This window comes from Mirounga leonina, unplaced genomic scaffold (genome assembly GCF_011800145.1).
Source record: "Mirounga leonina isolate KUSES-001 unplaced genomic scaffold, KU_Mleo_1.0 Mir_418, whole genome shotgun sequence".
In the NCBI taxonomy this organism is placed as follows: Eukaryota; Metazoa; Chordata; class Mammalia; order Carnivora; family Phocidae; genus Mirounga; species Mirounga leonina.
Window position 1 is genome coordinate 27,336,603 of NW_023270739.1, and position 72,089 is coordinate 27,408,691.

Below are 72,089 nucleotides of genomic sequence, written 5' to 3' on the forward strand. Positions count from 1 at the left end.
TAACTTAGCATATGAAATCTGAAGTGGCAGTGGTAGTGGCAGGCAAGGGCCAATGACTGGACATGGGTCGAGGCCCTGCAAAGCCAGCTCTTGTCATTGCCAAATCTGGAGAATTCAGCTGGAGCAAGAGCACGCCTGGCCTCCAAAGTTGACCCAGCTAAAGCAAATATGACTAATCTGGGATTTGTGTGCAGAAGAAATCGGGAGAAAAGGATAATGAAGGGTCATGCCGGGTAGGGAGAAGATCTGGGGATTTACTGTGGCAGACTAATAGGTATTAAGAACTCAGCTAGAACAGGGGCCACCAGAGGACAAAGGAAGAGACAGTGAGAAGCTGTACCTTATGACTGACATGGGCATGAGGGAGTGGAACAAAGTCAACTCTAACGTTTTGAAACTCAGTGACTAGAAGTTTGATAGAATGAGTAACAGCAGTGGAACCACATGAGGCAACAATGCTGATTGGGCTCAGGGTCTCTCATGAGGTTGCCGTCAAGATGTCGGCTATGGCTACAGACTCTGAAAGCTTGACTGAGACTTCCAAGCTCACTCGTGGTTATTGGCAAGAGGCTTTAGCTCCTCACTGGCTCTTGCTTGGAATTATCATTGCCAGGAGACCCCTCTTGGAGGGTGGCTATCACTGCCTACATGGAAGTGCAAGGTAAGAAATCTTACTCACCTATTTAGGGTGGTGAGGTAGGCTGTGGTAGTATATCACATTGTTTTTCTTAAAAATATCTGTTGCAAATGCTCTTAAAAACCATAGCTTTTGGTGAAGAAACAGGGCATTAGAGCCTGAAGGATAGAAAGAGGTCTGCCAACAACAGATGAGTTTTCCTAAACAAAATGCTATGGTACCTAACACCCTGACAACAGCTACAACTTAAAATTATTGCAGTCTGGCTTTTAGGCTCTTTGACACACTTGCCAGACATGATCCAATCGAACTTCTGAGTGAGAAGAGCCATGCTGAAATATTTTATTTATATTTACTACATTATACATTATATATTCTATTTCTATTATCTCCTACTTTAGTATTATTTCTTATATTATTTATCATCTGTATCTTATATCTTATCACCTTTTTTTCTACTCTCTAATCCAATATTTTCAAAGAGTGGCCAAAAAAGACATCTGGTTAGCATGATGACCAAAATGAATGGAATTGACAAAGCTACTATTTGGGGGATGGCTGAACATACACATTAGTATATTAAATGTTCTGAAAAGTCCTGCAGTAAACAAAGTGACCTCAGTTTATTTGGCTACGAGTTGTTTATTTTTTTTAACATAATACCTTGATAATCGGCTGAATTAGTGTTCCTTGGAAAACTCTTCAGAAAAAAAAAAGATGACCCAGTCCTTCTCTCTTCCTCAACTTTTTTTTCTTTAATTGGAGTATGGCTGATACTCAGTGTTACATTATTTTCAGGTGTACAATAGTGACTCCTCCTTAACTCTTGTTCTCATTATGTTGCTGAAAACCACCACAGTAGCCTTCCCACCGGTCATCTGCTTTATCCGCCTGCCCAATCCAGTTTTAAATAAGCAACATGGCTGTTCTCCTAAAACAAAATCTCCTCATCACTCTCGCCTCTTTAAAACCATCTGATAATACTCAGGATCAGATGCAAACTCTTTAACCTGGCATGAAAGATCCATCTGTTGCTTCTCCGGGCTTGAATCCTGACATCTCCCTACACAAACTCTGCAGCAGCTGCATGGAGTTCCCAGAGCCTCTCAGACATAACACATTTTTTCACCCTGCCATACTTTTTTCCCTGAAAAGTCTTTTCCTCTTCTCTTTACTTGGAAAGATTATTAGCCTTTAGGATTCTTGTATCATTATCTGAAATCTTTTTTTTGCACTCCCTCCCCAGACAGATGCAATTTTTCAACTTTTGCTGAGACTACTAAGAGGTACACTTTTTTTTTCCCCCACGCATTGCTAAGTTGGTAAAGGGCATGTCTGTAGCTACCTACGGGGAGGCAGTACATGAAGAGGGTGTATGTGCGCAAGAAGACAACAGTGAGAAAGGAAGAGGTTAGACCTGCTTGTGAGGTCATTTGAATACCTGCTCCCACCCTCATTTGGAGTTTTCAATTGTGTGAGCCAATTAATATTTTTTGCCCTTAGTTTGAATGTGCTTCCTGTTCACTTGGCATTTAAAATATCTTGATAATAAAGCAATTGTTTACATATATGATTTCCAAGTAATTTTTAGTAACACTTTTTTCAACCATAGCTCCTGGCATATTATGCCACGTACACCTGTCTTATTTTTCATTGTATGAATCACTGAGCCTCATAAATCAAGTATGTGATTTCCCAAGGTTAAAAGACTACTGATACTAAGTCTACCATTAAGTTTTTTTTTTTTTTTTTCCCTGGAGATAGACAAATTGATAATAAACTTTCTTTAGAAAAATAAGTGAGAATAGCTAGGACAACACTGGGGAGGAAAGGGAGAGGGTGGCCTCTCCAATGGGTACTAAGACTTACTATAAAGCCTCTATAACTAAAACAGTGTTATACTGGCACATGGAAAAACAGACTGAATGATGGAATAGAATAGAAAATCCAGAAACAGGGGCACCTGGGTGGCTCAGTCAGTTAAGTGTCTGCCTGCGGCTCAAGTCCTGATCTCAGGGTCCTGGGATCGAGCCCCGCGTCAGGCCCCCTGCTTAGTGGGGAGTCTGCTTGTCCCTCACCTCCGCTCTCTCTTGCTCTGCTTTCGCTCAAATAAATAAATAAAATCTTTTAAAAAAATCTAGAAATAAAACCAAATTAATTCCTAAATTTAGTTTATGATAAAGAGGATGTACTAGTTTCCTAGTACATTGCTGCTGTAACAAATTACCACAAATTCAGCGACTTAAAACAACACAAATTTATAGGACAGAGGTCTAAAATGGCTCTCAGTGGGTTAAAGTCAAGGTGTCTGCAGGGATGCATTCCTTCTATAGGTTTTAGGGGAAAATCCACTTCCTTCTTTCTCTAGCTTTAACAGACCTCTTGCATTCCATGGCTGCTGGCTTCTTCCTTCATCTTCAAAGCCAGCCGTGTACCATCTTCAAATCTTACTCTGACTCTGACTTCCTCCTCAGCCTCTCTCTTCCACTTTAAAGGACCCTGTGGTTACATTGAGCCAATCTGGATAAGAGTAATCTCCTTATTTTAAGGTCAGCTGATTAGCAAACTTAATTCCATCTGCTAGTCAATTATCCCTTGTCATGTAAACACATTCAGAGGTTCCAGGGATTCAGACATGGATGTCTTTGTGGGGAGAGGGCATTATTCTACCTACCACAGATGGCATCTCAAATAATGGAAGAGGATGAATTTGTAAAATAAATGATATCAAGATAAATAGTTTATGGAAAAAGATAAATCTGGATTAATTCCTCAAACCATATACTAGGATAAATTCCACATCTATGAGATTTAAATATAAAATTATGAAACCATATATGTACTGGAGGAAATATGTATGAATCCTTTATAAATAGAAGTGGATAAAACTTTCCTAAATATGACTCTAAATCGAAAAGCAATAGGGTAGATAAAATAGTGTGTTTGTACACATGTATGACATATGCATATAAGCATGCCTAATAAATTCTATATATACACTCATATATATATAGAATTTTTGCAAGATGCAAGAAAATAAACAAACTAAGGAAAATGCTTTCAGTTTATCTCACAAGCATTCCTAATACTTAAATAACTAGAGAATTAAAAAACCCAACACTTCTATAGAAAAAAATGAGCTAGAAAAATGGATAGTTAAAAAATTCAAATGGTTTTTAAAATATGGAATGATGATCATACTTGATCATAGTAAGAGAAATGCAGACTAAAACTCACCAAGATAAAATTTCTCACCTATATGATGGGCAAAAATCCAAAAGTCTGGCAACATGCTCTATTGGCATGGCTGTGGGAAAATAGGTATTCTCATATACTGCCACTGTGAATGCAAAACGGTACAATGTTTATTGCAAGGAGTTTGGAAATATCTAGAAATTACATATGCATTTGCCCTTTGACCCAGCAATTCCACTTCTAGGAATCAATCCCAAAGTTACACTAGCACAAATTAAAAAGGCATCTGCTCAAGACTATTTATTTATTTATTTTTATTTTTTATTTTTTTAAAGATTTTATTTATTTATTTGAGACAGAGAGCATGAGAGGGAGGAGGGTCAGAGGGAGAAGCAGACTCCCTGCCGAGCAGGGAGCCCGATGTGGGACTCGATCCCAGGACTCCAGGATCATGACCTGAGCCGAAGGCAGTCGCTTAACCAACTGAGCCACCCAGGCGCCCAAGACTATTTATTGAAAGACTGTTTATCCTATGAAAATCCTGGAACCACCTCAAATATACATCAAAAGAGAAGTGGTTGAGTAGACTATCATAACCATCCAATGAGGGCACTATGCAGCTACTAAAAAGAATGGAAAAAATCTCCATGCACTACTATGGACATGTCTAGAATATACTGTGAAGTGAAAAAGCAAGGTGGAGAAAATATGTATCGTACACTATATTTATCTAAGTATAGTATGCCTGGGTGGCTCAGTCAGTTGAGCTTCTGACTCTTGATTTCAGCTCAGGTCATAACCTCAGTCAGAGTCATGATCTCAGGATCATGGGATTGAGTCCTGCATTGAAACCTGCATCAAGCTCTGTGCTCAGCGTGGAGTCCGCTTGTCCCTCTCCCTCCCCGCGCTTGCATGCTCTCTCTAAAGTAAATCAGTAGAATCTTAAAAAAAAAAAAAGCTAGACTTTAAATATACCTTATTCATATATTTTACTTTGGAACTACATATTTTGCATAATTAAAAATTTTGACTTAATTAAAAAATCTCTATCACTAAAAAGACACACACACATGCATACACACTTACATTTGTATATTCAGTTTGTCACATAGCCACACAGGGAAGAAGTATTTCATTTTACATGACTTTAAAACCCAGAAATTTGAGTGTATGTACTTAATGGTGTATGTCCTAAGGACAAAAGAAATGGTAATCAAGAAATCAATCAAAAATTAAGAAAAATCTTAAGTTATTACCAGTAATAATTATTAGTCACAGTGTTGGCATTTTATTCCAAGAGTGTTATATGTTAATCTGGATATAAACAAATCAGTAGTTATGTGATGATTTAATTCAACTAACCTTGTGTCCTTGAGAGTGCCTCAGACTGCCACCCTCAGAATAGGAGATAGGAAGTAAGAGTATAAGATAGGAGAGATGAAATAAAAACCCTATAATCTCAAATTTAAATAGGAAGATACTGTAGGTATCTTAGTTTGTTCAGGCTGCTATAATAGAATACCATAGACTGAGTGGCCTAAACAACAGAAATCTATCTCTCACAGTTCTGGAGTCTGGCAAGTCCAAGATCAAGATGCTGGCAGATCTGGTGTCTGATGAGAGACCTCTTCTTCATTTGCAGATGGCTATGTTCTTATTGTATCCTCAGATGGTGAAGACAGGCTAGAGAGCTCTCTGGGGTCTCTTTTATAAGGAAACTAATCCCATTCTTATGACCTAATCACCTCTCAAAGACCCCCCCCCGCCTAACACCATCACCTTGGGGGTTAGGATCTCCACATATGAATTTTGGGGGACACAAACATTCAGTTCATAACAGTAGGGATCTTGATGTAATTTATCTCAAAAAGAAATCCTAGCTTTGTGTGATATTGTAATTTATAATAAGAAATATATATTTGGTCTTTGTTTACTAGTCCTGGCACAGAGCTCATATCACCCTTGGAATTTCCTATGTGATGAGAGTGAGAAAGGTGGCGTTTGTTGTTACAAAGGTGACTTTTGGACACCTTTGGGGCTGGTTGCCAGGCGAACTAACCTTGTGACTAGAGGGTTGGAACTTTCACTTCCACTCCCCAACCCCAACCCCAACTTTCATGGAGGGGAGAGGGGCTGGAGGTTGAAACAACTGCCAGTGGCCAATGATTAATCAATCACACCTATATAATAAAGCCTCTATAAAAACTCAAAAGGACGGGATTTAAAGAGCTTCTGGGTTTGTGAACTTGTGCAGATTTGGAAGAATGGTGCACCTAGAGGGGTTGTGGAAGCTCCGAGCCCCTTCCTGTACCTTGCTCTGTATCTTTTCCATTTGGCTGTTCCTGGGTTATATGTTTATAATAAACCAGTGACCTACTAATTGAAATGCTTCTCTGAGTTCTCTGAGCTATTCTAGGAAATTAATCAAACCCAAGAAAGGGGTCGATGGAACCTCTAATCTGTAGCAGGTGAGTCAGGAGCACAGGTGACAACCTGGGCTTGTGATTGGCCTCTGAAGTATTTGTGTTGAGGTGCAATCTTGTAGTGTAGAATCTGATGCCATCTCTAGGTAGATAGTGTCAGAATTGAGTCAAATCTAAGACATCAGAATTGAGTCAAATTGAAAAATTGCTTGTTAGATGTGTGGGGGAACCCACCCTTCACCCCCATGGTGGTATTGGGTGCAGAACTTTTACTTAGTCTAATGGAAAGGCCTAAAAACCATGACTAACCAAAGAGAAATGAGCTCCCTTGCACTCAGGCTTCTATCTTGAAATACTGTTTCTCACTAAAACAAACCAAAGTGCTTGGAACTAAAAAATGTGCCACATGAGTCTGAAACATTTTACCATTCTAATTAGCAAGGAAGTTATCAGACACGATGAAGGTCATGTTAAAAGGATTCAGGAATCATCCTAAAGAGGAACCATTGGCAAAAGATCGAGCAATTCTAATAATACTAGAAAAGAACCTGTTATATAGTTGTTTTAGCAGGGTTTTATATATACAACTATGTAAACTCTGTTATTTTCAAAGTTTCTTTATATTTATGGATTTTTGTCTTTTTCTTTTAGTTACTGTGCAAGTAACCATACATTACAATAAATCAGTGTTATCAGAAAAAAGATGAAATGATGTGATCATCAATAAGGATGCAAGCTGCAATACTTTAATACCAAATCTGTTTAAATCAACAGGTTCATAATAATGCTTATAAATAATACTTACAAAAAATAAGTCAGTAACCATCAGCAAAATATATTGGTCCCAGAATGCTAGGACACCTACTCATTATTTTTAGATCTGGTAAAAAATAGGAGAGGAGGGAGGGATCGAGCATTTACTATGCCTTTCCTATTTTGTACCTTTGGGAAACCAAGTGGTAGATGAGGGGACATTTACCTTTTTAGAAGTATTCTAGGAAATAAATGAAGGAATGATAGAATTGCAGCATTATCTTTTCACTGCCCTTTGCACCCCACTGATCCCCATCAGCGATCCAGACATTGAGCATCATTGGCAGCTTATAAAATTAAAAGAAAGACTATGTCCCTCCCAATGGAACAATTCAACATTGACTATAGAGAAGTTTTGTAAAAAAAAATCAAATCTAAATCTGACAGAGAACACGGGAACCTACTAACTATACCACAGGGATGCAGTTAGCAAAATCCAGACTGAGGGAAACGCTAAAGATCAAATGACTCAATTTTTCCAACATATATCAATAGAATAAAGTGGAGGAGCCTATCAACTAAAATAGACTTAAGAGATTTATCAACCAAATGTAACATGCCTAGGTGGTAAATAAAGGGAAAGAATCAAGCATTTATATTTTGTTTTCTAGTCAAACTGGGATAGCCCTCTCCCAGCCCCCAGACACAGCTCCTGCCATCTGATCATTCTTTGTCAATCTGTATTTTGGACATGGAATGGACTCCATGGAGATTTATTCTCCCACTGATGTTGATCTCATTATGATCATACTAATGTATTATTATAATGATGGTAAGATAACACAACTAATTTCTTGAGTCCCCCTCATGCCTGAGGAACTGCATATTATTTCATTTATGCTCTCAGTAACATTAATGTGGGTACGTTATTATTCCCATTTTACATATGAGGAAACAGAGGTTTAGAGAAGTTGAATAAAGTTTTCATGATCCAACAGCCAATATTAAGCTGGAGGATTGTGCCTGAGGACAAAATTCCTTGTCCAAGGCTGTTATCTTCCTCAACCACTTAATTTACCAAAAATGTAAAGGAAGAGATGACCTTTTTGGTTACATGTTCTCTGACACTCTAAAAATAGTTAAGCAAGGGGGTCCATAGCCTTTAAAATAAATAACATTAATAGGAAATACAATGAAATTTGGACCCTTTTTATAGCTGAGGGATCGTGCCTTTGCATCTAGACTGGAGTTCTGCTTTAAATGGATTGCCATTTCAGGATTGCTTCAGGGACCAATAGTGGTACAGATAAATGTTTTAGTCCAAGAATATTAACCTGAATATAAAAAATGTGCTATCTAGGGACATAATGTACTTTTGCATTAGAAAGTAAGAAAGGAAAAAAAAAATTAAAACTAGAGCAGAGAAGTAGAAAGGTGAAGAGGAAAATAGGTTATGGAAATGAGAAGTCGGCTGGGAAATAAGCTTAATGAATAATTAGTGAGAGGGGCTGGGGGGTACATTTAAGGTTGGGCTCACTTTGCAAACTGCATACTGCATGAAACTTGGAAGGACACCAAGCACTGTGCAAAGTTTGGTGTTTGTTTGTTTTTTTTATATTGATGACAACAATTCAAACATTGCTAATGTGTTATAGAAGCCTGGGAGGCCACTACATGGATGAAGTGATGATGTTTATCTTCTATCTACTTAGCGTATGACTTTTGTGTTTTGGCATTCAATCAGGGCTCCTCGAAGACCACCTGGGTGATGATGGTGATTATCTCACACTCTATTCAGGATGCAGGAGAATTTGGCAGTATTGTAACAAGTTTCTATCATGGACTATGACTTTTATTAGAAAACAAGAATAAATTGGAAACTTTGATCTCCAAAAGTCATTCTTGAATCTATGAACAAGCTAGCCCCAAAAGGATGGTTAGCAAATGGATTTTTAGGTTGTATTTCAAAATATCTAGATAAAGTTTGGTCACTGTTGTTTATTTTGTTTCATAAATTGAATATTAATGAATGTGAATAAAATCACATCTTAGGATATACTGGGACTATTGATTCAAAGCTCAAACAATCTCAATTTAAATCTTCCTTTGTCACATGGCTCACATGAATCTATCTCCCTGGGTCTACCCCTTGGTCATACATTCCAGTATTTTCTCATACCTTCTGTTAACAGTCTGACTTTGCTTTAAAATTCAAAGCACAGAGATGAGAGAATTGTGTTTCCTTTACCTCTATCTACTTCTTTTCCAATAATTCTTCATTCGTTGAAGTCTGGTATGCTCATCACCACAAAGAAACTTGGTTTATTCTTGAGTTCTCCCTAAAAAAACACAACAAAAACACAAACATAACATTCTGGAATATTTTGGTTAGTTGTGGATGACAAACTGGTTTATAAAACTACCAATCCCAAGGAATAACAAAGTGCACCGAATATGTCAGTTGCTCAACTAATGAAGTTTAGGATTTGATCAAATCCTATTCTCAGAACACGTGGAGTTCAACCCAAGCAGTCATTATATTCATTTTGGCTCTGAATTAGGCCTTGATTAACCTGAATGGCTTATTCTGCAGAATAACAGGGCCCCGCCCTGAAATCGTGTAGCCTCTTATAGTATAGGATTTCCTCTCTACAAGGCCAAAAAGTCATTGCACTTGCTATTGTGATGACTTATTATATTAAGAACTCTCCACCCTGTAAACAAGATAATTTAAAACACATTGACGTAAATTAAAAACAAAAGTCATGTCATATAAATAGGAGAAACAATAATTTATCAGTTTCTTAAAGAGCTCTCTGTGAACATGAACTTGAATTTTATATATAGCCTTTAGTTGTTGTTCTCAAGTTTATTTAGACGTTTAATGTATAAACCTCTTTGACTCTCATAAACTGTTTTCCTGATTACTATATTTTCTTCCTTCCTACCTGTGTTATAAACAATATAAATATTTAACAATTCATTTATGTTTTAATTATCCAATCTGAGCGATCCAATATGCTAGCTATATGTGACTAATGAATACTTGAAATATGGCTAGTGTGAATTGAAATATAGTGTAAATGTAAAATACACACTGAATTCAACAAAAAAGATCATAATATATCATTAATATTTTTGTGTTGACTATTACATATTTAAATAATATTTGGAATATGTTAAGTTAAACAAAAGATATCATTAATTTTAATTGTTTCTGTTTACTTTTTAAAATATTACTACTAGAAGATTTTGAATTAAATATGTGGCTCACTATATATTTCTATTGGAAAGGACTTTTATAAAGAATATAGATCATTATTAATGTATGTCATATCTGGAATAGAAAGTTAATGAATAAAAGAAAACTTGTGTAATCATCTTAGGAAACTTTACAGCATTGGCAGATATAAAAACACTAAGGATCCAACTATTCTTTCCTTCAGGAAACTGATGCGTTTACTGATAATCTTAGTGGCATTTCTGATGCTGTCCATATTCCAACCACGGAAACCCGAGTGACTATTTTAAGGTTCCAGACAAATTCTTTTTCCACCATGGGGTACTTAGAATCCTTTCTCTACCTGGGGCATTCTGGCTCGTTTCTCATTTGTTCTCCAACACATTGTGCCTTGCATTAAGTTTGCCTTTCATTATTGTTATTGGTGTCTGAATAAATGTGTAAGAGTTTGAAAGTAGAAGCTAAGACTCATTCATCTTCATATCTACCATATTGCCTGGTAGACAGCAGGTATCCAATAAATGATTGAGAAAGAAAGAGAAGAAAGGAGAGAAGGAAGGAAGGAGAATCACATGATCACTTCTGGCCTGACTGGCAGCATTTTAATTGTTGTGTGGGGGATGGGTGAGAGGAGGATGGATGAGGGAGAGGCTATGGGAACATCTCCAAATCCCTATTCCTTTCACATATGTCCATGTTCTTTATCCAAGCCAGTGCGTGTTCCCACCAATCTCCCCACAGCCCAACCAACCCCTTGTTGGAGTGCGCAAATGTTTTAAAAATTTTTATTATCACTAAACCCTTCTCCTGGCAAAGGGTTTTCTACATACTTCTTCCAGATGAAACTTTCCTAGATGCACACTGGAAAATAAGGGAAGCACACATATCAATCACTTTGAAGATACAAACGGATTTTGTTGTTGCTGTTGTTATTATTTAGTGTGCTTGTTGGGTTTTGACCTCTGTGCCACCATACATTCTTTCCTACTGCACTTGGGACATTTATGAAAATTGATTCACACTGAGCCCTGATGAAAGCTTCAAGAGATTTCAAAGGATTGGTATAATATGGGCCACCTTTTCTTATTAAAATACAATCAAATTAGCAATCAATTAGAAAAATGAGTAGAACTCTCTCATATTTTTGAACATTAGGAAACTCACTTTAAATTAGACATGGAACAAAAAAATGAAAATGGGAATTAGAACTGAATGGTTATGAACATACTATATATATATATATACATACTATATATATATATATGAACTTGTAGACTAAGCAATACTTAAAGAGAATGTTATACTTTGAATTTCTTTAATAAGGAAAGAAGTATGAAAAATGATGAAGTATCTGTTTCAGTTAGTTTTTCTATGGTAACAAGCAATCATGAATCTTAGTGTTCTACAGTGATAGAAATTTATTTATTTCTCACAATACATGTAGCTGGGTGTGAACTACTGCTTGGCCCCAGTGTTGATCTGGCCTGTGGCTCTGCTCCATGCATCTTCTCATTGCAAGATCCAGGCTGAAAGACCCTCTGTGGAGACCAGTCTGTTCTTGTTTTTTTATGGCTAAGATGAAGAACCAGAGAACTGGTGGAAACTCATTCGCACCTCAAAGCTTTTACTCAGAACTGGCACATTGTCAAAGCAAGTCCATGCCCAAGCCAAAAGTCAATGGATTGAGATGTATTACAAGGAAGTATACTACCACCTGCTATCTTGATAAAAAATATTCAGTTTCCTTCCTTCTGCAATCAAACTCTATTCATCGCCACCTCTGAAGAAGAGATCCTGAGTATCTCATTCAATCTCAGCAAAAGTTCAAAACCTAGGTCTCATGACAATCTTTCTATTAGGTGAACCTCTGGGGATCTATCAAATGAAATGCACTTACCTCAAATAGCTACAACAAACACTCCCAATGGAAAGAAATTTTACTTGATTAGGCCTTATTTTGCTCAGTCCATTGTTTTCCTAGGTACTGAAATCATTTCTCCAAGAGTCTTCTATTATATTCCTAGACCACATCTCATAAGGGCATTGGATAATATGCATCTTTAGGAGTTTAGCCTCTTCCTAAGCCTGTTTTCCCCTTGTAAAAAAGTGGGGACCCCTAAATTGTCTTATGCCTTAGCAGTTAGTCTCTTTTAATCAAGCCTGTTGGAACTTCTGGCAAAATATCTCTTAAAAATATGTGCTTTTAAAAAGTTAAGTTGATTTCAATTAGCAGCATGGGCAAATAGCTATACCACTGGTCTTTTGAGATGTGGCTTTCTTTCTAGATTTACAGATAACTTAAGCTAAGAGACTTCAAGGAGACTGTGGGTATCTTTTTTTTTTTTTGGTAAGCCATTTTATTCGAACTAACGTGATATTCTAGGGGTCACCTTAAACCATTCAGAGTTTTTAACAAAGGTTATGAATGGCAATGCCCCTTTTTGGGCATTTATCTTCATCTGAGCCTTAATGATGTCTTTGTTGCTCAAAGCATTTCTGTTTATTTTACTAATTAGAAACAGGTCTGTTTTTCAACTTTATAATTCCTATAATTTCTGGTCGCTCTCATTTCTTTTTTTCCCCTGCTTGCAAAGCAGCCTAGTGCTTTTCTGAGTTCACCTGACAACTCTGGGGGAAAAAATAACCAAGTCACACTAGTAACATTCTATTTTGAAACCTTTTTCCCCAAAGCCACTCATTAATTAGTAGATTGTCTGCTAAGTTATTGCAGGTGACAGTTTGCTAAATGTTTTGCCACTTCATACCGTGGCTCACTACTTTTCCGTCCTCCAATAATCAATCATTCCTTTATAACTTGCCCTTTAGTCCCAAGATGAATACACAGATTTTTGTTATTGTTGTTATAGAAATATGTCACCTTAAGATACCAGTATCTGTTTTAGTCAACTTTGCTATATAGTAACAAATAAGCTCAAAATCTTAGTGCTTATACAAAACAAAAATTCATTTTTTGCTCATGTTACACAGAATGTTGAGTCACCCACAGTTCAGCTACCTGCTTTAAACAGGATAGGCTCTGCTCTGCTGTCTTCCCATTCTGTGACTGAAAGCTTGGCTTCTATGCCAGCAATTCTCAAATGCCTCTCAAAGCTTCTACCTAGAATTGGGAGTAAAAGAACCGGGACCCTGTCCCTTCTGCTCTTGTTCCATTTCTCAAAGCAAGTTACAGAGTTTAGACTACAATCAGTGGGCAAAGGAATACAATCCTTTTATAGGGAAAATGACATGAATTGTTGCAAATAATAAAATTTACTACACAATCCCATCTTAAGTGATTTAAAACACAGAATAAGCCACCCTCATAAAAATGGAAAAAGTTAAAAAAAAAAGAGCAAACAAACATCAAAAAATTACTAACTAAACCAAATCCTTAAAAAAAAATAATAAAACCGAGAAACCTCTGGAAAGCTTGGTAAAATAAAATGAGAGGCCAGAAATGGAAAAGGAGGCTATAACCAGAGATGTAGCAAAGATTATAAAAAAATAAGAGAGCCATAGGAACAATTTGATTGGAAATGTTAGATAATACAGATAAACTTGAAGAAATATGTGACTAATCACAACTATTTGTACAGAATGTAAACACAGTAAAGAAATTGAATTAGTAATTAAAACCTACCCTAAGTTAAAACACCTAATCCAGACAGTCTTATAGGCAAGTTTTATCATTCAAGGAACAAAAGCTTCGATTCTACACAAAATATTGTAGAGAATACAAAATGAAAAAAGAGAAAGTAACTTCCCCAAATAATTCTAGAAGGCTAAGTTAACCTTGGGGAGCAAAACCTGGGAAGAACAGAAAGAGAAAGAAAATATACAGAACCATCCTATACATGAACATGAATTCAAAAATTCTGTGCATAATACTAGCAAAAACCTAGTAATATATTAAAAGGTAAATATATTTTTGAACAATTTGGGTTTATTCTAGCAATGCAAACTTTAACATTAGCAAGTTAGTAAAAAAATTAAAAAAATATTAGCAAGTCAATTATAGTAGTTTTTAATATTAAAAGTTTAAATTAAAAATATTAGATTATTATCTCAATAGAGTCATAAAATGCCTTTGATGAAATTGAACATTGGTTGATAAAAACACCTAGTAAGAATAAAAAAGAACTCTAACAAATAAATAGGATCTAGACAAAATACTCAGAAAATAGTAGAATATTAAAAATGTTCCTTTTTTATAATGAAAGAAAAACCTGCCTTCGAGCACCACTTCTGTTCAATTTCGTGTCTAAGGCAATAAGGCAGGAAAAGAAGTGAGAGCTATAAAAATTGCAAAGAAAGAAAAAATGTATTATTTGCAACATAAAGTTTAGCAATGTTTCTGGATACAAAATCAAATAAAAAATTTACTTTTCTAGGCACAGGCAACAAGAAAGAAGAAAATGTAATAATAATATGCCACATAATATCCTCAAGAAATATTAAATATCTAGGCATAGGTATAACTTAAGATGTGTCAGACCATGATAAAAAAAATACAATTTTGGGCGCCTGGGTGGCTCAGCCGGTTAAGCGTCTGCCTTCGGCTCAGGTCATGGTCCCAGGGTCCTGGGATCCAGCCCCGCATCGGGCTCCCTGCTCAGCGGGAAGCCTGCTTCTCCCTCTGCCCCTCCCCCTGCTCATGCTCTCGCTGTCTCTCTTCTCACTCTCTGTCTCTCAAATAAATAAATAAAATCTTTAAAAAAAATATACAATTTTATTGAAAGATATTAAAGAAATTTGCATAGAGAGATTTATCACTTTTATGACTTCAAAACCTCAATATTAGATAAATTTCAAAATATCAGTGGATATTTTTGTGAACCTTAGTAAATTAATTTTAAATTTTATATTGGAAAGAAAAGCCTGAGAATAGCCAGAATTCTCCTGAAGAAAAGGACGACTGAAGATCCATTATCAGTTTTCAAGACTGATAAAGCCTTAATAATTAAGATGGGGTACATTGGTGCAGAGATAGACAAATGAACCATTAGAATAGAAAAAAAAAAAGTTTCCAGAAACATACCCTGACAGTACGGAACATTGATTTATAGTAGGGATTGTATTGAGATCTCTGGAGAAAGAATATGTTTTGTATTAAGTAGGGCTGGACAATTGTTTTTTCATATAGAAAAAAAAGAAATTGGATATCTTACCCCACAGCTTACAAAAAATCATCTCCTTCCAAATAGGAATTAAATGGATAAGGTAAGTTCACTTAATTCTAGGTGAGTTAAGGATTTAAATGTAAAAGTCAAAATGATAAAACTTTGACAAGACCATATAAGATATTTTGTCTTAAGAAATATATATTAAATAAGATATTCAAATTATCCCTACTAAAATAATTACAAAGTTGACTATATTATAATTAGAAGTTATGCTTATTGAAACATACCATAAACAGAGAAAAAACATGTTTGAAAATGTATTTGCAAAACACAAAACGCAAAATGGATGTATACCAAAAATATAAAGATTTCCTACACACCACCCACCCCATAAAAACAATCCAAAAGAAATGAAAAATGGATAAAAGCCTTGAAAAGACTTGACTTTACAGAAGAGGAATTCTAAATGATCAGTAACTTAAGAAATAATATTCAGCCCCATTAGCAATGTGGAAAATGCAAATTAAATCCATAATGAGATAGCATTTCATGTCTCCCAACTAGGAAAAAAATATTTGACTATCTCAAGTGAAGCTATGGAACAACCAGGACATTTATACACTGATAGTGGGGGTATTAATAGGTATAACAACTTTGGGAACAAAGTTACATTTTCTAGTAGGATGAAAATGTATGTATCCTAAAATACAGCAATTTCACTCTTTGGTATATACTCTAGAAAAATGTTTGCACATATTCACTAGGAGTTACTATTTATAAATAGCAAAAAAAAACAAAAAACAAAAAACAAAAACAACAAGCAAACAACAACAAAAACTCAAACCTAGAAACTAAACAAATGCCCATTATTAGTAGATGTGATAAACACATTCTGATGCCTTCACATAACAAAGTACTATGTATTTGAGAAGAAAATCATAAATTATTCACAACAATTTGGATATTCATTCATTTCATAACATTTATGTTATGAAAAACAAATTTAAAAGATGCCAGCATATGTGGTAAAACTATAAATAAAAGTAAGACAGTGATAAGACAAAATTCAACATCCTGCTCCCCCTGACTAGGGAAAAAAATGGGTAAGATGAAAAGCAAATGAGAGACAACAATGGCAAAAATAAGGTATAGTTCTTTTTATTAAATTGGGTGGTGGGTATGGGGCACCTGGGTGGCTCAGTCCTTAAGTGTCTGCCTTCGGCTCAGGTCATGGTCCCAGGGTCCTGGGATCGAGCCCCGCATTGGGCTCCCTGCTTGGTGGGAAGCCTGCTTCTCCCTCTCCCACTCCCCCTGCTTGTGTTCCCTCTCTCGCTGTGTGTCTCTCTGTCAAATAAATAAATAAAATCTTTTAAAAAAAAAAAAGAAGTTTAAAAAAAAAACTGGGCGGCAGGTAAATGGGAGTTCTTTCCATTTCTTATGTATATATAAAATATTTTGTAACCACTCAGTATCCCATTCATGAAAAAACAATAAAGAATGCAGGATACAGAAGAATTAGCCACACATCAGGGGACACCAGCATGTTGACCCCATGAAACTTTTCTTTCAGGCCAATGAAGACCCAGAGGACAGCAATCGGACAAGAGCTCTGGCCTGACACTGTGAATGAACATAATAAGCTTCTCCTTCAGTACACCATCTGGGGGAAGGAGTCCAGGAAGACCCCTCCTTTTGAGAAGGCAGACACAGCCCTCATGTAGAACTTGAGCTTTGGATTGACAAAATATTTTCACAAAGAAAACTGTTTTGAGTTGAAAGAGGTTGAATTATCTTCAGTTGACAAATTTCCTCCCATTCCAGTATTTTTAATAAGAATAGGGGCTCCAGGGGTGCCTGGGTGGCTCAGTCGGTTAAGCATCTGCCTTTGGCTCAGGTCATGATCCCAGGGTTCTGGGATCGAGCCCCGCATTGGGCTCCCTGCTCAGCCAGGAGCCTGCTTCTCCCTCTCCCTCTGCCTGCCACTCCCCCTGCTTGTGCTCTCTGTCTCTCTCTCTGTGTCAAATAAATAAATAAAATGTTAAAAAAAAAAAAAAAAAGAATAGGGGCTCCAGAGGTAACCTAAAATAAAACTCTATTTTTTAAAGGTTTTGTTTTTATTTGACAGAGAGAGAGAGCATGCACAAGCCGCGGGTAGGGGCAGAGGGAGAGGGAGAAACAGACTCCCCGCTGAGCAAGGAGCCTGATGCAAGACTTGATCCCAGGACCCTGGGTTTGTGACCTGAGCCGAAGGCAGATGCTTAACTGACTTAGCCCAGGCACCCCTAAAACTCTATTTTTGAGACAGTTAAGTCATTGGGTATACCCCATTTTACTCTCATTCAAAGTACTGCAGGAAGCTGGTGCAGCCGCTCTGGAAAACAGTATGGAGGTTCCTCAGGAAGTTAAAAATAGAGCTACCCTATGACCCAGCAATTGCACTACTGGGTATTTACCCCAAAGACACAGATGTAGTGAAAAGAAGGGGCACCTGCACCCCAATGTTCATTGCAACAATGTCCACAATAGCCAAACTGTGGAAGGAGCTGAGATATCCATTAACACATGAATGGATAAAGAAGATGTGGTACGTATATACAATGGAATATTACTCAGACATCAGAAAGGATGAATACTTACCATTTTCACTGACATGGATGGAACTGGAGGATATTATGCTAAGTGAAATAAGTCAATCAGAGAAAGAATTATCATATGGTTTTACTCATATGTGGACTATAAGGAATAGTGCAGAGGACAATAGGGGAAGGGAGAGAAAACTGAATGGGAAGAAATCAGAGAGGGAGACAAACCATGAGAAACTCTTGACTCCAGGAAACAAACTGAGGGTTACAGAAGGGGAGATGGGTGGGGGAATGGGGTAACCGGGTGATGGGCATTAAGGAGGGCACATGATGTGAGGAGCACTGGGTGTTTTACACAATTAATGAATCATTGAACACTACATCAAAAACTAATGATGTACTATACATTGGCTAATTGAATTTAAATTAAAAAAAGAAAGTACTGCAGGAGTAAATTCGAGGCTATATTGCAGCAGGTGAGCAGACTGTCCCCAATCCAGACTTGGGAAAGAGGTGGTCAGAGAAGGCTTCCTGGGACAGTTGACAAAGTTAGACCAGGGAGAATAGTCACAGAAGTTTCCTAGTCAGAAGGAGAAGCACATATAAGACCCAGCCTCTTATTTTCCACTGACCCCAGGAAGAATTGAAAGATGTATATGGTGCCCTACTTCTCTATGAATTAGAGTGGTAATCTTTTACTAAAGACTTATGATGGCCCGGGGGAGCTCTGTGCATCTTTCTTCAGTTTCACACAGCCCTGTGAGCTTCCCAAACTCACAGCTCTTACCACCATCGATTATAACATCCTCCTTATTTATCTTCCCTTCTAGGTTGAGAGCTCCTGGAATACTGCTTTCACTTTGTCTATAACGCCCAGCTAGTGCTTGGCACTAAGTGTTAAAAAAATGTTTAATAAATGTTGAAAGAATAAAAAACAGAAGGATCAAGGGGAAAAGGTGTATCAGTGAGCTGGTACAGTGGTCCTTTTTTCCAAAAGGAAAAAAAAAAAAAAACCAACTAAGAATGTGCAAGAAACCAGTTCAGAAGCAAATTGGAAATAAGATATGTTTTAATTTGAACAAAGTTCTTTTAGTCCCCATTGACCTCTTGCTATTTAATCCATCAAAGAGTGGTGCTATCCTTTAGTAAATTGCTTCCAAATGTTGTTGGTTTATTGGTTCTGGGAATCAAGACAGGCTTATCCAAAACGTGATCAATATTAGATTGAAGTTTGATTATGAGATCTGATTCTAGAGAGGTGATCCCAAAAGGTGATGGATTTTCTATATAGGATAGCATATTTAATTGTATTGAGTTGTACTGCTAAATTGGTGATTCTTATAACTGAATTAAAATTATTGCTACTACATTAAGCACTTCCTATTGTTCCAGGTGGTACAACTCTAACAAATGAAAATGCCAAGGACAATAAAATTTTGCATTACATTCTAGGCTTGTAAAGAGTGATATAATATAACTCCAGGGGTTTGGGCAGGTACTATTAAGGGAGCTTATTATTGGGCTCTAGCTTTGAATGGACCACGGGTTTCCCTTTTAAGTAGGAGCCTGTATTATAGGACAAAAGAGCTTTATCTCTTGTGACGGGAAGGCTAAGAATAACTGTTCTTTATGAGTCATGCAAACACATTCCAAAAAGGGCTTTCTTCTATTCAACATCTGTAAAATCTCTTCCTGTCCTTTCCCACCACCTCAGCCCAGGTAGAGCCGACAAGCAACGGGTAATAGGCAGCGGTTATTTTTACTCTATTGAATTCCAATAAAAGAACAAAAAATAATTCACAAGAACAAATAGTATTTCGGTTCTCTGTCTTCAGAGACAAAATGTGGCCAAGAGTGACCTTTGGGGACCGAAACTGTAGAAGAATTTTTTTTCCCTAGCTCGTAGCTGCTGCCAATTTCTCACCAATGGAGAGAATTCTAGCTCCCTGGTTGAATACTCCTTTTAGCATCTTTTGTAGGGATGATCACTTGATGTTTGGAGGAAATCTTTTGCCCCAGGGGTAATCAGTCTTACCTGGGAAGCTCCCTAATGCCATTTTTTTTCCTTCATAAATGAATCTAATTTGTAATATTTTAGAAAGCAATACAGTATGAAGATACTATTTTCATATGTATTTAAAAACCAAAAAGGAACTTTCTTTTTTAACAAAATCTTAGATTTATCTATAAAAACTGATCAGAGAGACTACTCTTCAAAGCAAGGGCAGAGGGTACTGATTTTTTTGATGGAGTTTTTGGCTGAAGAGTTCTCTAGCCCTCCAGTTGGAGGAGGGAGGAGGCTGGCTCTGATGGAATCTTAGGCACTCATCTTAGACATAAAACTACAGAGTACTGAGGAAGGGATGTCTGATTTCATACTTTGCACAAGCCACTGTCCTTGCTCATGTGTGACTTCCTGCACTATATGCAGAGTGGACACAATGCTGTGTAGCTATACCATTCAGAAGAATGGCTTGCCTCTCTCTCTCTCCTTGCTAAAATTGTGAAAGTAATAGGCAAACCATAAGAGATTCTTAACTCTAGGAAACAAAGAGGGGAAGGAGGGGAAGGGGTAACTGGGTGATGATGGACATTAAGGAGGGCACGTGATGTGATGAGCACTGGGTGTTCTATGCAACTGATGAATCACTAAATTCTACCTCCGAAACTAAAAATACAGTGCATGTTAATTAAATTGAATTTAAATAAAAAACTTAATAAAATAGAAAGAAAGAAAAAGAAAGAGAGAAAGAAAAAAGAAAGATTTTGAAAGTAAGAAGGAGAGAGATGGTATGTATTTATGTGGATTATAAATAAAAACCAGTATACTAAAAGAGACCCACTTCGAGCCTTTTTCACTTATCCTAGAAAAAAATTTTTTTCTCCCAACAAAGTTTTCTCCATGAAATAGCAATTGTGCAGCATCCTAAGAGTCCTCTCATAGACAGTCAATAATATTTGTTGAATGAATGAACATCCTTTGAAAAAGAGAAACAAACATCGACACGTTCTCCAGCTGGATGTCTATGTTCCCTGGAGGCCTGACCTCCAAGTGAAACAAATCAAAACCCGTCTGGCTGGGATATCCCAGTTTCTTATACCAGTGCAGCGAATCAGCTCACTTCGGGCATTTACTGCAGCAAATAAGTAACAACAGCTGCTTAATGAATCCTCAAATTACAGATTTTTTTTGCCCTTGTATCCCAGCACGGTGGAGCTAATGAAGGGCGAAATTTACAGAAATAATTAAAATGATGCCAGCTTTTACAAGAAAGAGGAGGGGCCCTGACTAGCAAAGACTCAAAAGACCAGCAGCTGCAGATGTCAATTTGAAAAGACAACAACCTCTCTCACCCTGGAGGGGCGGGCTCATTGTTTGACCGTAGCCCTTTGGGGAATGAAAACCCTCTTAGGCCCAGAGCGTGAGCCGAACATGGGAAGGGCTCTTCCATGGCAATTATACCAGTGGCCGTGATTTTCTGGTTCCAGTTCTTTTTGTTGTGTTCCTGTGCTGCAAAGCAACAGAAGGAATGGGAATATGCCTGCAGGGCTTTTGATGGCATACACGGAGGGTTTTTTTCAGAATGTATTTCTATTGCCATCTGCATCAAAATAACATTTTTTTAAACATTCAGTTTGAGTGCCTTCAATTCACACAAACAATTCATATAAATAGTTTAATGTCCCTCATTTTCCACCTCCCCCTAGCTGCCCCATATTCCTCACCTAAATACATGTTCTCTGAATCCTTTGTTCTCTCTAGTTATCCATGTGCCTGCCTCCTTCCCTTCTCATCCTGATGTCCAGCAGAGGGAATAGAATTTTTTTCCCCAGTTATAGGATTGTTAAATTATTCTTAGGCGCAGTTTAGCTAGACAGGACCACCTGATAAGTATCTGTCCATTTCCACAAGAACTATGAAATGTGAAAAGTTGATTGAAAAGTGAATTTTATTCCTTTCACTCCATTGGTTCCATTATAAACTTGGGATAATGTTGCTTTGGGAGAAAATAATCAGTCCTGAAAGATAATTTTTAAAAAGTCACGGAAGAAGTATTTTTAAAAACAGAAGCATGAAGTTCTCCATTGTCACGGGAAGTATTACCTTGTCTGAAAATTCTCATTGACATAGTCATCTAGTGTGCTCAATTAAGTACTTTTTTAAATTGGCTATTTGTTTCCTTTTATAGAGGCTGAAAGAGATGGCATTTCAAATGCACACGATCTTCCAGGCCCTAGGAAAGTTATGGAAAGTAAGTTTAGGTTGTTTGAGATTTTTTTGGCTTCTGGAGGTAGGCCTGTATTACTGTCCTCTTCCCAGGGAAGGAATAGCTTTTCCTGTGGCTCTTTATGACCACTACCATTTTAGGCTCACCCTTACATCAATCTGTGCAGTCATGCAGTCCATGCCTTGCCTAAATGGTGAGCATGATAATAAGGCTTGGGTGCACAATATATGCTTCTATCACCATCAACAGGGTATTTTCACCTCTGTGCAACATCTATTTATTGAGCATCCACTGAGCTCTACTAGGCCCCAAGATAGTATGCAAAAGGGAGCCTCACCTTCAATGACTAGCTTGGCTGAAACATGATAAGCATTTTATACCAGTTTCAGTTGCAAGTGACAGAAAAATGCTTACACTAGAAATAAATCTACTGATAAATGAATGAAAATTATATGGGCAGAGCCGGCATCAGTCTTGGGGGGATTTAGGGCCTCAAACAATGTCAGGTCTATTGAATTAGTTGTGCTCTTTTCTGTGGGTTAACTTCTTTCCTAGACTGACATGATGGCAACATGGTCCAGAAGCTCTCCATATCACATCCTCTTGGGTGGCAAAGGGACAATATTTCCTTTTTTTTTTTTTTAAGATTTTATTTATTTATTTATCAGAGAGAGAGCACAAGCAGGGGGAGTGGCAGGCAGAGAGAGAAGCAGGCTCCCTGCTGAGCAGGTAGTCCCATGGGGGACTGGATTCCAGGACCCCGGGAACATTATCTGAGCCAAAGGCAGCAGCTCAACCAACTGAACCAGCCAGGCAAAGAAACAAAATTTCTCATTGATAATTCCTGCCCTAATCTGGGAATCCCTTCTGACAGAAACAACTCTACAAATCCCTTTCAAAAACTGAAGTAGTGGGATTATGATGATTAGTGAAGCTGGGTCATATGATCTAGGAAGAGAATTCAGTGCTCTGACTGGTCAGGCCTGGGTCACATGTCCAGAAAGAGGATTCAGTGCCCTGATTAACCAGGTATAGGTGAGAGTCCCACAAAGGGAATCCAGTGCTCTGATTGGCCAGACCTGAGTCATATGTTTCACCATTTTTATCAAGGGGAGAGGCCAATCTCCTGGACTGAGCATTGGAAAAAGTTATTCCCCAAAGGAAATTCATAGTACTTACCAGGAGAAGAATGAATAAAAAATATACACTAACAGTATATTGGCTATGTAAAAGGCATATGTAAGTATTTGCTATGTTCTGAACATAGTGCTAAGCATTTAATATGCTTCACCTCATTTTTTTCTTTCATCAACTTTATGAGGTGGTTAATTACATGATCTACATTTTATATTTCTTTAAAAGATTTTATTTATTTATTTGACAAAGAGAGAGAAAGAGAGAGAGCACAGAAGCAGGGGGAGTGGCAGACAGAGGGAGAGGGAGAAGCAGGCTCCCCCCAGAGCAGGGAGTCCAATGTGGGACTTGATCCCAGGACCCTAGGAGCATGACTTGAGCCCAAGGCAGATGCTTAACTGATTGAGCCACCCAGGCACCTTTCTGCATTTATATGTAAAAAGTCAAAGTTTCAAAAATTAAGTAACCTGCCTTAGGTCATACAGTTACAAGGAGGTGAAGCCAGGATTTGGGCCGCAATGTCTGATTTTGGAGGCTGCACTGTGAGGCACTATGACACATCGCTGAAAAAGACAGTGACAACAACCACAACATCTAATTCTTGTTGGTACTTACTATGCAAAGGGCTTTATGTGGATTATGAGCAAAGTGCTGCATCCAAGCACAGTAGAGCAGCTTGTCTTCCTAGGAAGGCTTCACACAAATTCGGAAGTGGACACAGGAGTTGAGACTCCCCTGGGGGTGAAGTAAGGTGAGGGAAGTAGTTTGCAGTGCTATGCCCTGGGGAAGTTTTTTTCAGGAGCAGAAGGATGTGAGCATGTTTGTAGGCTGATGAAGAGCCAAGAGAGGCAATGATTGATAATGCAAAAGAAAACAAGAAATTGTTTATGCAGCAGAGTCTCAGGAGAGGTGGGAGGGAATGAGATTCAGAGCTTTGATGGAGGTCGTCAGGCTTGAATAAGAGGGACACCTTTTCTAAGACAGAGGGGAAGAAAGGAAGAGAAGGACAATGGGGAATAATAGCTTCCTTGTAAAAGAAAATACATCTCGTCGCATTTGTGTTACAGCTTATCCAGTGTTTCACATGAAATAAATGGAATTCCACCATTAAGTCTGCTTTTATTCCATCTTCCTCAAGGTCAAGAGTCTCTTGATAGCGCCGAATCACCCTGTTGGGGGTTAGTTTTATACAGCATTTTAAAGGCATTTATCATGTGCCATTATGGAATTCCTGTCACATTTGCTTGCTTGCTTATTTACTAACTTTGATTCGGTAGGTTAGAGGTGCTTTCCCTCTGTCATTCCAGTGTTTTTATGGTGAATGGATTAGGTACGTAATTTATTACAGAACGACATATAACTTGTTATTCACAAAACTTATGTATATAAATTAATGCAAATAGGCAAAGAGTATATTTCCATGAAAGAGATAGAATAAACTAATTAGCTACAGTTTGCAATGTAGATAAATTGGCAGCTGGAAGGGACAACCCATTACTTTATAATTAATTGATTCAGATCTTTTTAAAATTAATTAGTTAAGAAGTACATCTGGGCAAAGATTAATGTACAAGGAGCCTTCGGTACTCCCATCAGAAATCAAGGTCAAGCAAATGATTTTGGCTATTTCACCTTTCAACTGACTGGCAGTAATTCAATCAGGCACTGAGTGCTTAGATGCTCCTTAGTTGTCTTCTCCAGGTTCTACTGGGTCTTTCAGTAAATCCACAGGTAACTCTATTTTCCAAGTTTTGACTTATCCTAATTATAGCTCTATTGTTCTGTAGACATTGAAAAAATGCATACTGTATTGAGTGCTTAATACATGTCAGGACCCAGGATGAAACGCTTATATACTTTATTTCAGCTTTCCTCACAGGATCCCTATGAATTAGGTGTTCAAAGAGGTGGCATAAAAGGCAAGGGAAGCAAGGGCAAAAATGAACTATTGGGACTTCATCAAGATAAAAAGTTTTTGCACAGCAAAAGAAACAGTCAACAAAACCAAAAGACAACCGACAGAATGGGAGAAGATATTTGCAAATGACATATCAGATAAAGGGCTAGTATCCAAAATCTATAAAGAACTCATCAAACTCAACACCCAAAGAACAAAGAATTCAATCAAGAAATGGGCAGAAGACATGAACAGACATTTTTCCAAAGAAGACATCCAAATGGCCAACAGACACATGAAAAAGTGCTCAACATCGCTGGGCATCAGGGAAATCCAAATCAAAACCTCAATGAGATATCACCTCACACCAGTCAGAATGGCTAAAATTAACAAGTCAGGAAATGACAGATGTTGGCGGGGATGTGGAGAAAGGGAAACCCTCCTACACTGTTGGTGGGAATGCAAGCTGGTGCAGCCACTCTGGAAAACAGCATGGAGGTTCCTCAAAAAGTTGAAAATAGAGCTACCCTATGACCCAGTAATTGCACTACTGGGTATTTACCCCAAAGATACAAAAGTAGGGATCCGAAAGGGTACGTGCACCCCGATGTTTATGGCAGCAATGTCCACAATAGCCAAACTGTGGAAAGAGCCAAGATGTCCATCGACAGATGAATGGATACAGAAGATGTGGTATATATATACAATGGAATATTATGCAGCCATCAAAAGGAATGAGATCTTGCCATTTGCAATGACATGGATGGAACTGGAGGGTATTATACTGAGCGAAATAAGTCAAACAGAGAAAGACATGTATCATATGACCTCACTGATATGAGGAATTCTTAATCTCAGGAAACAAACTGAGGGTTGCTGGAGTGGGGGGTGGGGTGGGAGGGATGGGGTGACTGGGCGATAGACACTGGGGAGGGTATGTGCTCTGGTAAGCACTGTGAATTGTGCAAGACTGTTGAATCTCAGATCTGTACCTATGAAATAAATAATGCAATATATGTTAAGAAAAAAAAAAAAGAAGAAGATAGCAGGAGGGGAAGAATGAAGGGGGGGAAATCGGAGGGGTAGACGAACCATGAGAGACGATGGACTCTGAAAAACAAACTGAGGGTTCTAGAGGGGAGGGGTGGGGAGGATGGGTTAGCCTGGTGATGGGTATTAAAGAGGGCACGTTCTGCATGGAGCACTGGGTGTTATGCACAAACAATGAATCATGGAACACTACATCTAAAATTAATGATGTAATGTATGGGGATTAACATAGCAATAAAAAAATTAAAAAAAAAAGAGGTGGCATAGTGTAATGGTGAAAGGCAAGATTCAAAAGCCTGACCTCCTAGATTTATATCCAGCCATTCTATTAACTGCTGTGTGATGCTGAACAAATTGCTGAGCCTCCGTTTCCTCATCTGTAAGATGGTGATAAGAGTACCTTCCTCATAAGTGTATATGTATTTTATTTTTCTTTTAGAGAGAGAAGGGGGGGGGGCAGAGGGAGAAGGAGAGAGAATCTTAAGCAGGGTCCATGTCTAATGCAGAGTGTGACACAGGGCTCGATCTCACAACCCCGAGAACGTGACCTGAGCCGAAACCATGAGTTGGACGCTTAACAGACTGAGCCACAGAGGCACCTCATAAGTGTATATGTATTAAATTAGTTAATCTGCATAAAGCGTTTAGAATGAAATAGGACCTTCACATACTGATATCATTACTTTTTCCCATCACATTTCTGAGTACTTACCTTCCTCTAAATAGTTTACCTATATGAACTGACTTAATCCTTCTGAGAATCCCATGAGGTAGACATGCCATAAATCAAATGAATCCCCATTTTACAGATAAGAGAACTGAGGCACAGTGAAGACTGATAACTTGCCTAAAACTACCTAATTATTAGTAGAAGATCCAGGATTTACTTTCACATAGTCTATCTTCAAAATTCATGCTTTTAACTACTCTTCCATAGTGTCACATTCTTCCAGCATTGTCTGTACTCCAGACACGTGAAATGGAATGCAGTTCCCAGAAGGAGCAAGGCTCATTTGTGACTGTCATTACGTGAGTTCTTGGCCTGGAATGTTCTGTTGCCCTCACCCACTTGTTGAACACCCTATTTCACCTTAAATATTCAATAACAACAAAATCACTTCTTCAGAGAAGCCATCCTTAATGTGCTTGTGATGGAGTTTTCTGCATCTTCCCCTAAGGCACGGCCGAATCCTATGCCTATCTCTTTTATAACATTCTTACACTATGTCAATCTGTTAGTGAAATAATCAATAAATATTTATAAGTTCATCAATGACCTATCACTGAGTCCCTTTTCTCAAGGAGCTTAAGTCCTAGTGGAGAATGATAAATTCTAAACCTGTTCCAAAATGAAAAATTAAGATAATTTTGGACATTAAAATTGACTTTTGGAGGATACAATGGGTTAGTGTAGAAAGGGATTGGGTGTGCTGGTTCAACTCAGTTGGAGATGAGAAATAATAGTCAGTAGCCAGGCACATAAAAGTAAGTGTGGACAGCATTTCAAACAGAAGGACCAGAAGTACAAAGTTCAAGGCTGCTGCATTTGAAGGAAAAAAAGTGCAACTAACATTAATATATGTATAGTCAATTATTATTTACATGTTTATCTTCCTATCTAAACTGTGAATTCTTTCTGGTTAGGGCCCTCATCTTTGAACCCCTACTGTTTAGCAGATCTCCTGGACTATGGGTTTTTTTTTTTTTTTTTTTTGATAATTGGCTGAATAAAATCATGACACAAGTGAACGGTTATCTAAGATAACTAATTTCTTTTTCTTTGCTCTTCCTCCTGCCTTTTCCATGTTTGTTACTCTTCTGAAATGATTGCCAAAATTCTCTCTCTCTCTCTCTTTTTTTCTCTAGTCCCCTCTATACATTTCTGTTTCCTTTTGGTTCTACCATCGCCCACATCTATTTCTCCTATCCCTAGATCCCCTTTGGTGTCCCAGGTAATTCCCCCCTAAGCTGCAGGGATCTGGAAAGAGGTATAGTCTTTGGATGGGGATAAAGCTGCCCAGACATGTCTTATCCTCTTTACTCTGACCCCTCTTTCATAGACTCTGAAGAATACCTTATATTCAGGGGGTCAACACCAAAGCTAAAAATATAACCTCGTCCTGAGATCCTCTTTTGGCAAATAAATGCAAGCTAGTTTTCTTTTAAGCCATTGTTCTGGAGACAAGCTTTAGAAGAGGAGAGAATAAGGTGAGCCACCTTGGTGCTTCCAGCTCACCTAGGGAGAAGTTTTGATTGCTCTTAGAAGCTTGATTGCTCTTAGAGACTGAGGTTAAAGAAGTTTAAAAAGCAAAAAGGAAGGACCAATTTTAATAGTTAACTATAAAGGATTCCTAGAGTTCCTTTTCTTCCATCTGGTAGAGAAAAGGAGCAACTCCTGTGCCTTTGTCTTGCAGGGCAGCTTTCTTCTTCTCCCTGGGAGTTTATACAGCTATTCAGGAGCAAAAGATAACCAAGGATGAACTCAAACCTCCCCTGGGGCCTTAAAAGCCATCTCTTTAGTTGCTAATCAGCTGAACCCACACATCTTAGATATATAAATTTTAATCAGCTTCCTTTCCTTTTTTTTTTTTCTTTCTTGTCTTTCAGAGACTGGGTTCCACCTACAAAGAGTTTGGAATCAATTTTGAAAATACAGGAGATCAGCAGCTTCTTGCCTGGGATTGTTCTTGAGCTGCCAGCTAAGATGACCTAATTCCCCTCACCTTCTTCTCAGGCACTGTGGGGATTTCTGTATGGCCACTTTCATTCCATAGCTGCAAACACAATGCAGCCCAATGACCTTTTGTTGCAAAAGAGAACCTCGTGCTTCTTTAAAAGCTATTTTTTTTAGTGTTTGCTTTAGTTACTAATTGAAAATGCCTAGAATACCTTTAATTCTTCTAAGATATTATAAAAAGGCTCTTGGTGTACAAATGTCTTAAGTAGTAGGTTGCTTTCCAGGAATCAAAAGGTGGAGAAACAATACTGTACAGATTCTGCTCTTGGGCTCTGGACTCAGACTGCCTGGGTCAAATGCCTCCATCAATGCTTATGGCAGTGCCATCTTTGGGAGAGTTACTTAATATTTCTGTAGCTCCATTTTCTCATACTTAAATGAGAATAACAGTCCCGTGTTATAGGGTTTGGAGGAGTAAATAAGATAATGCATGTAAAGCCCTAAGCATAGTGCCAAACTCGATATAAACACTCAATGGAAGTGATAATTATCTTGGCCATTGGAATAAAGGAGTATAAAGGGAACAGGTAGGTTCTGAATCAGAGATGTGAATTCTAGTGGTCTCACATACTTATCCTCAGCTGGAATGTCCTTGCTTGTGTTACCTACTCTTACGTTCCTCAGAGCTCCTGGTGTGATACAGAGTGCAGGCACAATGCCCAGTGACATTTCCTGTATGGTCAGAGAGAACGTGCAGTTTTTAATGTGAAGGAAAAAGTAAGTGGCATCACACCCAGACAATGGGATAATTACAGTGAAATAGTCAAGAGCATGGACTCTGGAGACAGAATGCCTAAATTCAAGTCCAGACTCCCTTGCTTATTAGCTGTCTGATCTTGTACAATTCATCTTAACCTTTCTATGTGCTTTAATTTTCTCATCTCTCAAGTAGGAACAAGAATAGTCCTCCCCTATAGAGTTGTCAGCATTAAATGAGAAAAGGCACATAGGCCCCAGCTTAAGAACTCAAGGAATGGTAGTTTTTATTATTATTAGCAAAGAGTCCATTTCATTGGGTCTCTCTTTGTAAAAACTCATTGCTTTTTGATCTGTTCACAGGCGTGAGTAAAACCAGTTTGTCCTCACCAAATCCCTTTTAGGTGCTGAGTTACCCAGGGAGATCAGAGTTAAGACTGACATGTTGGAAGGGCTCTTGAAGCTTTCCAACACAAATCAATTTTTTTTTGTTTGTTTGGAAAGCAGAAGTGGATATTTTTTATAAAAATTTGACTGGTTCCTCAAATGGACCTCAGTACGGATGTCCTCACTCCACATAATGGGCACCCATGAGATGATTAGAGGTAAACTAGTTTACCTTGTCTACTAGTTAAAGCAGATAGCCAGGCATCACAAATTGAGAGGCCATTTCTGCCTCCACCACTGGCTGGCTGGGCAAGTCACCTCACCTCACTGAACCTGCTTTTTCCAGCTTCAAAATGAGGGTAATAGGATTCTTCTACCCACACAGGGATTTTAGGTAGCTTAGTTAATTGATGTTTGCAATATGCTGGGAGATAAAAGGCAGTATGGAAATATAAAAGTATATTAAAGAAGAACAAAGTAAGATGTTAAAAGTGCCTGACAATGCAACAGAACTAATAGATTGGGCAACAGAACCTGGAAGATAATAAAGTTGGTGTAACACTAAATCATAATATTGATACTAGGGTTTTGAAGAGCTCATTCATACAATAGTGAATTTCTGAGTATTGCAACACCTTCCTTCTTTTCCAAATGAACACTGGCTTTAAAAAATGGGAGGTACTTATCTCAATCAAGGTTAAATCTTTCCTATATTCTTCCATGAATTGATAGGACTGGTTGTAATACTAACCCATGGCATTGAGAGTGCCATTCTAATAATACTTTAAAAAAAAAAAGATTTTATTTATTTACTTGTCAGAGAGAGAGAGAGAGAAAGCACAAGCAGGGGGAGCAGAAGGCAGAGGGAGAAGCAGGCTCCCCACTGAGCAAAGAACCTGATGCGAGACTTGATCCCAGGACCCTGGGATCACGACCTGAGTTGAAGGCAGATGCTTAACCAACTGAGCCACCCACGTATCCCGATACTTATTTTGTTTTTATGGTGTTTGTCTTAGATCAAAGATCAAACACTGTCTATCTAGGAAAATTAGCTAGATAAGAATTCTTGAATAAATAATTTTAAAAAGTCATTCTTTCTCATCTCCCAATTCAATTCAGAAACCACTTTGACCTTTTTCTGCTCATGGCAATGAAAGCTGACTTGATCAAAGTGACCTTTTTTTTCTTCTTCTTTTCTGTTCCTATTTCGGAGCCATCTGGCGTGACAGCCATAAGAGCTAAAATACTTTCTTTTGCAGTCTTTAGAAATGTCCCCTAGAGGCAAATAACCATTTGGCAGAACCAGTAAATACAAAGTATAAAAGAATATTTCCTGCTTGTTCTTTCTAAGGTAGTGTGTGGAAGAGTCAGGATGGGGCGGGTAGACCTGCGCCTACTTGGAAGATTTATAGAGCCATTTCAGGTGGGACATACATTTTCAGGCCCAAAGGAATTTGATCTCATTTCCATTCTATAGCAAATAATGGATAATAAACTCAACTGTATGTGGTGGCAACCTTGGATAGTTTAAAAAGTTTGCAGAAATCATTCTTCACAGTAAAATACATATGTGAGTACTGACTTAAAGTTCTTGGAGAACTCCCAGTCTATCCATTTTTCTTATCAACTTTACCAATGTCCTTTATTGGTTAAAGCACCCTGAAATATAAGACTTTTGAGGGGCTGTGGGCTGAGATCTGAGTTATAAACATAAATCACCTCACCCACTCAAAAATGTAGCTTTGGTTGCTTGGGGTAAGAGTGTCTTGTCTTGATGGCATTGTATAGATTACACATTGTTCTGTTTTTTACATTATATATTGACCATGTCTCACTAATCTTCTATTTAAATATCTTAGCATTACAGAGATCAGGCTAAACTCAGAGATTCATCAGACAGGAGATATTTGAGCTTTTTGCTTCCTTGGGTTTTGCACAGAAATATTGGGGATTAGTTGGAAAAAGAAAGCCAATTGTCCTTTCATCAGATTTACTCTGGGTGAATGTCAGAACACACTGGAGAGACAGGAGAAAACATTCTAGAAAGGAACGGTTTCTGGTTTGCCATTTCCCTGGAACAGTGTACAATATATTGAACTTGTTTTTTAAATTTGCTTCAGTAAAAGTGCCTGCCAAGTTCATGTAAGAGATCTTAAGTTTGCCATAAGGAGTTATTTCCAATTTTTTTCAAACAATAAGCTATAAATAACACAAACAATGGCAGGATTGTGTTGATTTCCTCCTGATGTACCCTGGCTAAGTGTCTTCGTCAGAAACCTGAGGTAGACAGCAGGAATTCTGTCTGAACTACAGGGTGAGCCATTGCTTTTCCAAGATTAGCCAAGGAGGCAGCTTTCAGGAAGCATGTCTCCTCTCCAGGCACTTACTGTGGGGTTTCTGAATTATTTACTGTGTGAGAGGGCTCCTGGCTTTGAGCACAGGGAATGTGGTTCTTCAGGCCACAAAAGCTTAAAATAGATGCATGTCTCTCTCCCCTCTCACTCTTTATGTACAACCAAATTATCCATCCTTACTTCCCTCCCCCAGGCATTTTTTTTTCCTCCTGGTGGCAAGGGACAATAACACTTAATTTCTACTTATTAGGAGTTGTGTCAGGATGGCTCAGTTTCCCAGGGGAGGGCTTGTGTAATGGGCGGTGCAGAATCACATTCATAAATTCATCGCGATTTTTCTCAGGGCTATTACAAATGGCAGGTGACCAGAAATTAGCATTGCACTGAAGCACAGCCACATAACCAGAAGACTGCTTCTGGGCATGCTGTATAGCTCACGATTTTTCCATGTTCCTAAAGTGTGTGCCTTAATGATTCATTAATTAGAAGCTTTTATCTGAACCAGTTGTCCCATCATTAATTGGTGCATGTTTCATCCAGACAACTTAAGCAACCAGTGTTTTACTCTGATTCCTTGGGTGAACACTGCATGACATGGACCCTGATTGCCTTCTTTTCTTCATGGCTATTGAGCCTATACATTAATCTGGCCATGTCAATGACGGCAGACCTGCATTCCCTCAGTTTAATGGGAGATCTTAATTGACCTCAAGGGAATCTGGGAGGAAAATTAATGATATGAGACCAAAGGGAACTATATCTGCTTTCATTTGCCTTGAACAGAGTAGGTGTTCAACAAATATTTGGTTTTTGTATGGTTTCATTATTATTTTGTTACCAGATTAGAAAGTGGTGAGAGGTCATGGGAAAAAAATCTGGGAAAGTTAGTATTTGTTCCTTAATTTTGGAATTTTGCTCTCAGTTCAACAACTCAGGCCAAGGTAGATGTCTTCGTCCCACCTGAAACCCTATGTTCAGTTTGGTTTAAGGGCACTTGTGGAACATCTATTATATGCTCTGCCAAGCCCAGTGCTGTATGCTGGGAACAGAAAGATGATCCCTTGAGGATCCCATTGTCTTACTGAGAGCCAGTCATGAAAATACACAATTTAAATATGCCAGGTGTGCTTTTTGTAGTGCTTCCTAGAGTTGCTGAGGCTAGCTGAGGCTAGAGTTTGCTCTTGAATGCAAAGAGAAATTAGCCAGGCAAAAATAGCTTTTGCCATGTGTGTTGTTTGGCCTACTTTTCAGACATTATTGGATTGCCAGTACTTACGAGTTAAGTTTGATTTTTACTTTTCAGTGTTCCATTCTGGTAGCTTTCTTGAGCAGGCAGACCCTCTGGATACAGGACATCCTTAAGTGAAGTTATGTTTACTGACCGCTACAGCTCATTCTATCAAAAGCTGGACTCAAGAACTCTCTGAAAGGAAGAACACCCATGGGTTCGGGACAGTCTTCAAAGTCCCATCCGGACCTTGTCCAACATGCTTTCTAGGTATTCAAAGTCAACAATGGTCTATACCAGGGTTTGCCAAACTTTTTCCATAAGGCCAGATAGTAGATATTTAAAGTTTTGCAGGCTAGACCGTCACACTGCAACTACTCAACACTGCTTTTGTAGCTTGAAAGCCTATGTAAATGACGGGTACGATTGCATTCTAGTGTAAGTTGACAATAACAGGAGAGAGCTGGATTTGGCCCTTGGGCCATTGTTTGTTGAGCCTGCAGCATTAAACAGATACATCTAGTTATTATTTGAAGTCAGAATTTCAAGTAAATACCTGAACTTCAGATATTGAACATTAATACCAGGAGTCTAAACTTACGTTTAAATTCTTATTCAGTGCCTACTTTATGTAAAATACTGTGTAAGGGATGAGAATAAAAAGAAATGAAAGTTGGTGTTTAATCTCAAGGGGTAATTTTTTTGGGAAGACCTATTTTGCAGATGTAGAAACAGAGACCCTCAGAATTGACTTGCTGTTGGTTAGATAGTAGCAAAGCCAGGACTTGGAATCAGGCCCCTGTGAGCTCAGGCCTCTTTCCCCATCATAGCATTTTGTTTGATGGGTGAAGATCGTTGGGTCAGAATGAAGTCTATGTGAAAGAAGAGAGGATGTATGATTCATTGAGGTTCCCATACCCTTGAATCTTTAATTCTGTCATCTGCCAGAAATAACTAAAAGAAAAATTGAAGCTGTTTTCTTAACAGGGCTCAGTCATGCCACAGCTCATGCTAACGACAGAATCACCCGATTTCCCTTGCTGCTGAGAGTTCACCATGTGTTCACCATAGGCATCTATGAAACTTCAAAATAGTTTTGTTCTCATTTGGCAAAAACATCTCATACTTTCCTCAGGTCTTCACAATGCTCATGGGCAGAGAAACAGAATTATCATTGCTGGACTGAAGGAGTCATTGGGAAAATTATTCTATAGTATTTTCACTTGATTCAGATAAGTAAAACACAACTGCCAAATCCAATAGTCGTTTTGCAATGTCATTCTTCCATGATATTTCTGCAGCATTTGTTAGTGGAATTTCTCTTTCTGAGAAATTCCATGACATGGAACTCTCTTCTAAATTGAAAATTTTCCCAAAGAACATTCCTAAACCTTCAACATTTTGCATTACTTACCCTCTCTTTCAGCTCTTCCTGCTCTTAGGGCTTTAACTTTTACTTCTAATTGAAGAAAAAATAAAAGAGAAAGAGAAAATATTTATTTGGCACTCAAAGTGTTCTACGGATCTAGAGATAGAAAACAGAGCTCCTTCCTTCGAGGATTTCACAATCTAATAGAGAGAAACAAAGAAAGAAAAGATAATGACTATAGATCGTAGATGCTGGTAGAGGTGTGTACGGGGGGTAAAAGGTGAATACTTAGGGTATGGAAAGGCAACTGTGAAGGCTCCTCAGAAGAAAGCTGAATAATAAATTATCAGGGTGAAGAAGTTTGATCCCTTAAGACAGAATTTGCGGCTCCTAAGTATTTACCCAGACTGTGTCAACTCTGACACTGGCTTCCTATTACCCATTTCCCTATTGCTTCCCTGACTAGATCAAAAACTTCTGGAGGTCAGGGATGAGCTGTGTTCATCATAGTGTCTTCAGCACTTAAATAGCGCCTGGCACGTGATAGGAGCTCAGTAATAGTTACCGAGAGACAGAGATTATTATTCCTACTTTAACACTGAGAAACTGAGTCTCAGTAATTGAAAAATGAATTTATACATCACTCATCATCAGGGAAATGCAAATCAAAGCTACAATGAGATGTCACCTCACACCTGTCAGAATGGCTAAAACTGAAACACAAGAAATGACAGGTGTTGGTGAGGTTGTGGAGAAAAAGGAAGCCTCTTGACCTGTTGGTGGGAATGCAAGCTGGCACAGCCACTGTGGAAAACAGTATGGAGGTTCCTCAAAAGAGGACTACCCTATGATCCAGTAATTGCACTACTGGGTATTTACCTGCAAAATTCAAAACAGTAATTCAAAAGGACACGTGCACCCTATGTCTACCGCAGTATTGTAACAGCCAAATTATGGAAGCAGCTCAAGTGTCCATCGATAGATGAATGGATACAGAAGTTGGTATATATATATATGAGAATATTATTCAGCCATAAAATAAGAATGAAATCTTGCCATTTGCAATGATATGGATTGAGCTAGAGAGTATAATGCTAAGCAAAATAAGTCAGTCAGAGAAAGACAAATACCACATGATTTCACTCCTATGTGGAATTTAAGAAACAAAACAAATGAGCAAAGGGGAAAAAAGAGAGAGAGAGAGAAAAATCAAGAAAAAGTCTTAATTATAGTCTTGATGCTTACTAGAGGGGAGGGAGGTAGGGGGATGGGTTAAATAGGTGATGGGGATTAAGGAGGGTACTTGTCATGATGAGTACTGGGCATTGTATGGAAGTGTTGAATCACTATATTGCACACCTAAAACTAATATAACACTGTATGTTAATGATACAAGAATTAAAATTTTTGAAAAAGGCATTTATATGTTACCGAACATTGAGTATTGGGAGGTACTGACAGTTAAACACAGACCTTGATAAGTCCTTCACCTTTTTTTGCTTCAGTTCACCTAATTTGACATCTCAAGTACTACCTTCACTCCAGAGTTTCAATTCCAAGTCCCCAATTTTTTTTTTTTTTACATTCTCTCTGAATGTCCTACCTCAAACTTAGCATGATCACAATAGAACTCCTTATCTTTCTCCTGAATGGGGATGATTCTTTCTCTCTATATGACATACTGATGTCATGTATGTATGATATCAGTACCCATTTTTTTGCTGTAGTCTTAGACTCTAGGATGTGGGAGTTAATTACATAAGAAAATAGGAAGCAGGGATCATTTGGCTGAAAGAACTTTAGAGAATTTAGGCACATGGCAGCTCCCATAACATGATAGTTCGTCCTCAACCTGACTTCTAAAGCAGCACCATCCAATAGATATGAAATGTGAGCCACAAATAAAACTACATATGTAATTTTACACTTTCTTATAGACATATTTAAAAAGTAAAAAGAAATAGGTAAAATTAGTTTTAATAGCATATTTTGTCCACTGCTCAATAGCCATATACAACTAGTTACAGTATATTGAATGATGTACTTCTAGAGAGTCTTTCACAAAGATTTTATACGTTACAAAATAACATTAAATTTCTAAGTCCCTCCCATCATTTGCATCCCGGTTTTGATTCAATACCTTTGCTATTCACATCCAATTGATTGTAAGGCAGATGGTCGTCATGAGGGCAGGTTAGTAACAATGCTAGGGAGGGAAGCTATCAGGAAAAAAAAGATCAATGCTGCAATTATAAATAACCCTTTGTCTTGATGCATATTTGATCAGAAAAATCTCAATTATATGTGACATACACATTTACAGAGGTGACATATTCACAAGAACGCTGTGGCCGTTAGATCTCTAGTCTAAGATCTGGAGAATATTTATTTTATAGAAGTCTTCTAAATCAATTAGGTGGGAAGGAAAGCCATGATGAAGTCTCTGATCTTTCAGTCATTTTGCTTGGAGACCTTCTCCAGGGCTGGACAGAAAGGATTGGAGAAGGTTAAAAGTTTCCTGCTCACTTCACACTTAATACTTCTTCCGTTTAACTATGTATGGTTATTAAAAAATGTCCAAAACATGACCTATTAGTCCTTGTCTTCAAGCTATTTCCTATCTTCTAAACTCAAAACCATAATGCTGTCTGATTCTTTCCTCTCTTTCCTCTTTCTTCAATTGGATACAAGGTCCTATAAATTCCTTATTCACAGAATTGCTTGCATCCTCTTCCTTCCATTTTATTCTTTTTTTAAAATTTTTTATTTATTTATTTATTTATTCATGAGAGACAGAGAGAGAGAGAGGCAGAGGGAGAAGCAGGCTCCCAAGGAGCAGGGAGCCCGATGTGGGACTCGATCCCAGGACCCTGGGATCATGACCTGAGCCGAAGGCAGACGCTTAACCATCTGAGCCACCCAGGCGCCCTCCATTTTATTCTTAATGTCACTTCTGAGGTCCCCAACTCCATCACTTCATAATTTGACCAATGCAAGGATCTCTAAAATGATTTTGCCATCTTGAGAATCTTTCTGTTTCCCATCCCCTTTCACCATCAAATTTATTTTTCTAAGACACTATTTAGAGAACACTTCCCTTTCTCAATTCCTCTTTACCTAATTTAAAAAAAAAATTAAAACCTGCAATTACCTCACTTTATAAAGAAGAAATTTAAACTAATTAATAGTAAGTTATTTATTTAGGACCACTCAATTTAAAGATGGAAGAGCTGGATTTAAACCCAGGCTTCCAAATTTTAAATCTTGTATGCTTTCTACTATACACCCTACCTGTAGAATAATGTCCAGGGTCTTTTCTCTTTATTCCAGGATTTGTCCAACTTAAATCTTTTATAACATGTCAATCAATCTTCTCTTTAACTCCCATACCCAAACCTATCTGTTATTCCTTAAAAAAACATTCATTCAGCCATTGTAAGACATTCTGTTAGGCACCTAGCCTTCACAGGCTGTGTGGGGCATAAGGCTGGCAAGGTAGTTGGAGGCCAAAGCACCGACAGTGCTGAAAATCAGGCTAGGAGTTTGAGATTTAATTCATTAGACAGGGTAGTACCACAGCCAGCTTCTGATGAAAAATGTGAGATGACAAATCTAACAGAGTATGCATAACACATTAAAGTCAGAGAGCTTGGGTACCCCTGAGGTTGGAAAGTGGTAGCTTTTGGAAAGAACAAAGCCTACAGATGTTTTCTGTTCTTTTTCTTTTTTGGTTTGGCTCACATGCTGGTTGTGTGTGTGCAGAAGAAAAAGAACTAGTTTGTTAAAATTGGAATGGGGGAGATTGGTGGAGTGGAGGGAGATTATTTAAACTCTTTATAGACCTTTGTAACTTTTTACTTGTGACAAGCATGTATGCCTTTATAATTAACAAAAATGAAGGAAATTTAATTTTATACCCAGACAGAGGTTCCCGCTACTTGCCCCATAAAGCATGAATTGATCTATTTAAATGGAAGAAATACCTCATCATGTTTACTGCCTATATTAAGCCTGTTAGTCATTCTTCCTATAGTACCTTTCTCCCTCCAATTACCAAACACCTTAGAAACACTGTCTGGAATGTTTTATGATGAAGCAACAACGTATGCAAAATTGGCTAACGGCATGGGTGCTGCTGGTCCTTGCTACCATGCTCACAGCAGACATGGCCAACCAAGCTCGCCACCCATTTCATAGATCCTGCTGTAATCTCAGAGTACTTCTCAACACTGGTCTTGAGGATGTTGCTACCAGTGAGAATTAAAGGAAAAATGATACCCATTTGCCCTTCCTAGTATAGTAAAAAAAGAGCACTTATTTGAGTTTGAATCACATTTTTATCACTGTGTGACCTGGGACACGTTAATAAGCCTATCTGAGCTTCAGTTTCCTATGAAATTGGGCATTGTCTCATTGATAGTTTTCTTATGAAGAGTAAGTGAAATCTTATCCTGGCTGAAGGAGCCCTTCATCATCTCTCTACATTTGCTTATATCCAGTTAAAACTTTTGACTTAAAATGCTTACTGTTATTTTGCACTTATTTATGCTTGGTCTAGATGTACCACTGAGTGAAAGATATTAATTCAGATTGATCTGGAAAACAATGACTTATTTTCTGCCCATTGCCTCTAGGGAAAAGGCACCAGGAGCAGCACTGATGCTTAATTTGCTCTCCCAAAACTCATGGTCCTGAGCCAGTTTCATCAGCTGTCATATTGTTGCCCCTTTCTGGACAACTATTATCCAGATGTTATTCTCATATTACTTTCATCTTGAGCTTTCTTAGTAGATTTAAAATTCTTTCTCTCTTTTTTTCTGTACTGTATATACAAAGACTTTGGCAAGTGCCTAAAAGATGCCATATAGTCTGGGTTCCATGAAGACTATGCTATTGGAGTTGATCAGGGATATGAATCAGTCTAGAATAGAACCTAGAAAAAGTCAGCTTCGTGTTCATCCATCCATCCATCCATCCATCCAATACTTATTGAGCACAAACTCTGTGTTAGATCCTGGAATAGATGTGGACATTTAATAGTGAATAAGCTTTGTTCTCTCGTGGGGTTTCTAATGAGAGAATATGAATGAAAAATGGTTGTCATTAAAGAAATAAATAAAACATATGATTTTAGGTATTACCAAGTGCTATGAAGAAAAGTAGAGAGGGTCTGACAAGAGGACTATCTTGAAGCCAGCAGGTGAGATTGCTTGAAAGCAGTGGTTAAATAAGAGATCCAGAAAACAGGAAGCCAGCAAGATTTGGAGGAATAATTAGATCTCGGGTGATTGATGATAAAAGAGTGGCCAACAGAATACATCCAAAAGGGCCAGATGCAAAGGGATGCTTACCCTTAACCTCTCTTTTAGCTTCTTTCTGGGAAGGAATTTCTCTCAGGAGTTGGGCCAGGTTGGTTGACATGAGGAAAATGGCTGTATCTAATTAAGGGGAAAGACTGCAGGAGCAGTAGGAAGAATTTTCTTTCCCAATTGTACTTAACCCATTATACATCTGGCAGGTTTTCATAATTTCCTTAATTTCAAAGAAAGCAGATCAAAGATCAGGTATGATTATTGCACAAAAGTAAAAAAAAAAAAACTCTTCCTCTGGGGGTGTCAAAATGAAGCCCCCTTATAAATTCTTCACAAAGGTTACAGACAGACTTCAACACAATGCTTAGGCGGATGATTAAAACTACAGCAACAAATTAGGTGCAATTAAAGATTTTCAACTTTCCCACATACCTGCAACCAAAGCTGTGAAAAAAGGGCGTATGTCAGGTAATTAATTGCCGAGAAATATTTAATAACCTCTCCTCTGCTACATTTAACATGAGGCATGAGTGCTTTGTTTGGACTTAATCATACGGTTCCCCGGAGCTGCAGGCAGGTTCCCGCAGCTCACCTAAAGGAAGAAAGCCCCAAAGCACAGCTTATTTAATTTGCAACTCTTGCCACACCACTTCACTCCTGAATTCTTTATCCTTTGGGCACACATAATACAACCACAATGCACTGTAGTTACATCCACTTTATAGGCAGAACTTTCATCTACCCACAGCTTCCTCCTTTTTTGTAAAACCGTTTGGCTGTCCAAGCTTCTCTCTTTGTAGCCTGACAGGTCAAGGACACCGCTGCATTCAGGAAAGAGATGATTTTATGCATCATTTTGCTCTAATAACAGAGTGGAGACTCCTTTAATGTTAAGATCCTCTAGAGCAGGGCATATTAAAAAGTATTGACTCTTGAGAAGCGTTGGTGCCTGGCAGCTTTCGACGTGTGTAATGCCATTTGGCAGCTCCTTCCCCCAGGCCCATTCCAGCTTTGGAGCATTTTTAGAACAGGAGGCATTGAGAAAAACTCTTCTTTTTTTTTTTTTCCTAAGTATCCAAATATGTAACAGACGGGATGGTGGATAAATGTCAACTACAGTTGCCAAAATCTGCAAAGGCAGATCTCATTGGCTTTGGATTTTAGTGTGCTAGATGACAGTGGAAATGGGTGAATGGGTGGTGTTATCTGAATTTAAGAAAGTATTTGCTGAGCCAGTTGGGTTAGGTCTGAAGGTTTTGCTGGTGAGGAGTTTACACATCCAATTTCTGACAGAAAGGAGGTTAATACCAGCTCCAAGGCGGGGGTGGGGGGGGGGGGAGGAAACTTTCAAAATTGAGCTTTTCCAAAACTGAACTAAAAAAAAAAAAGTTGCCTTAAACTGGGAAAAAAAGAGATGAATTTTATTTTGTGCCTTAGGATAAATTTGGTTTCCTCATCTCAATGCATTTGTTTATAATTCTGAGAGTTATTTGTTATCTATTTGACTTGAAAAGTATAACAAATATAGTCAGATTATATATACTTTTCCTCAGCACAGCTGGCCAGAAAGTAAAAAATTCATTTATTTTGCGGGTGTTTTGTTTTCTACGCCATTTACCAGTTTTCATTTCACCCACCTGCTATCATCCTCTCCTGTACACACTGCCCCAGAACCTCTTCCCTCTGTTCCAACACAGATTCTCTACAAAGACATGGACATCATTTGGTTTGGTTTCACACAATTGCCCTCAGGCCCACCCTGTTTGTTCTGGTTTTAGCCAGGGACTAATTTTTGTGTTTGGAACTACTATAGCCATGAAAAATCTTCCAGGTTCCCAGAAAAGATATCTTTCTCAGTTCTCCAGAAGCATATCTGGGGAAGTTCAGGGGAAATGGTCACTATTCTCAGAGCAGAGTATTTCAGAGAATTGAATTTGCAAACAGTGTCCATTTCCCAGAATGGGGTGGGGGGCATCTCTTCTGTGTGCCTTAGCTTGTATGAGGAAAGGTGAGTTTTATCAGTTGGCATTTAAAAGTTCAGTGAATTGTACAAGAAAAGAAGCACGTAGAAGGACTATTTTTAAAATGCCAGGCCTGCTCTTTGTCCTTAGGCTTGAAATTTTCATGTATTCATGGCTTCTCTAGAGAAATCCAATCCGTGGGTGCAGAATGAAAAACTCTCTGGAAATTCTGAGGGTTCTCAATTGATACAGTTCTAGAATTTGCAGCTTTGAGTCGCATTGGGTTACTACTTGCTCAGGCTGGCTCTTTTGGCCTTACTAATTTCAAAATCCTGACTGTTAAAAGAATTACCTGGGTACTTTTTTAAAAGTATAGGTTTCTTACCTCACTCCCAGAAATTTTGATTTGGTTGGTCTGGAATAAGGCCCAGAAACTTATACAACAAACAAAAATTTAAAAAAAAATCCCTAGGTGACTAATGCTTTGCATAGCCAGGTTGGGGAGGCTATCGCTCTTGTCACGCTAACCAGCTTGTTTTGGAACTGAACCCTGACCTTAGCTTCATTAGTACCACACTCTGGATACCACAGCTAACTGGTTCCGTTTGGGAATATCTAACCTTGTCTCTGATCTTGCTGGAGGGCATCGATGTGAGAAAATAACCCTTACAACTATTTGCTAGCATAGCTCAATGTGTGATTTCAATACTGCCCTTAGGTCCCCAAATATACACTTTCAAAAAGTGTTTTAATCTTCAAGAGAATATCTACATTTGAGTAGAGAAAAAAGGAAACCTGATTTTAAAATGCTTTTTCCCAGTAAGAATGATTTTACACATTTTAATGACCCTCTAAAAAATTCAAATTTAAATCTTTTTTTTTTTCAAGCAGGAATTATGCCACTTAAAAAAATTTTTTTTTTTTAAGATTTTTATTTATTTGCGAGAGAGAGAATGAGAGACAGAGAGCATGAGAGGGAGGAGGGTCAGAGGGAGAAGCAGACTCCCTGCTGAGCAGGGAGCCTGATGTGGGACTCGATCCCGGGACTCCAGGATCATGACCTGAGCCGAAGGCAGTCGCTTAACCAACTGAGCCACCCAGGCGCCCGGAATTATGCCACTTTTAATAATTTATCACAATTGCTAGAAAGATTCTTATCATCTTTTACATTTTTTTTCCCTCTAGGTTAGGATGAGGGAGAATAGGTCCTGGACAAAGGCTATGTGCAGTGCGTGTATGTGTGTAAATAAAGTCATCAAGCACCGATTGTTCCTTTTTTTTCCTTCAAAGGCAGGCCTGATCCAACTGCGAGGTCATCTCATTGTTTGCAATGGTGCATGTTTCTGTATGCCAGGCCTGTTTTTGTACTTCTTATGGCCATTATTAATGGAGAAAATCAAAGAATAGAGGATTCAGTTTGTACCAAGATGAGACTTAAGAGAAAGGATAACAGGTCAAGAAAAAAAACTCTAAATCCTATGCCTTAAAAAGGGCAAAAGATTTTAATGGGCCAATTGATTTATCTAAGTCTACCTGGAACACATTAACCAAGGTGGTTTACTGAGTAATCTCTCTCAAACAGGAACATGGCAGACATTCTGAAAAGAATTTGGGAGCTCAAGAAAGCTCTGTGCTCAGTGAAGCTGAGCCAGGCCCCAAGCTCCAGATGGGAGCAATGCGAGACTGATTAGCATCAATGCCAAGAGAGATAAGGAAACGTACCTAGGTGCTGTGCGGCCCTGCTCTGGGTCACTGGCTCTAAAACTTGAGTGTGCATAAGAATCCCCTGAGAAGTTGGTTGACAATTCAGATTCCTGGGCCCCATCCACTGAGGTCCTGATTCATTAGGCCTGGAGCCAAAATAATAATCATTTGAATTAGCTAGCTCTGTGATTTAGATCACATTTTGAGGTATACTGCTCTAGATAATATATATGGTGAAAATAATATCAGATTTAAAAGTAAACATCCCCGCATTTATAAAAGGAATGCCCTGACTATTGCAGAAAATATGGAAGCTTCAGAAAAACAGAAGGAAACAACTCTTCAAATGCCCCTAATTTAAGTGTTCCCTGATATTGTGTGCTAAGATCTCTCTTCTTCCCTCTTTTTGCAAAGTCCAGTGAATTTCCTCCTTAGGCTTCCCCAGTTAGCACCTGTGGGTGGAAGTTACTCTCCATTTTAGTATATTCAAATGCTAGCCCCCCCACTTTAAATCATATATCTCCTCCTTTGATTAGTCCCACTTAGATGTCCTAAAATCATTTCAAACTTAAACATATCTATAACCCTCTCATTTTTACTATCAAAACTAGTTTCACTCTGCTTTTTGTTAAGAGGAACAATATTCTCCCCAGTATATGCTAGAAACTTCTTTAATACTTCTGTTTTTCACATCATTGTTTTCTAACCAGTTGCTAAGTCCTTTTGATTCATTCTTCCCAAATGCTCCTTGCAATCCTCCTTTCTATCCCAGGCACACAGCAGGTGATGTGCTGTTGAATGGCTGTACTGATTTTGAAATGTTGAAATATTTTCCTCTACCCCTGCCCTGTATCCCCTAAGGGCTCACCACCACCTCACCACTGGGTTCCTCTTGTCCGCCCCTACCCCCCCAACAACCTTGCATAATTCAGCAGCTTCAGAGTTTATGCCTGACCTTGCTTCAGGGACCCTCTAGAACCACAGCTTGGCCAGCTTCTCTTCTGTTTGGTCAGTATCCATGCTACACAGGTTGCTAAATATGCTGGTTATCACTTTTGCTGTAGTTCATTCCTGAAGCCCATCCTAAAATGACCCTTTGTACCTAAAATACTATAGCCATGAATCATCTACACTTGCTAAATCCAGCCTCTCAGCACTTGAACTGTTTGATGCCCCACTACCACATCCCCCTTCCTAAAAATCTGCTGTCATCATCCGTCTCCCCTGCTTTGAAACCTTATTGGAGTGCTTATCTAATTCAATTCCATAAACTCTCAAGAGCTTACGATATGATAAGCACCAACCATTTTGAGCACTGAGAAGTTATAAAGATCACATTAACTTGGTCACTAGATAGAAAATATAGGAGGTTTAATATGAACACTAATAAGAATTGGAGAAGGCAGGATGTGATAAGAAAAGAAGCACAGGAATCTATATAATTTGGAAGAGAAGCTTGTTCTGAATATTATCTCATGTCACTGGGGAGATGGGTGCTTGTTTTACTACAGTTTCAAAGTCTCTGTTTTATCTGTTTTTCCATGGCCACATGCCTTCTTGTGTCTCAGTCATAACCCTGACTTTTACAGCTAGTTCCATGATCTGCCCCTTCTTTCTCCCATGGAAATGACCATGTTTCAATGAACAATCAAATTTCTTTTAGAAAATAGGGAGATTAAAATTTTCTTTACCATCAGACCTTTTTGTCAGCTGTAGTGGGTATGCTGTCATGGTGTTTTAGTGCTTATGATGTACTGAAAAAGGTTAAAACTGTTTTTTACTTTGCTTTTTCTATTATACAAATAAATAACTTAAAATCCTCTTTGTCCCACCAACAACAAAAAAAAACCCATTTGCATTTATAATCTATTTTAAATTTTATTTCTGTGAATATTTCTACAAGTATAAGATTATAAAAACATATCTTATATTGTGTTAAAATTAACATAAGATAAGGATTTTCCCATTACTAAAATTGATTTGTAAGTGTAATTACTGGCATCATAACATTCCCTCATATTCAATCACTTAGTCATTCCACATTGTTGTATACTTAGGTTGTTTCAATTTTTACTATGGTTATAAACAACGCTGCATTATCTATAATAAAAGTTGTACAGGGCGCCTGGGTGGCTCGGTTGGTTGGGCGACTGCCTTCGGCTCAGGTCATGATCCTGGAGTCCCGGGATCGAGTCCCGCATCGGGCTCCCTGCTCGGCAGGGAGTCTGCTTCTCCCTCTGACCCTCCTCCCTCTCATGCTCTCTGTATCTCATTCTCTCTGTCTCAAATAAATAAATAAAATCTTTAAAAAAAAAAAAGTTGTACATAAAACTATGTCTCATATTATTATCATTATATATATTCCAAGAAGTGGGCTTATGAGGTGTTTAAATAGTTTAAGGTTCTTACAAAATATAGTCAATTACTTTCCAAAGGATATTTTTAAATCAATGTTTATTATTAACAATAAAAAAGATACTCATTTTACCATACTTCTTCCACAACAGTATTATTTTAATGTTAATTTAATGAGAAAAATACCATTTTTTCTTTGATTAGTATTCAAATTAAATATTATTTTCCTCTTTGGTAACCAGTTGCCATTTTTAGAATCACTATCATATCAGTACAAGTGCTAACAATTCTGTCTTAAAGTTGAAAATGAATGTTCAGTGCAATTAGAAAAGTATATGACTAGGAGTCAGGAGACAAAAGTTTTTTTCTTTAATGCCAGTTAAAGCTGTTAACCATAGATCAATAGCTTAATCTGTTTTTGCCTCAATATAATATGGGAGTGATTTATTATTATAGATGTTATAATGGTAAAATGAAAGAATTGATGTGCAAGTGTTTGGATAAAAAATTAGAAATGACATAAAAATATAAATTGATGTTATTTTTGCCTCCTTAATTGGTTGATTACAACAAATATCACTGGACCATTTTGGATAAAATTTGATAGCTACGTTAATTCTATTTTCACCTACATTTGTTATTCCCAACTAACTACATGCTAGTGACACAGTAGTTATTGCTATTAAAAAAAATGAGTGAGTCTGGGGCCCAGAATTTGAGAACTGAGAGTTTAGGAAGTGAGAAAGAGAACAGAAATGAAAAGATAAGATACACACAAACACACACACAAATACACACACACATTCATGCATGCATGTGTGTGTACATAAATACAATTTAATAAGTGTTATCATAAGAATATGTAAAAATATTGTGAAAGCAGGGAAAGGAAGAGCAAAAAAATTGGGGGAGTGTTTCCATAGAATGAACATAACTTCAGGTAAACAGGAATTCATTAGGTAAAGAAAGGAGGGGAATGACACTCCAGGAATGGACAGAACAAAATGCAAAATGGCAGAGAGGTGTGAAAGATATAGGAAAAATGACAGATTGGTATTTTTGGAATATAGAGGGTGTCTATAGGAGTGTAGAAACCAAGAAGGCAAGAATGTGGTTACAAAGCCCTTTATGCCCTTTTACAGAATTTGTACTTATACATATTCTAGTTATGATTAACACTTCCAATCACTATTTCAAAATGGCAAATATTGGCCAAAACATAGATATTCCTTTTAAATCATAATGACTATAATTTCTTCTTTTCAGGTGGGAGAGTCAAGATGAATGCTTTATTAGTGATGCTCTCTGCTTAAGTTCAGAATGCAATCACTAATAAACATCAATTCAGTTAATGTCTGTTAAGTACAAAGCACTGGAGAAACCACTGGAGTGGGATTACCATGCCTTAATGATGATGACATTCTCGTGGAGAAGATAGTCACTGAACAAGTAAAAAAGTTAGGAAGAAAAGAACTATAATCAGTTCCATGAAGGAAATAAATGGGGATCTTTATTCAAATAGATTTTGAATGCCTAAACAGTGTCCTAGGTTCTGGCAATTTAGTGATACACAAAATAGGCAAGGTCCATATGCTCATGGGGCTTATATTCTTTCCAGCGAGTGATGAATTAAGAGAGTTAAGAAAATAAGTTTAGGGGCTCCTGGGTGGCTCAGTGGGTTGTGCGTCTGCCTTCAGCTCAGGTCATGATCCCAGGGTCCTAGGATCCAGCCCTGCATCGGGCTCTCTGCTCAGTGGGGAGTCTGCTTCTCCCTCTCCCTCTCCCTCTTCCTCTGTTTTCCCTCTCTCTCTCTAATAAATAAATGAAATCTTAAAAAAGAAAGAAAATAGGTTTAGATAAAGTGGTAAAAGGAGGTCCCTCTATGGAGAAGCTATTTAAGCTAAGAACTGAAAAATTCAGAGCCAGGGGAAGAACATTCCAGTCAGGGGAAAGAGAACATGCAAAGACTTTGAAGCAGAAAATGGTTTAGCCTACTGGAATGTTGAACAGAAAGGAGACCAGCATGGCTCTAGTATAGCGAAAGAGATGGAAAGTTTAATGAGATGAGGTAAGAGTTGAGAAAAAGTTCACTCAAACTGCGCAGCAGAAAATGGGCTTATAGAGGGGAAAGAGTTAGAAGCGAGAAGACAGTTTAATTTAGTAGGCTACTGCTGTTGTCTAAATGAGCAACTAGGGTGGTTTAGATGAATGGATCTGAACGCACTGTGGACCTATACATGGTATGATTTCTTAATGAATTCAACATGGGAATAGATAGAAAAATAGAAGACAAGGGTGTTTCCTACCTTTTTAGACTGAACTGATGGGTGGATAGATGCGGGTGGCATTTAATGAGATGTTAAAGACTGGAGAAAATAATAGGTTTTATGGGAAAAAGAACAAGTGCACCATTTCAAGATGTGGAAGATATAGATATAGATATACATATGGAAATTTCAAGTAAGCAGTTAGAAGCCCGTATTAGCTATGCAGAGGAGAGATTGCTTCTGGAGACATACATTTGAGGAGTCATCAGCTTCACAAATAAATTTAAACTTTGGATCTACAAGAATTTTAGTCAATAGCTAGGAAGAGAGGATGAGTAGAGAAGAAAAGAGGACCTACAACAAAGCTCAGATTTGGACACTGGAAGCAAAGGCAACAAAGGGGACTGAGAAAGAATAGGTAGAATCGTAAGGAAAAAAATAAGAGAAAGAGGGTCTTATAGAAGTTATGGAACATGTTTTTTTGTGTGTGTGTGTGGATTGAATATTTTTCCCTGCATCTCAATCTGTGCAGCTCAGTGGGACTGATTCTTTCCTAACACACTTGACCATCTTCACCAATTCTAGGTTGCACATGGCACCAGGTTTGCTCAATTGAAGTTTTCCCATGACTTCTGAAGCATGTTTTTCTGCCCCTTAATTAAGACCAGCAAAGAGAAGGACGATTGGCCTAAGTCTAGAACTGCCAAGGCAGAGGCTTAACTGACTGAGCCACCCAGGCACCCCTGATGGTACATTTTTAAATGAAAATAAAATGGTATAAGGAAAGTCTAAACAGGCAGCAAAAATGTGGTAAAAATAAGGTCATTGTTATCTGACTTATAATGTTTTGTATTCTGCACAATTTTTCATCAAAATGGCTCAAAAATATTTGGTACACATTGAGGTGGATCATTCCTTCCAAGGAAAGACAAGATTTTTTTTTTTTCTTTTGGATTATAGATGTAATAAAGAACTATTTCAAGTCTGTTAGACCATCTTTTATCAGGTCAGTTTTCTTTGATAAAAATGGTAATAAACAGCCACAAAGCCTCAATTCAAAGAAAACCAAAAAAAAAAAAATAGTGCTTGTGATGTGCCAAATATTATGCAAAGTAGTGTGAATAAGGAAATGAAAACAGTCTTTGATATGTAAGAAATCAGTATCCAGTACAGGGACAAATATAAGCAATTAAAAAATGTGATAAGAATCATCAAAGAAGTAAACACAAGACTCCATAGGAAATCCTCAAATGGGTATCTACATTAGAGTATGAATCTTTCCAGAAGGAAGTAGATTTTAACTGAGTCTGGATTGGTGAGTAGGACTTGGAAAGACAGTTGGCCTCCCTTAGCAGATTACTTGCTTCTCATATCCAGCCTGTTTTCATGCAAAGCTCTTCACACAATAACACATAGGAAGAGCTCAATAAGGAGTAATTTAGCTATTATTATCAGTAGACTCTTACCTCTCTATAGACATACACAAGTAATAAATTAATATTGGTTAGGAGAAGGCAGGTAATTACTAGTGTGGAAGGAGCAAAGGTTTGGAGTTTTGCAGATCAAATTTGAAATGTACCTCAGCTACTTATTAACTGTGATTGTATTAATTTACTAGGGCTTTGTAAATACTACAGCCTAAATGGCTAAAACAACAGAAATTTATTTTCTCACAGTTCTGGAGGCTAGAACTCCAAGATCAAGGTTTAGTCACTGGCTTTGATTTCTTCCCAGGACTCCCTCGTTGATTTGCAGATGTTTGGCTTCTTGCTGTGTCCTCACCTGGCCTTTCTAGGGTATTTCTTTGTGTATCCAAATTCCCTTTTCTTAAAGGATACCAGTCAGATCGGATTAGGGCCTGTCTTAATAGCCTCACTTCAATTATATGTGGATGGGTTTCAGAATTTGGCTGTTTGCAGGACTAATGGGCTGGTGACCACTCCTATTTTCTACTTGCATAAATTGATATGCATTGGTATTGTTTGTTGTTGGTTTGATTTTTACCAGGTTTGTTGTTGTTTGTTTTGGTTTTGACTTTTGAGCTTTGTCATTTGAGAACATGAAAGGAGCTGAAAGCCAGTGTCCCCTTGAATTGGCATAAAGACCTGATAGACGGGGCTAAGTGACTTTTTTTTTGGAAACAGGGTACAGGCAGTCCTCTTTTGGGACACAACGGCAAAATTCTATGCAACCCTGGGAGAGGACTATTCTTCCCACTTTTGTAAGCAACATAACACTGCTCTTTCATTTCCATTAAATTCCTATCTATTAGTTAGCTTTGCTGTAGTAACAAACATCCCCCAAATCTCAGTGGTTCACAAAAACATTTATTCCCTGCTCAAGTTACACGTCAGTATTTGTGGGTCAGCTGCAGCTGCTGTAATTCTGTTTGGCTCTGCTTGGCTCAGCTCCATATGTCCTCTTATTTTAGCCCCTTTATGGGACATGCCATTTTCACAGCAGTGAGGGAAGAACAAGAAAGCTGGTGGAGACAACTGATATCTGCTTCTGTTTCTGCTCAGATGTGGCAAACATCTGTGTCTTCCAACAGGTCACTGGCCAAAGCAAGTCTAATGGCTAAGCCTGATGTAAAAAGGCAGGGAAATATAAAATAACTACAAAGAAGACAACAATGGTTCGAAAGAGGGGAAAATAGGGAAGGAGGAGGTGAATATTGCAATACAATAAATACAAAACAATAATACAACCTACCACATGTTGTTTGCTGCTCGTTTGAAAACGCCTCGCCTCTATCCATACAGAAGAATTGTGCTAGTCTGCCTGGATGGATCATGTTGATATATTTTCCCCAATTGCTGATTCATTGCCCCAGTAATTCACTTCTTTTTTTCCTGTCATTTAGAGCTATGTAGGTGATTGGAATTTTCATAGAAGTAGAAATATCACGTCAATATGCCAAGCAATCCTCTTCAGAATCCATGACACATTTACGGTGAAGTTCAAACATAGACACAGAGATGGCAGGAGAAATCTTCTGCCAAAATCTCAGTCAAAAAAGTCACGCTGGCAGCGCATGTCTATAAAAAGTGGTTTACATTGCCTTGAATTACGATAAATAACAGACTTGCGTTAGTTTTTTTAAAAAGAGTTAAACACTAAATTAGATTTTTAGACCTTGATGCTATTATATATTCAAATTATATGACTGACATCCACCGCTTTGTTTTTATGCTCACCGTGGAAATTCTGTTATTCATTCATGCATTCATTCATTCTTTTATTTGTATATTACCAAACATTTATTAAACACTGGGTAGGCACCATATTTGGTGTTGAAGAGACAAAGATGAGTAGTCCTATCCCAGCCTGGAAGAACTCATAGTCTGGAAAGGGATATACACATGTAAAGAAAGTTACAGTAGGTAAGACTAGTGCAAAGGGCAGCCGAGTGAAGTGGAAAAGAATGTTCTCCAGAGCCTGACAGATCTGGGCTCAAATCTGAAGTCACCAGGTGTGTGACCTCAGGCACTTTACAAAAGCTCCTTGTGCCCCGGAGTGCTTATCTTTAAAGATTATTGTAGCTACTTTATTGGGTTTTATGAGGATTAGGCACAGCATATATACAGCAACAACTACAGTTTCAGAGCGTGATAAATGCTCAGTAGAGGCGGTGGTGTTTATTATATTATGATATTTATTGGACAAGCTACCGCAACTCAGAATAAGTCATTTTGGAGTGAGAAAACACCTGGAAAATTTTTTCTAAAAATGGGAGTGACAATACAGAAGGAAATGTATTCAAGGCAAAGGGCAAAATGGCATATGGGAAGGGACAAATAATATGCATAGGGGTGGGGAGAAACAAGAGCTTGAACACTGGGCAGGACAGATCACAAAGTTTATGTGCCATAGTAAAGAATGGGAACTTATATGGGCTCTTTCTTTATAGCTAGAGTTGCCTGGCTATCTTCCATCCTCCTCCTCCGCTTCAAACGGCCACCTATAATTTGTGAAAAATAGTTTGAAAAATCTTTTACTGTGGTCATTAGGAGATTAAATAGTGTTGTCCCAGTCTGCTCCCCAACTGTAAACATTCCTTCCCTACAGCCCTACCTATCCCCAGCCATTTCTAGGTTCTTCTCTCATTTCTGCCCTGAGTTTACATTGCCTCTCACAGGCTGCCCAGTTTGTGAGACATTCCTCATGACTTCTCTCCTTCATTGTGAGGTTTCTCTTTCCAGAAGCTAGTTAAGAATCTTTTTGATGAGCTCATCCTCAAGACCAATTATTTTTACTTTGGAAATATAGACCTCCTTTGAAATTGTTTTACAAAATATGCTCTTGTTTTCCTTTTTAGACTCTTTGATGTCTTCCATTCTACCATTTCCTTCACCACATTCTGTTTTGAAATTGGTTATTTCCATTTCTGAACATTTTTCTCTCTTCAGTGAAGCATTTCACTCCTCCAATCCTTCACCAAGAGCAGGTGGAATTTGAAGCTTGCCCTTCAGTGAGCGTTTCCTGCCCTTAATCCTCCTTTAATAACAACTAAGCATTGTTTTATAATGCTTTGCCCCCTTCTGACACTTGGGGAAAGAAGTGCCTTCTAAAGTGTGTCTTACTGTTTCAGGAAAGCATAAGAAGTGTCCACATCAAGGAATCAATATCCTGCCTCTGGAATCTTGCATAATCAATACGCAAGAAAATAGCTTTAGAAGCAGCTTTCTGAATCTCACTATGTGACAATGCTGAGATCCCTCATATTCATATTCTTGTCCTTTCCTTGTTTTCCCCATTTTTATTGTTCAGTCTTTCTCTCCCTTTTTTCTCATTTTCTGATTGTCCTACTGCCAAAATTCCCACCCATTTTAATTTTCCAATTGTAACTTTTCTATCCTGTGCGATTTTCCTTTGTCTCACATTTTTATTTTTATGGTTTCCCCATGATGATTTCTCCAATATTTTTGGAGACCTCCAAGTTAATTTTCAATATCATCAGCCTAACATTTCATTTTAGACAATCTGAGGGACCTTTAGATAGCACATTTATTCTTCTTAAAGTCAGCTTGATTGAGATATAGTTTACATAAAATAAAATTCAACAATTTAAAGGATATAATTTGATGAGTTTTGACAAAGACATATACCTATGTGATCACCTATCAAGATGTAGAACATTATCATTAACCCAGAAACTTGTCTGCTGTCTCTGTACTATCAATCTCTCTTTCCAAACCAATTTCCACAATCATTGACCTGTGTTGTCAGTAATTTTGCCTTTTTGAAAGCTTCATATAAATGGAATTATGCTGTAAATGGCCTTTGTGTCTATCTTCTTTCACTTAACCTAATACTATTGAAATTAATCTATCTCATTGCATGTATCAGTAATGTATTTCTTTTTATGGCTGAGCAGTATTACATTGTACTCATATATGGCAACTGGCTTATCCATTTACCAGATAGTAAACATTCGGGCTGTTTTGAGTTATACGAATAAAGCTGTCACAAACATTTGCATACAAGTTTTTGTGTCACCCTATGTTTTCATTTCTCTTAAATAAATATGTACCAGTGAGATTGCTGGGTCATATGGCATGTCAGCTATATGTTCGGCCCTTTTCTCCCAATCTCTGGCTTGTCTTTTCATTTTCTTAAAAATGTCTTTTGAAGAGAATATATTTAATTTGGGAGAAACATCAATTTTTTCATTTATGGTTTGTGCTTTGTATGTCTTATCTAAGAAATTTTTGCCTAGCCAAAGGTCACAAAGGTTTTTTGTTATATTTTCTTCTGGTGGTTTTACAGCCTTTGTTCCTGCATTTAGGTCTTATGCTCCCTTGTATAATATAAATTCTTTTTCCTTGATAAATATAAGATCCTTCAGGTTGTCTGTCTTTTTCCTGAGTAAGCTCAGATAGTTTATATCTTTGAAGGAACTTGTCTGCTTCTTTTAAGTTGTGAAATGCATTAGCATAAAGTTGTTCATGATATCCCTTTATTATCTTTTTAATATTTATAGGATCTGTAGGGATGTCCCTTTTTTCATTTTTGATATTGGGAATATAGGACTTTCTCTTTTTTCCTTGATAATTCTGCCTAAAGTTTATCAATTTTATGGCACTTAAGCAGAAATCCAGCTTTTGTTTTCACTTATTTTCTCTATTTTTATTGATTTTCTGTTTCGTTACTCTTAGCTGTAAATGTAAAATGTGAAAAATTTAGATTAATGTGATATCTTAACCTTCCTTTTGTTCTACTTGGTTTGTTAATTACGAGGGGAGTTTAGACTTAGCATATTACTCTTTAGACCTCTAACCAACTCAACAATTTAGGTGCTTTTCCTTGTTACTTAAGTGGTAATAAAACTTGGAACTTAAAGTAATTTTTAAAATGCTATCAGTTGTGTTAAATCAAAACAATCTAATACATTTGACATAAGAGCATATGCCAGCCCTGAGCCTGAAGATAACTTTGTAAGCAAACATTGCTCCTTTTATCAATTCTGACTAGAATTTTATATAGGCTTCAGACCCTTCCAATTAGGTTCATAAGGAGGGCATGTAAACACCCTAAAGACATTCTTGTTATTACAAATTTATGTATTTTTTTTCAATTGGTTCTTATCTGAAGGACTCAATTTGTTTCACAGACTCCTGTTAACTTATTTGTGGTCCCTGGCTAGGTCTGATTGACAGGAACAATATTATAAAGTAGAAAGTGGGACACATACATTTTTCTTAGTTTTACTTTGATGGAGAGATTCTGAGAGTATGAGAATGACAGATATTTGGATCTTCAGGGAATAAAGGAGAAGTTGAAATATATTATTATCACTGAGTAGATTTTGTATCAATTTGGTTCTCACTACAAAGGAAGACGTAAAAATATGGTTTGCTAACTTTGTACTTCATAGCCCAAGACAGTCTATATTTTAAACCCTAAAGAGGTGGTGGGTTTTTTTTGTTTGTTTGTTTTTGGTACTTATTTCATAGACTCTGAAGCCTAAGGGATCATCAGATGAAAACTATCCTTTGATTTCATTGCTATATTATATCAGATTCTTAGGAAACAGCCACTGACATATACTCTCATAGGTTGCTGAATCCAAAATGCTATTTAAATTGTTGCTGAATGGGTTAATTTTATAAAATCAATTTTAAGTTGTGGCTGGAGACAAATCTTGGCAATCTTTGATTGATATGTCTTTTTTTCAAAACCCACTTTGCCCCAAAATTAGCCTGTTTTATGGCTGATAGCTATATCTCAATCACTTTTAAATGGTATTCATGAATTTTTTAAAGATGTTACATCTTTTATCATCACATGAGTGACTTTCCTGAGAACACTTAGGGACCATAATATGCCTTTTACTTCAGGGATAATATAAAGCAATACTTCCCATACTCATATGTCCAAATTCTATGTTATTCAGTATGTATTTGAAGTAACTCCCGACTGGGCTTGTGTGCTTTTGGAGAGTAGATTACAGACAAAATAATCAGGTTTACATTTTGTCCCAGAGTCTAAAGTCTAGATCAGTGATAAGCAAACCAATACTTACCTAGCAAATTTTAATTGCAAACTTTTATCTCATATAAAACATTAAGATTAGGAATAGTATAATAACAATTCCAGAAATTAATTTTATGATTTTTTTTTTCTCAGAAGCTATAGCTTTCAGGGGATTATCAGGTAAGATTGTCAGCCCCAAACTGAGTACTATAGCAGGTTGGGGGTTCATTGAGCCGATGACAGAGTGAATCAACAGAACGAATCAGCACAGAATGAATCCCTTGCTATCTAGGAATGTTGTGGCCCTTTGTACAGTTCTGGGTTTAGAACTTCCCCAGATGATGGGCAGAGGTACACATCTTCTTAACCTTTGAATCTTTAGCACCTTTTACAGTGTCATGCACAGAGTAAGCATTTAGTTGTGGCAAGCAAAATGAACTAATTCTAGCCCACCTCTACCATTAATTGTACTAACCTCAATATACCCTGGACAATGCACTTCACCTGACTGAAACCTAGTTTCTTTTTTTATTTCTTTCTTTTCTTTTTCTTTTTTTGAGGCAAGGGTGGGGAAGGCACAGAGGGAGAAGGAGAGAGAATCTTATGCAGTCTCCGACACAGGGCTTGATTTCACAACGCTAAGATCATGAGCTGAAGAATCAAGAGTCAGAGATTAACCGACTAAGCCACCCAGGTGCCCTAAAACTCAGTTTCAATGGAAATGGAAATAATTCCTACCTTAAGGGGATATTTTGAGGCATTAATGTATAATGCATTTATAAGAATATCTCTTTCTAATGGGAACTTAAAATACTTTAATTTTATGAAGAGAAAAGTTTTGGGGCCTATAAATTGTATTTATCCTGATTTGGACTATGTAACTTGGAATTTTTTTTTAATGATGATCATCTAATTTCCAAAAAGTATAACCCCTAACGATATTCTCTTGCACTTTGTACCACCCTTTATTTTTATTGTTTTAAAAGATTGATTTATTTATTTGAGAGAGAGCAAGTGAGAGAGGAGGGGGAAGGGCAGAGGGAAAGAGAGAATCTCAAGAAGACTCCCAGATGAGGCAGGTCTCAATCCCACGACACTGAGATCATGACCTGAGCCGAAATCAAGAGTTGGACACTTAACTGACTGAGCCACCAGGTGCTCCACACCCTTTATTTTTTTACATAGCTGTGTTTATATATGTATCCTTATTTTTATAGCCTTGTGATATTGATAAAACCAAGGTGTCTTTGTTCCCCAAAATACAGCAACCCAAAAGATAGAAAAACTAATGCTCATTTTTCAGGTGCCTCAAAAAAAGAAATAGTTACAGTCTGAACAGGTGAATGTGTTAGGCTACTTGAGTCCTCCTTGTGTTGGTGGCTATCGCTTGCCTATATAAGAGGACACCCCAACAGGGCTGGAAGGGGAATGCTGCCGTTGTGTATTGTCTGAAAATATCCCTGCTTCTCCTGTGCGTATTGTCTGAAAATATCCTTGCTTCTCCTGTGTAGCAGACAAGAGACAAATTTGGGGAGCAACCTCAAAACTAACCTTAGTGGGGTTAAGTACCTATCAGCTTTGTGGCGTATCTCATGTCTCCCTGCAATCCAGCCTCTTCTCTGTAGCTGGAAATTGATCTCTCTAAAATGCATACTTGACAGTGTTGTCCACCTCTGTCCCCATCCTCCTGCCTCCCAGGGCTTAAGACCTTTCACTTTTCTGTTGTCCATTTACTAACATCCAAATTGCTTAGCATGGAATAAAAAGAACTTTATTACCCAACTCTTGACTCAGTCTTGCGATTTCTAACCCCCACCCTATCAACAAACATATGCACACTACCCCAGGCCAATTTATGCTCAAGCGTATTGAACTATTTTTAGTTTCAGGAAAGCTTCCTTCTCCACATACACCTAAACATCCATGTACACACTCGCTTAGTCCCTTGTGTCTTGGCTTACTCTTATTCATCCTAAAGTTCCAGAATTTCCGACAGGAATACATTCTTGATTGGCTAGCACTGAGTTAGATGTCCCTCTGTGTGTTCCCATAGTTCATTGCACTTATCTCCATCATACAGTCCTTTCCTACTGTATGGAATGTTTCTGTTTATATATCGCCTTCCTCCAGAAATGTAATCTCCCAGAAGGTGGGGATACCATTGTGTCCTAGAAGCTTAGAACTGTTCCCGGTTGGTTATAAACTCTTAACTTGGTTGAGCAATGGTTGGATAACTGAATGCATTATTACTTGCAAGAGGTATCCTTAGAAAACTGTGAGTCTGTGCTTCTATGTCAGCAAAACAAGGGATCAATTTTAAATAACTTCTTAATACCCTATAGTTTGTACAAAAAGTAAATTATGCCTTATTTTTAAAGTGATTTCAGGTTTTAACAATAAAAAATAATTCTGAATCTTTGTACCTTTGTATTCCAAGATATGTCTTACTGAATTGAGAATTAGCAAGGAGTGTTGCAATGCTGCATTAAATATAAACATGTTAAATGAGATCTTCTCCTCTCTCCCCATATTTACTTTCATAGAATTAGAAGGCTTTGTCAGAAATATTGACTAGAATTCTAGAGTTTTAGAGCTGTATTTTGAATAGAGAATGATTCTATTTTGTTTGTTTAGAGCTGTATTCATTGGAACTGCATTAGATTAAAATACCTCATGTTGAAACTAGGTCTTTGCCATCACTTATGAACTAACCAAACTGACAAATACTGTTTCTCAGGAAAAAAAAATAAGACTAACACTATAAGATGTTTGAATCAGAACAAATGTGTAAGAAAAAAATCTACGAAATGGTCCATGTTTGAGTAGATACTGACAAAAAATGAAGAAAACATAATTTGCTTAGTAAAACTGATTCCAGTGTCATAACCTATATAGTGTAAGAGAAACAAATAAATTCTCAAGAGAGCCAAGAATTTGTGGTCTAACAAGGAACTATTCTCTGGGAGTATCAATATGAGGCCAAGAATATATTTACTAAACTGATTTAGTGGCAACCAGAGATAACCTAATTTTGGCCTCAATTAGAAAAGAAAATAATTATGGAATTTTGGCTCAATCTTCAATTGCTAGCTGGGTGCTTTGAAATCACACATACAGAGGCTCAATGTTATCACTACCATGGATATGCCCAGAGAGCTTTCCTTTGGGAAGATTCTGCACATTCAAATAAGTGTATATAAAATTAGAGATACACCAGCAAATTCTTCAATGGGAAGAGCCAGAGTACTTTGGTTGAGGGACAAGTTGTCTTCTCTGCTAATGGCATGCTATTTTGTTTGTTTTAATGCTTCCTATCTGTTTGTGCTTCATGATCTACTTGTATTGCCCCAGAGAACAGCCAAGGAGTGTGAAATCCCCTGGATATTCTGCTTTAAGGGTGACCACCACCTCGGAAGCTGAGTTTAAGTTATTTTTTCAAAAGAACTCTCTGGAGACTGATGAAGAAAGGAAAGAAGCAATCCCATAAAGGCCAAATGGTGATGGTCACACCCCATCACAACATACAGAAGATGACTTGTTAGGCATTTTAATAGAGTCCAGAAGAGAATGATTCTAATCTCTGAAAATTCAGAATGATTACAACAGAAAATGTTGAAATTAAATCAAGAAGCTTATTTCTTTTCCCAATTCTAAAATTTCAACATACTGTATATCTATGCCCAGCCAGATTGGCCTTTGAACAAACATTACAACAAAATGCTTGACAGTTACTTAGGCCATTCACCTGGTGGCACTGATATTTTTACAGAACTAATTGATTGATTGCAGAACTGATTGATTACAGAACTGATTGGTTGATTTTCATTTTCACGCCATCTGGTAAGGATTAAATTCTGGTGGTATGGTAAAAAGAGCCTTGGCCTGGGTCTGGAGCTAGGCTATGCTCCCAATTTTGACACTAACTGGATGGCCTTAGGCAAGATGCTCTTCCATTCTGTGTCTCTCATCCTCATTTATCAAATGGAGTGAATGGACTTATCCAGATTTAAAATTTTTATCTTGTTACTTGTTCTTTGATTCAGATAAAAGAGTTCCAAACATCGGGCCGATGGTGCTCTCTTTCCCAGTAAGAATGTGTCCGATCTTGTATAGTAGGATGTTGCATCTGAATTGCACGGCACAGGCATGGTTAAAACCCTGTGCTTAATATACTGGATGACAGAGAATAAGATGCCCTTGTTCACGTAAATCTGAAAAACCCAGGCTCAGGGGAGAACAAAGGGACTTGAGGGGATCAGCTGAACAATGGGAATATTAATGAAACTCTTTTCATGTTTCTGCTTTTCATACTCCAAGAATTGAAAACAGGATTCAACATCAGTTTCATGATTTACACAAAAGGCTGACAGTGGTAGTAACAGTAATCATTTACTAAGATACAATGTGTTAAAAACTGTGCTAAGTGAGTCAAATATTGTCTCATTAATTCCTACAACAACTTTAAGAGATGCTGGACCTTATAAAGTATGAAAATGAGACCCAGAAAAGTTAGGTAATTTGTCCAAGATCATAGAGCTGATAAATTTATATAAAAATAAAATTATATCCAATAATATTACAAATCCCGTGCTAGTCTTATATAACACTTTGCTTGCATGTGAGAAAAATTAGGGAAATGATAATGAGTAAATATGGCTACTAGACCTCATATTTGAATTGGGTGTATGATGATACTAAACCAAGGCCCCAACAATTACTATTGAGGATACCCTTTTAGAGTTTTATTTATTTATTTGTTTGTTTTAAAGATTTATTTATTTATTAACTTAAGAGGAAGAAGGAGGGAGAGGGAGGGAAGGGAAGAGGGAGAGGGAGAAGCAGACTCCGCATTGAGCAGAGAGCCCAACGCAGGGCTCTATCCCAGGATCCCGAGATCACGACCTGAGCAGAAGGCAGATGCTTAACCGACTGAGCCACCCAGGTGCTCCAGAGGATACCCTTTTAGAGTTTTAATTAAAAAGAAAAGGTATTATAAAAATAATATAGCAAATATATACAATACACTTCTAAATAATCAGAATCTCATCCAGTTAAGATCATTATTTCATTTCTGTATACTCCGTACTAAATTTTTTATTTTTCTTAGATGCAGATATTTCTCATTCTTCTTTTTAAAAAACATATAGTGATGGACCACTTACTGTCTTGCCAGATACTATTTTAGTCCTTCAACATACAGGGGTGATCATTCAGCAAATGACTTTTCTCATAGTTACATCCCAGTGGAAAGAGACAATATGAGGTAAACAAATAACAAGATAATCTTAGATTAGGAAAAATCTATAAAAGAAATTAAAAGGGTGATATAATAGAGTGATGAGGAGTTAGTTTGGGTGAGAAGAGACGTATCTTCTGAGGAGCAGGCATTTGAGCTAAGTACTGATGAATGAGAAGTAGCTGATTATGCAAACAGCCAATGGAAAAATGTTTCAGGCCTAAAGATGTCCTGGGAATGCATTTGATTTGTATGAAGAAAAAGAAAGAAGCCAATGTGTAGAGCTTTTAACTAAATTACTCCTCTCTTTTTGAATTTTGAGGTAACTTAATTTGGAAATGTTATAAGTAATGCTGCAATGAACATCTTCCTAAATACAATTTTTTTGCTTTTGTTGAACTATTCCTTTAGGATCAAATAATTGAATAGGTTTAAGAATTTTATCATTATTCCTGAATCTACTAGTGGTTATTCAGGTTACTATAATTCCTAATAACTATAGGTTTAGCCATACTTCAACACTGAAATATAGACACAAATTTATTGGAATTTCTTTTTTTAACAACACAATGAATGTTATTTCTTAAAGGGCTAGAAGATGAAGATAAACACAAAAAAGCCACACCATCCAGATATAAACAACCACTGGTAAATATATGTACTTCTATTCTCTCTGTTTCTGTGTATATGTCTGTCCCTCTCTTTTTTTATTCATTGATGACTGCAGACAAATTTGTCTACAAATTATATATTCACATAAATAGGACAATTGTCCTGCTTGGTTTTTATACTAAAATGTAAACTATTTGAGGACAGAAAATACAATGGTGAACAGAGAGTGTAAAAAAAACATAGAATTTTGAAGTTTAATATTAGAAATTACCTGATTTATTTAATTTATTTTATGAAAAGGAAAATGGACTCAGAGAAACTGGGATTTTTTCCAAAATCAGATGTCTAATTTGTGGCTGAGTTGAAATTAGAGCAGAGTTTGTTAATCATCTGATTAAATATTCTGAAAGCACTTCTTGAGATTGATTTATATATTTCTTTTGGTATTCATAGACTCTATTGTTAAATGGATTATATTACTCTTAAAAAGTAGAACTGGCATGTTGGAATTTCTTTAAAGTTTTTTTCTTAACTGAGGAGAAATTCATATGCCATACATTGAGCATTTTAAATTGTATAATTTAGTGACATTTAATAATCTATAACATTGTATAACTACCATCTCTATCTTGTTTCAAAATTTTCATCATCCCAGAAGAATATCCCTTTCTTATACAATCACTCATCATTCACCATTCCCCCATTCTCTGGCAATCACTAATCCATTTTCTATATGGATTTGCCTATTCTGGATATTTCATATGAAAGGAATCATACAGTATATGACCCTTTGTGTTTGGTTTCTTTCACTTAGTGCAGTGTGTGTATGTGTGTGTGTATTACCTACAATACTCATGAGTTTGACAAGATATATGCTGATCAGCATAACTTCTAAATAAAAATAAAGACGGGTGCCTGGGTGGCTCATCTGATTAAGCATCCAACTCTTGGTTTTGGCTCGGGTCATGATCTTATGGGTCTTGGGATTGAGCCTTCTGACAAACTCCACAATCAGAGGGGAGTCTGCTTGGAAAATTCTCTCCCTCTGCCCTTCCCCTCACTCACTTGCACGCTCTCTCTCTCTCTAAAAATAAATGAATTAATGAATAAATAAATACATACATATAAAGGGCCCCATATGTTTGCCATAACAAATGAGATTGTTACTACCAAAATTTCATCTGCTTTACCATTGAATAAAGCTCTTAACGATTAAGAAAATTAATAGATCTCCAAATATGTTGAAATATTAGATTCTTTGGATGTCTTAAAGTCTATGTGTATGTTCTTTAACAATAGATTTTCTTTCACAATATTACATTTCCAAATGTTCATGTGAATGAGAAGTAGCTGAACAAAATAGTTCTTTTTTTTAATTTTTTTAAAGATTTTATTTATTTATTTGAGAGAGAGAGAATGAGAGAGAGCACATGAGAGGGGGGAGGGTCAGAGGGAGAAGCAGACTCCCTGCTGAGCAGAGAGCCTGATGTGGGACTCGATCCAGGGACTCCAGGATCATGACCTGAGCTGCAGGCAGTCGCTTAACCAACTGAGCCATCCAGGCGCCCCAAAAATAGTTCTTTTCTTTTCTGTCCAAATCTTCATGTGATGTGACAAACACAGACTATATGAACTAAATGTCTATATTTCAACACTGGACTCTGGGGAAAAAATGGCCCTCTCAATTGACCTCATAGAAGACAAGAAAATAGTGACACTCGGGGCACCTGGGTGGCTCAGTCATTAAGCATCTGCCTTCGGCTCAGGTCATGATCCCAGGGTCCTGCGATCGAGCCCCACATTGGGCTCTCCTCCCTCTCCCACTCCCCCTGCTTGTGTTCCCTCTCTCACTGTCTGTCTCTCTCTCTCTCTGTCAAAATAAATAAATAAAATCTTAAAAAAAAAAAGAAAATTGTAACACTCATATTCTTTACAGAATAAAATAAAGTTTATTAGGAAGCAATTTACAAAGGTTAAGAATTCACTGATTCTGGGTAGGTGAAAAGATGCTCAACATCATTAACCATCAGTAAAATGCAAATCAAAGTCACAGTGACATCTTACCTCACACCTGTTATGGTTATCATTAAGAAAACAAGAGATACTAGGTGTTGGTGAGGATGTGGAGAAAAGTTAACCCTAGTGCACTCTTGGTGGGAATATAAATTGGTTCAGCTGCTATGCAAAACAGTAGGAAGATTCCTCAAAAAATTGAAAATAAAACTACCATATGATCCAGAAATTCCACTTCTGGGTATCTACCCAAAGGAAAGGAAAATAGGATCTCAAAGAGATATATGCACTCCCATGATTATTGCAGCATTATTCACAATAGCCAAGATATGGAAACAACCTAAGTGCCAATCAATGAATGAGTGGATAAAGAAGATGGAGTATATATATTTACAAGATAATATTATTTAGCCACAAGAAAGAAGAAAATCCTTCCATTTGTGACAACATGAATGGACCTTGAAGACATTATGCTAAGTGAGATCAATCAGACTGCGAAAGACAAATACTATATGATATCATTTATATGTGGAATCTAAAAAAAGCCAAACTCATAAAAACCAAGTGTGAAATGGTAGTTACCAGGGACTGGGGGATGGAGGAATAGGTGAGATGCTGTTTAAGGGTATAAACTTAGAACTAATAAATACGCCCTGGAGATCTAATGCACAATATAATGATTATAGACAATAATATTGTATTATAAACATCAAACTTCCTAAGAAACTAGATCTTAGTTATTCCCACCAAAAAGAAAAAAATGATAATCATGTAATGTAGTGGAAGTGTTAGCTAAGGTTACAATGGCAATCATATTGCAATATATGAATGTATCAAATCAACATGTTGTATACTTTAAAATTACACAATGTTATATGTCAAACATATTTTAATTGGAAAAAAAGAGTTCACTGATTCTAAAAACAAAACTCCAAGATCTTTTCCTTTGAGTTTATCTCAATTTGTCCCTTATTTGTCTTATCTTGCAGCCAACTGAATGGTCATGATTAATGCACCTTTAAACTGGAGCTTCTTGAAGTTTCTTTTCACTACCTCTGGGGCAGCTGCTCTTCAGTGATGTCATGTTTCCTTCCTGACCTTGGGAATACCATTTAAAAGCAACCATTTCCAGGGACTAAAAAGCACAGCTTATGAGTCTCAAGTCATGCTACCAAAATAGTCCATTAAACTGTGCTTTTCAGCTTAGTTACATCATAATGAATCAGTCTCTTCTCTAGACTGTGTTGATGACTTTTCCCCACCTTTATCAATTTCAGTATAAAGGTGCACCCGCCAAAGGCATTAGGAGGGAACTAAGGAAATCCTATAGCAGAACAATGATAGGAAACTGACATAGCCATTAAGAAGTCTGGAAAAATTAAGTTAGAAGAAAGTGGGGCCTGGCTTATTGCCATTTTTGGAATAAGAAAAGAATTGCAGGCAGGAATGGCTTTAGAAAAATAAACATAAAACTTAAAAAACATAAAACAAAAAAAGTTAAAAATGGCTGTGAGTAAGGTATTGAAATAAAGGTTAATAACTTGAGAAAATAGGAAAAATGGGAATAGGAAAAATAGGAAAAAAAATCACTTTTCAGGGGTAGGTCATAACCATTATAAAATGAGGTTCTAATTTTTTTAGTGTTTTTAAGATAAAAATTTCCCTGGGCTTGGGACCAGGGGATGGCCAGGCCTCTCAGCACAGAGCTGATTCACTGAATCAAGGAATTGTGAAAGGCAAGGTTTGTTTTCCTTAAATATCTGTAAGGAAATATGTTGTTAAATATTTATCAGTTCAGAGAGCAGTCTATGATTACAAATCTGAGATAAATAAGTGCAATGTGTTGGGGAAAATGACCTCATTCAGGGTATGATACAATGGGAAGCAATTTTTACATTTATTTTAAAGGAAATTCATCAATGATTATTTTGACCTCACTTCTACATATCAGATGCCCACATCGAAAGTCCATTAGGGAAATGAGTAACAATGAAAGAAAATCCTCCTGAATGACTGGATGAGGCATGTGAGAACAGATCATGCCTAAATTTATCCTTGTGTTGTAAAAAGCTCTTGCTTCTGCCTGTTGATTTTGAACTATTCTCTGCCAGACTGAAGAAGATTATATAAAGCACAGATTTATCTCATTAAAGAGCACTTGATAAGGTAAATCAGAGAGATCAGTGACTTCATAAATTTTCAGAGTTGGGAGAGACAGTCAAGTCAATCTAACACAACTCTCTTCTACAGTTAATAAGTCGAGGCTGGAGAACACTTACATGACTTATCTGAAGTCACACATCATTAGAATAAACAGGCCTACATACCAGTTTTCCTGATGCCCCATCCAGAGCTGCCAGAGAAGACTTATTGGATCAATAAATCTTTAAATTTATTAATTAACTTAGAATCCCATAGTCAAAGAATATGAGTCAAATGGCCTATCATTTATCATCCCCCAGGCTGTAGTAAAATATATGCTTCATGTTAAGTAGACAATGGTTAGTTCTCCACATGCAGAAAAAGAAAAAAAATGCTGTAAGAGACCCATTTTAGGGACTGACAATCAAGGCACAGTCAGATGGTCAACCAAATGGCACTTGGATTCCCTTGTCACTTGGATTCTATGAGCCTTGGAGCAGGTAGCCTTTCCTGCCTGATCCTTTAGTCAGCTGGTTCTTCAATTGTCCAAGCCTTTATTTAGATTTCAAACATAAATAACACAAGTAAAGAGAAAGGTCAAAGCCCCGGTTAAAGAAAAGGAATCCTGTCATATGTGAGATTCACCTGTCTGTCCCATGCAAAAGGGCAAGAGCAAGGTCATTTTTTTAATTGGCAGTGATATGAAAAAAGCCCCAGAGAACTCCTGGGAGTGGTAGTACTTCATTCCTGCATCTAGAACAGGAGCATTTCCTTCTCGGTTTCTCTTAGTCTCAGCCAGAAGTAAATCTAATAATTGAATGTCTGGCTGCATGAGTTCATGCATTTATTTAAAAACATGGATTGAGTGTAAGATATTTAATCTTTTTAAGTTTTGGGTTCCTTCCCTAGAATAAATTAATAAATTTACTAAAATAAAATCATAAAAATAAAAAGCTACATTATTAGTTGAAGGACTGGCTTCAACCTTGTGAGGTTTGGATGAATGCTTTTATGCAAAGCTTCAGGCAGAGTGCCTGGCTCTTAGGAAGTGCTTAAATATCAGTAATGATGATGCTGAAGAAGAGGAAGAGGAGGAGGTCATTCACAAGGTTCTATTCCAGATGCTTACAGGAGCATTTATGATCCTTGACCACAATGTAATCTTCCATAAAGAAAGCTTCTTGTCATGACAGGAAAAAAAGAAGTTTTTTTGATTGTTTAGCTTAGAAAATCTTCACAGACTTGTTGGAGGTGGTCTCCCAATAACTAAAAATAAATGGATATTGATTTTATAAAATAGTTGAATCCAGTATAGATCTTATTATTAATAAATCACCCACTTCCAAAAAAGAATTTGAAGTAACTTACAATAAAAGATACATGTCCATGGCACCATTAAAACAAACATTAAGGCTTTTTGATTTAAAAATAATTAAACTCTACTTTGAGATAATTTTAGATTCATATGCAATTGTAAGAAATAATACAGAGATATGATTTACTCTTACCCATTTTCCCTTAATGGTAACAGCTTTCCAAACTACAGTTGACCCTTGACCAGCACAGGGGTTAGGGGTGCTGACCCCCAGCACAGTCGAAAATCCACCTATAACTTTTGATTCCCCCAAAACTAAACTACTAATAGCCTACTGTTGACCAGAGACCTTATGGTGGGGGCGCCTGGGTGGCTCAGTCGTTAAGCGTCTGCCTTCGGCTCGGGTCGTGATCCCAGGGTCCTGGGATCGAGCCCCGCATCGGGCTGCCCCCTCGGCGGGAGCCTGCTTCTCCCTCTCCCGCTCCCCCTGCTTGTGTTCCCTCTCTTGCTGTGTCTCTGTCAAATAAATGAATAAAATCTTTAAAAAAACCCCCTTATGATAACATTAGTAATCGATTAACACAGATTTGTATGTTACATGTATTATATGCTGTGTTCTTACAATAAAGTAAGCTAAAGAAAAGGAAAACAAAAACAAAAACAAAAACAAACATTAAGGACTGAAGACCAAGTGATGTGGGAAGATTCTTGAACCAGAAAGCCTGGGTTAGGGATGATTACTACAGTGACACATAAAACTTACTGCAGTAGTTCCTGACAGTTAAGATCAAAGCACTTGAATAATTTTCTTTACAATAATTAACTAATTCTCTTTACAAACAAAATGAAACATATCAATTTATACTGGATACATATTCCCTGGCTTTCTGCTCTGATAGGGAAATTTATCATGTACACAGTGTCCACAATAGTAGTTATTACTAGATGAAGCAATCTCTTTTATAAACCTCCATAAAAGGAGCACCTGAGTGGCTCAGTCAGTTAAGCGTCTGATTTTCGGTTTCAGCTCAGGTCATGATCTCAGAGTCCTGAGATCCAGTTCCGCATCAAGCCCCACATCAGTTTCCGAGTTCAGTGCGGAGTCGACTTGGGATTCTCTCTCTCTCCCTCTCCCACTGCCCCTCCCCCTGCTCTCTCTCTCAAATAAATAAATAAATCTTTTAAAAAAAACCTCCATAAAACTTGAGGACTCTGAATTTAAAATTTTCATTCTCTGAAGGCATTCTTTGTTTCCACAGGGAACAAAAGTAATAAAAAATGATACAGTCCAGGAATTTGGCTTTCTGATAATTTAAGAAGACAGCTTACACTGATTGGTAGGAATATCACTTATACAGGACAGTCCCTGTTGAGTATTTATTCACTAACAAATTTTAGTCCGATTTAGGAGAGCAACTTGAGACAGAAGTGATCATATGTGCCTAAAATATAGTTATTCTCAACTGTTAGTTAAAGGACATCCATCTGCTTTAGATAAAATGCTTGGAGTGTGTTCAACCAAACTATCTATTTAGTTATGAAAAATAAAGAACAAGACTTCATTCTTATGTAGATTGAAGGTGACCTTCACAGGTGGGTTGCAGGTAGGCAGGTGGGCCAGGGATAGTAAAGAAGCCTCCCAGGAATCTATCTGAATCTCAAACACTTGAAGCCCCAGAGCTCCTTTCCATTAAGCAGTAGTTCTTACCTGGAGTCCACAGTAGAATCACTTAGGGAGTATTTTCAGAAGATGCTCTTCACATACCCACCAAATTTGAATCTCTAAGAATGTGGCCTGGATGTGAGTATTTAAAAACAAAGTCCCTAAGAAATACTGATGCAAATCCAGTATAAGAGCTCTGGCCGCTAGAATATCAAGAGATATATGGTTTGAGAGGGTATGTCTACTATCTAAAGACTCCTAAGGTGGTTTTTCTAGAATACTTTGTTTTGAGGAGAATAGAATTTCAGTAGTTCTAGTAATTCCAATTAGCTGCACAATATACTGCAAGACAACTAAATGGATTTTCTGTAGAATGAGATTTATTTAGAATTATCCTTCTGTATGTCAAAATATGCCAAATACCAGTGGTTTTGGTAAAAATGATATTGAGCTTGGTAATAGGTTTAGGTTGACATACTATTTAAGGCCACTCCTAGAATGCACAGTCATCACATTATCAGTACAGAAAAGATTAACTTCCCATTTGGCATGGCAGGAAGGCACACATCCTATAACAGATGATTTACATTATTTATATAAGACCCATAACAGTATAAAAAATATAAAAATATATAAAAAATATAAAAAAATTAAAAAAAGACTTGCAGTGGGATACAAATTCTTCATAAGCAACTTGAAGAGGAGGAAGGCTGGGATAGAGTATAATTGTATGCCAGTTCTTTAGGCATTTGATCCACCAAGGGCACATTTCTAGTTTAATTCCTGTGCTGGTTTGAATACGAAAGCCTTCTAATAAGCTCTCTGTCTACACTCTTGCCCTTGGGATCTTAGCTAGACTTTCAAATTTACATCTTCTGTCCAAAACTGTCCAATGACTTCTTAAGATCTCCACACAGATGTCTAATAGGCAAGTTAAACTTGGTATGTTCAAGACAAATCTCTCGATTCCTTACTTTCCCCACACACCCATTCTTTTTCTAGTCTTACACATTTCAGTTGTTCATTCTTTTTTCCTAAACTACTTTATTGAGGTATGATTGACACAAAAAGCTGTACATACTTAATATATACCGCTTGATGACTTCAGAGATAAGTATATGTGAAACCATCACCACAGTCTATGCCATGAATATATCCATCACCTCCAAAGTTTCTTCACACTATTTATTATTGTTATTATTTTTTGTGATAACAAAACTTGAAATAAGATCTACATTCTTGGGGCGCCTGGATGGCTCAGTCAGTTAAGTGTCTGCCTTCCGCTCAGGTCATGATCCCAGGGTCCTGGGATGGAGCCCCGCATTGGGCTCCCTGCTCAGTAGGGAGTCTGCTTCTCACTCTCCTTCTGCCCCTCCCCCTGCTTGTGCTCTCTCTCTCAAATAAATAAATAAAATATTCTATTAAAAAACTCTACATTCTGGGCGCCTGGGTGGCTCAGTTGGTTAAGTGACTGCCTTCGGCTCAGGTCATGATCCTGGAGTCCCGGGATCGAGTCCCACATCGGACTTCCTGCTCGGCAGGGAGTCTGCTTCGTCCTCTGACCCTATCCCCTCTCAGGTGTTCTCTCTCTCTCATTCTCTCTCTCTCAAATAAATAATAAAATCTTTAAAAAAAAAAAACACTCTACATTCTTAGCAAATTGGAAGTATACATTATGTATTATTAACTGTAGGTATACTATGCAGTTAGACTTACTCATCTTGCATAACTGAAACTTTGTACCCTTTGCCTAATACCACCTTATTTCCTTTTTCTAGCCCCTGGCAACCATAATTCTACTCTCTACTTCAGTGAGTGTGACTATTATAGATTTCTTATATAAGAATTTTCATGCACTATAGATCTTTCTGTGTCTGGCTTATTTCACTTAGTATAGTGTTCTCCAATTCCTGTATGTTGTCTCAAATGGCAGGATTTCTCATTCTAAAATCTTCATATTTATCCTACTTCTCTCTATTTCCTTGCCACCACCCTAGACAAGCTACTACCATTTCTCACTTTGTTCACTCTAATAACCACCACACTAACCTCTCTGCTTGCATTCTTGTACCCTAGAATACATTCTTTACAAAACAACCCTAGAGATGCTCTCATTAAAGCCCTGTTTATTAATAGCCTCTCACCTTAGAAGATCCTTCAAGAAAATCTTTAGCTACTACACTCATTCAAATGCATTAAAGACTAAAGTACCCTAATATTGGTGAAATCAAAAAATACATGGGAGCTGAGGAGAATCTTGTAATCAGCAAAACACAGGATGAATGAAACAGGTCTACAGAGTTGACATTTGGGAGTAGTCCACTTAAAGTTGAAACTAATGAGAGTTGATTTGCAATCTTTCAATGGAGGTAGTCAGTATAACAAAAGTGTAAAACATTCTGCCTCATTAGATCATAATAGTACCATGATTTTTCAAGAAGGGCTGAACAAGATGATTCAGAAGAATAGCTATTTGTTGATTTAGTCTGTTCTAGAAGAAAATGTTTTCTAAAATTCCTCTTTGCTGTAGCATATGTATTTAATATAATTTTGTTGTTTTCCCTGAATCCTCTGTCATATATATGAGACCTTATTAATCATGCTGCCTTAGTTCTGCCAACCACAGTACTTTGAAGGAATGTAGCTCCTGAATTGGCGCAAGATTTGTAGTTCTCTGTGGCTTGAAGGGAGAGTGTGAAATGGGGATTGGTGTCAGATGAGGCAGGGGTTTGGTCACATATCTTTCAAACTACCTTAAGGAGTTTAGAGTTTATTCTGAAAGCAAGGAGAATACACAATTGACTCCCACTTAACTTTCATTTGTTTTTAAAAACTTTGTTGCTAAGTGAAAAGCTATTCAGTGAAAAGAGGGATTCCATTACTTTTAATGGGACATGTTGTTATGTGTCCCATCCCAAATGAAAATACATAAACAATTTTTCCATATAGACAAATATATATCACTTGAACACTGAAAACTTTGTGTAAGTATATAAAT